The sequence below is a fragment of the Thunnus thynnus genome, chromosome 3, assembly GCF_963924715.1.
Source record: "Thunnus thynnus chromosome 3, fThuThy2.1, whole genome shotgun sequence".
Taxonomy (NCBI): domain Eukaryota; kingdom Metazoa; phylum Chordata; class Actinopteri; order Scombriformes; family Scombridae; genus Thunnus; species Thunnus thynnus.
The window spans coordinates 23,383,462-23,455,550 of record NC_089519.1 but is presented as its reverse complement, the minus strand read 5'-3'; the positions used below and the strand labels follow the sequence as shown (position 1 = coordinate 23,455,550).

The 72,089-nt window shown below is 40.4% G+C and overlaps 1 long non-coding RNA gene across 1 annotated transcript; it reads left to right on the top strand.

Annotated features, from left to right (window-relative positions):
* Positions 1 to 31,814: 31,814 nt before the first annotated feature.
* LOC137179856 (uncharacterized) lies at positions 31,815 to 58,694 on the top strand. Its single transcript, XR_010927878.1, has 3 exons — positions 31,815 to 31,919; positions 36,405 to 36,483; positions 56,781 to 58,694. It is a non-coding gene; the product is annotated as an uncharacterized lncRNA (long non-coding RNA).
* The last annotated feature ends 13,395 nt before the right edge of the window (positions 58,695 to 72,089 follow it).

Below are 72,089 nucleotides of genomic sequence, written 5' to 3'. Positions count from 1 at the left end.
AGGAGTTACTCCTGGATAAAAATGCGGTTGCCACTTAGGACGCTGTGTATACTTCGTCAGTTTCCAAGATATTTTATCTAACTCCTGTGGCTCCCAAGCATATTACTCTCCATGGACTTTTTCAGCTCTTCAATTACTTCAGGAAGTTCACTGAGCGATAAAAGTAAGTACCAAAGCAGTCAGAGATTACGAGTAGTACTTGTAGGGTTGTACACACTACATCCTGGGAGTACCTTTCTAAACAGGCTGCTCTGGGGGGGGTGAGGGTGTGACAGAGATGGTAGAAAGGAACCTCCCTTTGTGTCATTGTGCCCCGGCCTGCAGGTGTCTCCGAGTGATGGAGAGGGCTCTGGGAAACATTTATATCTCAAATCCACTTTATCGACCGCGCCACTGTCAGAGCGGAGCTGGCAGGGGTAGGGAGGTTGGAGGGAGAGCAAGTGGCTCTTAGCACACACGCTGACACTGAAGGAGCCTCCAGCACTCCCTCTTTAGCTCTGAGTCTGGAACCTCTTTATGGTGATTGTTTTATCAGCGTTACTGTCCATCCCCAGGGAGGCTGGGGCCCAAGGAGGATGACCCTCATTTTCTGAAAGCAAAGTGTTCAGTATTGATCAGTAGGAATGAGCAGCCCGTGACATGGGTTAATTTACTGGACCCGGGAAGGTTCATTGTTTCCTGTCATTCCTGAACTCATCGCACTGACCTTTACCGCCCTGTCCTGCCACGTGCTGTATGTGTGTACACATGGACTAGCACACACACCCACATACACACACACAGACACAGCTCCAAGTACATACTGCTCAAATGACTCCACTGCTCACTGCCAGACCACTGATAGAGGAAAAGTGAGACGGACACATTGACAAACAGACAGACAGATAAAGACAAAGACAAAGAGCAACAGGAATGTCTCACAATGTTCTCTATAAAACAGCTTACTGCAATGGTAAAAGAAAACCAGTATTATTAGGTATGCCTCTCTACCTGTTGGTAAAAAAGTCAAGTCACGCATTTTAAATTGTCATAAAACTAATGCACCTATATTATGACAAAACAACACTAGGCTAGAAATGTGTATTTCACAGATACTTCACTGAATATGTAATCTACCATTGAATCTACCATGACTGAACTGAAAAGGGCTCAATATCTGAACATCTTTAAGACAAGATATAATCAATACTAAATTCATAACCTGTGCTTAGAGTATTGAGAGTGACAGAGGTCAAAGGTGAATGTCTGTGGGTGAAAAGGCCAGTTTAGTTACATCGAAAGGTCAAAGCCTTAATGTGAGGCTCGATTGCAAAACTTATTAGGGGCATGGCCTAACAACCAAACTGCATAGTGTGGGGTTTATCATTTTAGATAACGCAAATTACATAAACAATAGAACAAAAAATATCATTTCTGATGAATAACTTCATGACTGAAACTTGGTCACAAATCCAAATCTTGTTTTACACTAATTTTCATTCTTGCCATATCTAGTAACTTTTAAAAAAGTATGTATATATATATATATATATATATATATTCAGTATATAATAACAATATTTAGGGTACCTTCTGTATTTGGTATATATGTCAAAATCACAAGATGGCAAATATATCTACTTACAGCCGAAACAATTTGTGCATTAATCGATTAGTTGATTGATTTAGAATTAATCTGTAGCTATTTTGACAAATTATTATTTGTTTAACTATTTTTTCAAGCAAAATTACCAAACATTCCCTTTAGCTTCAGGTTCTCAATTGTTAAGATTTGGTGCTTTTCTTGTTTTACATTATTGTAAACTGAAAATCTTTTGGTTTCTGACCTTTGATTGGACAAAACAAGTAATATGAAAAGATCATCTTGGGCTTTAGAAAATGTTAATGGTTATTTTCACAATTTTCTGACTTTTTTTAGACAATATGATAATTAAATAACCCTGAAAATAATCCTCAATTGCATATTGAATATACATTATTTAAGTTGATTGAGTTTTATCGGGTATCTATCATGAGCAGAGGAAAAAAATAACCACATCCTTCTCCAGGATGCATGGTACAGAAAATCAAAATGACTAAGAAATAGTAACAATAAACTGAGAATAATAATTCATATAAGCAGAGCAGAAAAATACAAACTGCTTCAGCACAAAGGTAAAATATTACTGAAGAGGTGCCTCTTGATTTAGAATTAACCAGCCTTCCATTTGCCATGTTTGGCTAACATGGCAGTAATTTTTATTTATTTTGCCCATTTTATGCAGGATTCACCCAGCTCGGGATGTAGATTGGGAGGTAATAAATCCGTGAGGTGTCATCTCACTCCCCTCCCCTTTGCCTGGCATCTGCGAGTGCTACGCCACTTCTGATTAGTGCCGCCTTTCCCTCCCAGAAAGCCAGTAGACAGGAACAAACTGATTACTGCCCATCTTCAGGGGATTGGAGACACCTAACAGGAGGATTACATTAACATATTAACGGACGCCCCTCACCTGCAGCCCTCTCAATATCAGCTCCAAGCTCCTTTATTTTTTGGGGAGGGGTTGTGGTGTATGTGTGGTGTATTTCATCTTCAGATGGAGAGCAAATAAATAAAGAAAGATAGTGATTCCCTCTCTCTCCCAGGGTGTACTATCTGTCATTGATGATAGGTGAAGAGGAGAGGGGCGCCTTTGAAGTTTTTCGACATAAAAGGCGCAAATAAACGCAAACACATCCTTTCAGCTACTCACATGAAATTAGGACCTGCTGAAGACAGGGGTAGGAAGCTGGCCTCCGCAGCCACACCTAATCACTCTGACGGCAGCAAAGACTTCAGTCTCTGCTCTACTGGGAACATCGGAATTAAGAATGAGAAAAAAAAAGTCAAAAGAGTGCTTTAATCTGCCTCAGCTACTTTTCCACCGTTTTAAACAATGTTCTGTTGCAACAAAACAACAAACAGCGAACAGAGAAAGAAAAAAGTTTTGCCGCCCTCTGAAATCAATGAGGAAACTTCGAGTTGGTTGACAGAAGTGTGGATGAAGTTGACTATGGCTCTGATATCTTCAGTCTTTGATATTTTCACTGTAGAAAAATCATAGCATGATCCTATGAATCAATTACAAGGGTGGACGGAATAGTCCCTCCTATGAACTACCTCAGAGTACAGAGTAACAGCACAGACAGTGATAGTTATCAGAACTGTAAGTGTGAGGGGCCTCTTTTCACATTATTATTTGAAGCACTGCTCCAGACAAAATGAGCTAACTGCCAAAGGAGATAAAGGGATTTAGAGATTCAAAAGAATAGAGATTTAAAAATTAATGGTGGAAAGGATTTGCCTTCATGTTTCTACAACTTGTAAGCAGAACATGGCTTATATAGAGTCAAGGAGACAAATTGCTTTTTAGAATAAAGTGATGGTGAAAGGGAAAAAAAACAAGCTGTGAATATTTAATGGGCACCACAGCCTCTTCACAAACAAATCAATATGGTGATAGTAAACATAAGGAGACTCATACTGTGGCATGCAGGCCGGGAAAGGAGGGAGGACAGGTGTCAGCGGGCCTAGCCACTGAGTTTAGGTTTATCTTGACATTTCTGAAGGTTAAAAGATTGTAACTGTCTATCTGTGTCAATCACTTTGCTCAAAGGTCACAGCTAGTCTATTTTTCATTAATTATACCCTCAGATGTCTTCAGAATGCACAGACACCTAACAATCCCAACTCCCTAAACAACGCAGCTGAAAGGTTGTACCAGAGGTATACATACACATTTATAATTCAACATTTATACTGAAGGCTTGGTCACATCTGACTTAAAGCCACAATTTATTTTTGCCCTCTGTAATCATTCCTCTATCTTTCTATATTGTAAACGTGATGTAATAAGAGACAAAACTGTGCCATTCTGTCACTTTCAGTAATTTCATAGGTATAAATGCTATTTTACTCCTGAGATCCAGAGATTTTCTTTTCTTTTAGTGGTCAACATGCCTAAAATAACATTTTATTCAGTCAATTGTGCAAATTTCTAAGACAAGGTGCATAATGCCTGGAATGCTGAATAATAGAAAATCTGTTCTGATGAGTTATCTCTCACATTATCTATACATGTGGAAGAATATATATTTGAAGAAAGCCAAAGATGTCTTCAAATTTAAACATGATAGTGGATCTATAATGATATCGATGGCCATCTACTTGGAGTCATTAGCCCTGATGATTTCTTTGCAATATTTTATGACATCAAAAGAACTCTGAAAACATTTTACACCACCGGTTACACCTCACAATGCCCTTTTCCTTCATAGTGTCCACATATTCCAGGAATTCAATTACAAGGGTGGTGTTCTAATGAACAGAATGCCTTCCATAGCCTCCCAAGTAATCAGATGTAAACATCATTAAACTTTTATCAGATGTTCTGGCGCTTGGGCATTGTATAAAAGAAATCCAGGGAGGACTTGAGGACACGGGCTGAAGGCAAATAGCAGTCCTCCACTTTTAGTATTTGATATTCACACAGTTTTAAGTGTTAACAATATTTGTTCTAATGTATGCCACCTGAAATTGAACCATCAGTATTGACTTTGTGACCCAGTTTCCAAAGATTTATTTGTCATCGGGCAAAGCCCTGAGAAGAGCAAAATCACAACGACAGATTACAAACTTTTACTCACAGAGTGGTTGCATGTAAGACTTGAAGCACAATGAAACAGTAAACATTTCATTCCCAAAGGGACGGTAGAGATACGGTACATAACATCTGAGTGCAAAATGGAAACAGGACCAATCTGGTTTCTGATTTCTGCTCATTGGGTTCAACCACTGGTTTGACAGACTAAGTGGTGGATTTATCTAGTCTGGGGAGACTTCTGGAAGCAAAGGTCCCTCTAAAAGGCAGGACTTCATGGGAACTTAAGCAAGCCATATTTAGGTTGACTTGCTCAACTTACTTATCAACAGCTGCTGTTGTTTCCCTCTTTGGGTAAAGACGGCATGAAAGTCATTCGAATCAGCCATTCTCCAATGGGTTTGAGCAATTCCATCAGTCTTTGGCATCTAGCAGAAGCAACTGTCGTTCATCTTAAAAATACCACACTTGAGCAAGATTGAGCCTGTAGAATTTCACGACAGGAGAAACTAAAGAGCTGGTCGCCACTGGTGGTGGTCTCATGTGGTTAAAGTGACCAAATAAATGAATAAGTTGGAACTTTTCGATTTGTATAGTAGTCCCTCATCCTGGCTTTCATTGCATTTTATTTCCCCAAACTCAGTCTTTTAGAATATGATTTATTTACCAGTTGGATGTGACGCTCACAGGCATAAGTGGATTAGTCAGATTTTCAGTACAGTCCTTTTGAGTCTTGTTTTGGAGTTCATTTTGTTAGAGGCTGTGTGAAACTCAAACGATCAATTTACCAACCTGAAACTAGTGATCTATGTGTAGGTGTGCACTGGGGACAAGGAATCCAAAGGAACATTGCATCACCTGTTTCTGTGCAGTCCCTCGCACCCTCTTGCACACAGGCTTCGGCCTTTGTAATATTTTAAGGTTTGTGAACACAATTTTTTCATACTTGAAATTTAATTACTTGTTGTTTGGACTTTATTTTGTGGAGTAGACCTTGTGAACAAGATTTTACAGTTTGCCTGTCCATTATACTCTGCCAGTCACCTTTGACCTCCTCTGGAGCACTAAATGCTTTTCTTGTCTTACCATGCGAAACAAGGCTGAAATAACAACGCTTCTCTTCCACTCAGGGGGCATGTAAGAAAATGGCACACAACCTGAAGTGAACAATAGTATGTGCACTCAGAGCACCTCTCAGAGCATTCCCAGAGCAGGATGCTCCACTGCTGTGACCAAGCCCTAAAGTGAGCACTGGACTCTTCTGAGGCATGAAATAATAATAACATCCCACTTCCGTCTCCCTGCTAGAGAGGTGGGGAGGAAAGTATATGAGGGCCTTCTATTGTCACCGTTCACTAGAGAGATACCAGTATCCCCAAGACTTTAATGGGAAAGACAATAGGGCTGGCCTAAAAAGGCTTCCCATTAAAATTTAATCAGAGACTTTTGTCTCTCACTTTATGTGACGATGTGTGTGTGAGAGTCTGTGTATGTGTGTGTGAGTGTAAACGACTACAGGGACAGGTAACAGCACTCACAGCCCATCTTCATCCCCTCTTGTGTTGTTTGTTTCAAGTTCATTCCCTTCCTGTACCTTGGGAGAGTTATTTCATTTTTTCCCAGGTGTGTCACTACCCTCCTTAAACCACCCAACCACATGGCAACTGCTCAAAAAAATGTTAAGGGCAAATTGGATTAACACCACGGTCTATGGTCTGGGCACTTAACAAACACAGATGCACTTAAGGGAGCCCACAGAATGATTTGTGACTGAACAAAGAACTGGAGAGATGGAGCCTGGCATGACCACAGGACTGGTGTAATATGTCATCTACCGGAAGAGCCATCAGCTCAGCCTACTGGAAAAGGAGTAAACTCCCAAGTGCTGAAGGTAAACTATAAAGTGTCAAGTGCTTTTGTCCTACTTTTGTGGCCAAGACAAACATAATTTTTTGGTTTTCAAATCACAAGGCTTTTGTTTAGTTACGACTTGTTTTGTTTGGGGTTTAGTATTCTCTTTAATATAGATACCAATCTTGTAAAGATAAAATGAGGTCAACTTTTTTATGTGAGCAAAAAAAGTTGCTTCATTCTTGACTCCATCCCTTATCTTTCAGTGTGTTTAAGATCTCTTGATAATTACTGACTGAAAATTCAGTTTGTCTTTTTAGGTTTTTGCCACTATCCATTTTCTTCTGAGGCAACTAGTGCAACAAATCGATAGTGGAGGTTAACGTATTAGTATGATGAACGTGTTGACTTACAGTAGGGAGGCCTGACCCCAATAAACCTTGAATAAATTCTAAAATTATGCAGCTGTGGCCTGTTGCATTGGAAGGATTCAGAAAAGAAAACAAGCTCATTACTCTCGCTCTCTCTCCCTCTCTCCCCGTCTATCTATCAAGTTGTAGGTAGGTGTGTTTAGGGAACGCATAATTGCATATGATTGTGTCAGCTGGTTCTATTATCAGATTCGCACTGTGTTAGAAATACCAGAGGGTTAAAGGGTAAAAAAGAAAATGCCATAAGATACCAGCTGCTAAAGTGATTTGATGATTCATCAACTGAGGCAGTGCTCACTAAATGAGGTTTCATTTATATTATGGATATATATGTTTTAGCTCGTATGAAATTGTGCCACTCTTAACTGCCCTTTGTGCTATTTCATTTGTACTTTTTAGCCATTAATAAATGCTAATACTACAGGGGCATATCAGTTTCATCTGGTGACATTTCATGGCTAGGCTTGGCCATTGATTACCTCTCTATGCTTTGTAATTGTTTCTTCAAGGTACTGTGATCCTGTGTGCAAGTGAAGTTCCATGTATGGATTTCTTTCCAATTAAGGTTGGAATTATTCACAGGGGGCTCACCCTTGACGGCTTGCAAACAATGACATAACATTGGAAAAACATTTTTGAACCAATCGATGAGAAACAACCAAATGATGTTGGCTGAATGATAAACAGCTCTTCTCCCTAGACCAACACCATCAGGTTCTTAAGAGGTCTGATGTCAAGTAGAATGACACACACAAACATAAACACACTTCAAACAGGCCTGATCTTGTAGTCTCAGAAGCAGCTCATTCTGCAAGGATTCTGCACCACCTGGAGATGGAGAATAAGCAGGTAGGGAGTCGAGACCTGTGGGGAACATTGTTCCAAAGGAATGGCTTTATGGAAATGAGGGTTAAAGGGAGCATCGTCCGTCCTCTGATAGGGAGCCTATGAAGCGCTGACACATGCCCCCCCGCCACTCTCAAACATGAAACCATGTTATATGAGAGGGGGTCACCGTTCACCCTAATCACGGCCGTGACATGACATGCTGTAGGTTGCCCCTCAGTGTTAAATATTTATGTCAGCACCGCTGTATTGCCTTGATGGCTGTCAAGACTTTGACACATGCTCTCTCTCTTTCTCTATCGCTCTCTCTCTTTGTTTCCATTAAAATTCAACAAAACAGAAAAACAGCATAAAAAAACACAAAAACACAAAGGCATAAGCTAAAGGTAGAAGGCCTTTATGAATTTATAACAGCAAATGGCCGTTAGAATTGACACCTTACTGTATATGCGAAGGCATGCACTATTTTCAGGAATTGTTTTATTCAAATCTGTATGCATCAGTGTGCATTGGTACCAAAAGTCCAATTGGTGACTGTTATATAATGACTGTAATATACTATTAATATTACCCTTCAAGCCATATCTATGTACAACTCACCAGACACCTTGTACGTTTTTGTTCCAATCAATATAGTCCCAGTTAAATAAACCAGGATAAAATAAGTGTGAGTGTGTATGCAAAGCCAACACACTCTCTTGATTAACTTCCACTGTTTAGCTAGGAGTGATTTCACTCACATGACCCAAGGTTTTGGAGGTGGCTGAGATCACTGGAGACAGTGCTTTCTTCCTCTAGTCTTGCTGGCTCCCCCATGATAGGTGTCAAAGATATTCTAATGAATGTCAGAGTACATTTCAGGGGGCCATGCTCCGTACAAACCACTGGAGTGGCCCATCTTATGGGGCTGCCAAACCCCCCCACACTCTAAGCTCCCCACCACTCTCTTCATTTTCAAGAGGGTTAAGAAGATTAATCAATGTCAATGTCTTTTCCCTTTTGAAGCCAATAAGGTGCACACTGTCTGGCCATGCCCAACAGAACATCACTTTGTTCCGTCGCACAGCCGCCCCTTCGCTGCCCTCACTGACCCCCCAGCAGTCCCACTTGTCAAAGTCAAGGGGGCGTTTGGCGTTTGGTAGAGACTGGCCTTCCGGATAGCACTCAGCTCCGCCCTGCTTGACCTATTCTCTGATATTTGACCACTCGGTTGCAAGACACTTGCTCTTTCGAGCTGAAATGTCACTGGGGCATCTTGTCAGCTCACAGACACCTCGGCCTGACAAGCGATTTTACTTTGGTGTGCTACAAGGCAGAAAATACAGGGCCGTGGCCTTGACGCACACAAACTGTCAGCTAGCCAGCAGGGCTACTTGATACTGACTTACTGGCCCAGTGTTAAGACACAGGGACTGGTAAAAGGGTTTGGCTGGGACATTACATCAATATCTGGAAAATGATGCTGGACATGCATTAGAAATGAAAGCTGTAGTCCTGTGTTCTCTGGATAAAACAGTGTAAAGGGAGTCAACAAACCTAAATGGGGTGTTTGGTTTAATTAATAGAATGACTACAAACTAAAAAGCAGGTATCCTGTGAGCTACACATATGGCACAAAAGGTCAAATGATAACCTTTGACTTCCCCTATTCTAAGCTCCAACCTCTTTTTACCTCTTGTACTTTCACCTTCTCCAACCCATCCTCTCTTTTCTTGTCATTCTGACCCCCCTCTTGTCTATTCACCTTTAAAGGTGTTTACTAAACCAGCATGTTCCTCAGTTAAATGAGGGAAAGCACACTCCTCTCCCCTTTCTTTGACCGCCAGTGGCATTGCAGCATGAAAGAGAAGGATGGGGATTGGAAGTAGCAGTCACATCATTTCTGGTTTGCGCAACCTGCTCAAAGTTTGCAACTAAATGCTTGTCTTCAGTCGAGCTGACAGGGGAGAAGTGGGCGCTCAGTGAACCATGGCCGGGCTGCCATGAAATGACAGGAATCATTGGCATACATTTCAAACAGCCTCGCGCTATCCTATTAAAGTGCCACATCCCCACTTTAAAACAGACAAGAAGGAATCCGCTTTGATAGATAGAGACTAAAATGGCTTATTGATTTTCTCACCCCTTTTTTCTTTGTTAGGAACTTTTGAAAATTAGACCCCAAACTTATCTTTTTTTTTTTTTTTTTTTTTTAATTACAATAGATGGGTAAAATAGGAAAAGTGGTCTCTTGTGACATCACAGCTTTTGTATAATTACCTTAATTGATATGTCTAAATTGTTATGTAATTAAGGAGATACCACATTTCATTATTCCAACTAAAGATTGTCCTGTAAATACAACATATATATATATATATTTCATTAAGATTGTGCAGTAGGATGAAATAACATAGTATAACTTCATTATTAATAATGATAAGTTAAAATGATGGTTACGTAATTATTATACCTTATTAATTGTCATTTACACTATCACCAGTTTATTTAATTTCACGTGTTCTGTGTTTCAAGTGACACGTTGTTTATTGTTTTAGTAACTTTGGCATTAGTTCCAGTAAATTTAGAGTGTAAAATTATGATTATTTTATTATTGCACAATTTGTTAACTCACCTAAAGACAAGGACTGATTCAGTGAGTCATCAGTAGTAACAAATCAAAAGCAACAGACGAAGGTCAATTGCTAAGGATAGAATAACCATACAAAATATTTTGTTTTATGTGATAATTATAACTAATAATGAGTTTTACAGTATCCTGCAATATCATCGACTCATCTGGCTTTAATTATATCTCCATGGTCTACTGTGAATACTGTAGTTTGGTATTGAATATTAAAGGGTGACCAAAATATTTCATGCACAGTATAAATAGGTATTCTTCAAAATGAGGTGAATTTACTTTTTCATAACATTGATTTATAGTTGCTAGTATTGACAGCTGGTATATAAAAAAGACAACTGGCACATACTGATCGCAATGAAAAAATATTTTATCACAGAGGTATTGTTCAAGACTTGACTGCTTATAGCCTTTTAACTTAACTGCTTGAATTGACTGCTTATAGTACATTTAACCCATTATGACAGAGGAAGTAAGGAGAAGTAATGGTCTTTTAAGCAGTTTACAAAGCTGTTAGTAGAGAAGAAGGGAGTCATGAAGTAGAATCAGAGTGTGAGCGAACAGTTGTACAATGGTAGAAATGTTTGAGGAATTAGATTTTAAAAGTGTATCTGATTAAATTAAGCTGATGCTCAGGTTTTAGGTGATACTTGTGAGGTTAAAACTGTAAGAGTAACTGCATGGTTTATATGAAACGCTTAGTAAGTGCTAAAGACCAATTAGAAGACTTCTCAAATGAAGTTCATCCAACTATTTTGTTTCAAGGAATATTTTTAGGATCACTCTGACCTTTAAAATTGAGTAATGTGGTTTAGTCAGATGGGTTACTTCATAAATATTGTACTGTTATCAGGATAATCAAATTAACATAATTATTTCAGCGCTGCCTGAGGCAAGTGTTTCATTCAGTGTCAAAGGGCTTGTGTCTAGCTGCAGGGTTAGATTTGATCAGTTATATCCTGAACATCCTTATACTAAAGACAACTACCTAAATTTAAATAAAAAATACATTTAATTCATTCAGTCATTACTTTTTGACTAAATTAAAAATTGAGGAGCACCTTGATACATAACATTTAGATTTAAACTTGGGGGCAGAGCTCTGAATGTCTATTCTATGCTTCTGCACTGCCTGATACAAACACAAATCCACAAAATTAGCCTAATCGGTGACTGTGGCCGGAGAAAGTCTTAACAACCTTGTCAAATGCTTTGTGCCTTTCAGAATAGAGACTGTGTTCTGGCCCATCAGTTTCATAAGGCCTACATTATGGATCGTTGAGTATGTTGAGACACCCATAGCAGGGGATCTGCTGCCTTGCTTGATTCCCACACCGCTCAGCACAAATATTAAAGCCATAGACATAACATGGTGTAAAACACAATGATCCTGGGGCCATGGCCATCTTCCTCTCATCTATCATTCAATCCCCTCTAATTAGGGTCTTTTTGTCATACTGAGAGAGGGGCACTGAGTAGCACTTCTGGGGGAGTGAATGGTACAAAAGAGAGGGTCTCATTTCCATCTGACAGTGTGATGGAGATTGAATGTGAGCTTTAGGAAGATAAATGGGCATCCTGCAACCCTCCGACACTATCTGCAAAGCTGCTCTACAACCTGCCCCTGGGAATCGCTTAACAGTGAATATTTGGGGCCTCTTTCGTTAAGTTCTGTTTAGGTTTGTCAATAACTTGTCAGGTCCCCCACTCATTGACATTAAATTAGTGAATACATGCAGGGGAAAAGAGGCCATCAAACCAGTGAAAATGGAGATAATGTTCAATACTGTCAAGGAAATTGGTTTTCTAATGAGATTTTTGAAATTAAGGCTCAGCAATAAAACCACCATCACAATAATATAAATTTATCTGCTTGACACATAAAATAGCAATTTGAGTTATTGTCGTATGGTTTAATTGTCAGTGATCATCCAATAATACTGAGAAGAAAGTATTACAGACCATCAAATGGTATCTTATACATTATTTTTTTTTAAATCATCCAAAAGATGTTTTGAATGGAGTTATGTAGAAATATTTGTTTTTGATATAATTATCATTATAATCAGTATAATAAAAGAAAAGGTCTAATAAAAGGTATTCAAAACAACAAAAAACATGCAGTAAACGCTGATGCGAGGCAAGTTGATTGGCCAGTCACTGGCCAAGACCAATCAGAGTCATGAGTACACACAGTTTAGGATGAGGGGAGGACATTGCTCTTCATTTGATAACGTTAAAAGTATAATTAGGTTTTGCTGTCGGCTTCTCAACTCATTTTAAAAAAGACAAGAGAAAAAGAGAGAGAGAGCACGAGCGAGCTGAGAGCACAAGCAAGCAAGCGAGAGAGAGAAAGAGAGTGCAGCTGTGGTCGAGCAAGGAGAGCGAGCAGCGGTAGAGAGAACAAAGCAGTCAATGAGAGAAGTAAAAAGTTATTTTCTGATTGATTCATGGCGGTTACGTTCTAAAGCACAAATAAATAACCATCAAACACTCAACAGATGATTTACTGTGGAGACAAACGCTATTAGTTTCTGTTTCATTTTCCTCCTCTACATTCAGTGGCGTATCCAGGACATTTTGACTAGGGTGGCCAAGATGGGACACAGCTAGTGTGGGGTGGCCATGGCATAACGAACCTTAATGAATGGTGATCAAAATGTGTAAATACAGGTGTTCAATGCATCACATTGCTTCAACCTATGCACAAATAAATCATAGTTGAACTCTAGCATCCATTGTAATGTTTGTACTTAAGGCCAGGTTGTTGTTTTTACACTTTATAATACAGCATTAAACTAAAGGTGCCATGCTGACCACCCACAACAATTGAAGTTGATATTACAACCTACAACAGCAGTAACATGCAGTTATCATTCTTCTATTCCATGTACATTACGTTCTCCATTTCCACCTATCAAAGTCTCTGGGAAGCAGTGGTTATTGAAACATGTCTATTTTCAATCAGTAATACTGTTCAGGAAAAGCTACACATTTTCTAAGAGTCGTTTCCCTGTGGTGGAGTAAATATGTTATATGTTACAGGTTCAGAATGAAGCTCCGGGTCCAAACTGCTGCAACACATTTATTCACATGGGTTATCTGTCAAAACATATTTAAAGCAGTTGTCAGCAATGTTATTCATATCATCGTGGCATTAACTCAGCTTGCATCCGCTCTATCTCTGAACTGTGAACTTCATTGTAATAACTTTAGCAGAAACAATATAATAAACACAATATATACACAATTATAAACATATTTTCTCATATGCATGAGTAAAACTCTTTTATGTTCCATAGACTGCTCTTACTCAGTTTAACTAATTGAAAACATCACATTACACTTTGAACTGTGTACTACTGAATGACCCACTGTAGACTGTCTAACAATGGATGGGAAATACAATGAAACAAGCTTTCCAGCCTACATCTCTACAGGCCCACAGGTTTAACTTGGCTGGCTAACTAACTGTATTCTAGCAATAAGCTCAGCCTTACACACTCTGAACATATAGAATATTATCTACATGACACAGTAAAATGTTATTAAACAAAACAGAACAAACTACTATGGTGGGTGTACATAGACTAAACATTTCACAGGCTTTGTCGTATCAAAATGGCTGCTAATGCTATCTATTTGCACACATTAGACTGTGAATTACATAAGCTAATCGCTAATGATAATCGCTAGCACGATTCGCTAATGCTTCCAGCACATACACATGTACACTGTATGCAACCCCAAACCAATGTCCACAACACTTACAGCAGTTTACTCTATTTTGTCATCATACAGTGGTATGAAAAAGTTTAGGCAGCCCTCTGAGGCTGCATAATAATTTACTCTGTCTTCACAGAAAATGATCACATTAGCATGCCATTCATTTTCTAATAAAAGCTGAGTACTGGGGTATTTTCCAGACAAAGATTTTTAGTGTAGCAATATTAAGTTGTATGAAATTAAATCAGACGTGAAAAATAGGCTGTGCAAAAATTTGGGCACCCTTGTCACTGTGTTGATTTGAACACCTGTAACTACTTAGAACTGATTAATTGGAACACAAAATTGGTTTGGTGAGATCATTAAGCCTTGAACTACATAGCCAGGTCCATCAAATCATGAGAAAAGGTATTTAAGGTGACCAATTGCAAGTTGTTCTTCTCTTTGACTCTCCTCTGAAGAGTGGCAACATGGGGGCCTCAAAACAACTCTCAAATGACCTGAAAACAAAGATTGTTCAACATTATGGATTAGGGGAAGGCTACAAAAAGCTATCTCAGAGATTTCAGCTGTCAGTTTCCACTGTGAGGAACATAGTGAGGAAATGGAAGACCACAGGCATGGTTCTTGTTAAGGCCAGAAGTGGCAGGCCAAGAAAAATATCGGAGAGGCAAAGGCGAAGGATGGTGAGAATGGTCAAAGACAACCCACAGACCACCTCCAAAGACCTACAACATCATCTTGCTGCAGATGGTGTCACTGTGCATCGTTCAACAATTCAGCGCACTTTGCACAGGGAAAAGCTGTATGGGAGGGTGATGCGGAAGAAGCCTTTTCTGCACACACGCCACAAACAGTCGCTTGAGGTATGCAAAAGCACATTTGGACAAGCCAGCTTCATTTTGGAATAAGGTCCTGTGGACTGATGAAACAAAGATTGAGTTATTTGTTCATAACAAGGGGCATTATGCATGGCGGCGAAAGAACACAGCATTCCAAGAAAAACACTTGCTACCCACAGTAAAATTTGGTGGAGGTTCCATCATGCCGTGGGGCTGTGTGGCCAGTGCCGGTACTGGGAATCTTGTTAAAGTTGAGGGTTGCATGGATTCCACTCAATATCAGCAGATTCTTGAGAATAATGTTCAAGAGTCAGTCACAAAGTTGAAGTAACGCCGGGGCTGGATATTTGAACAAGACAATGACCCAAAACACTGCTCAAAATCTACTCAGGTATTCATGCAGAGGAACAAGTACAATGTTCTGGAATGGCCATCCCAGTCCCCAGACCTGAATATCATTGAAAATCTGTTGGATGATTTGAAGCGCGCTGTCCATGCTCGGAAACCATCAAACCTAAGTGAACTGGAGATGTTTTGCAAGGAGGAATGGTCCAAAATACCTTCATCCAGAATCCAGACACTCATTAGAGGCTAAAGGAAGCGTCTAGAGGCTGTTATTTTTGCAAAAGGAGGCTCGACTAAATATTGATGTGATTTTTCTGTTGGAGTGCCCAAATTTATGCACCTGTCTAATTTTGTTTTGATGCATATTGCACATTTTCTGTTAATCCAATAAACCGCATTTCACTTCTTAAATAATACTGTGTCCATCAGTTATTTGATTGATCAAAATGAAATTGCTGATCCAAACACCCAATGATTAATAAATGAAAATAATGGAAATTGTCAGGGGTGCCTAAACTTTTTCATACCACTGTAACAGTCCGATTATAGTACTTTTGCAAAACAAATTTTTGTGAGGAATGTTATATTATATCATTGTGGCGTTAGCTCAGCTTGCTGTGACCAGAGTCCTGAGTCCTAACGGGCAGCATATACTTTCGATTTCGAGACCTGCTTTTTTCTGACTTGTGGTCTAAAGTACACTGACTACAGATCAGCTCTCACAGCCTCAGTCCAACCACTACAATAGTAGTTGGAAATGGCAAACTGGCCCTATATCAGCTGATCAGCTGTCATCATTGACTGACTAGGATTTGTCCCACCTTATTGTGTTGATGAACTTGACCAATGACCTATCAGATCTGGGGTGCCCACAGGGGTGACCCCAGGCCACCCCCTAAAATCGCCATTGTCTGCATTTCTCCTTTTCATTCAGTCATTCATTCATTACAGTTCAACTCCATGTCTGTAGTGGACAGGTGGAAGCAGACAGAAGGAGCTTGGAGTGAACACTCGCACACAAACAAATGCTGCTATGTTCTTTCTCTCACTGCTCTATCCTAACAAGTACATTTCTATAGATCTCTCAGCATTGACTCAGTTCTTGACACAAGAGTTTATTATCAAGGTCATCCATACTCACTGAAATATTATTATCATAAATTCTGTCTCTGTTCTCTTCTCCCTATGTATTCCACACTCTCTGACTTTACACAAAATATGGAAAAACCTACTTTTATACACCATTCATTTACTGATCCAATATGTGCCTAATTTTATACTATGCATATTCCATAACTGAAGGAAAACAACCAAATATAAAGGGAACTTCACTGTTGTACGTATTATGTATACAATGAATAAATCACCAAAATTATGGGAAAAAAGTTATTGACATTTTTTGGCTGCTGAGCCAGTGAAAATGTACAAGTGGCCAGTAAAATTCTGATCTACTGGCCAAGTGGGCCAGTGGGGAAAAAATGTTATGTTGGACACTGAAAATGTTTTTAAAAATCCAAACTTAACAAGGAAAATAACATCAAATTTATGTCACAAGTCAACAATTAACTATTACTGCATCGTTTTATCGCTACTACAATTTGTGGTGGCTTTACAAAATCAGGTTAATCTATCTTTAGAAAAGGTACTTGTTTCACTTACTTCTCTAAAATAATCTTCATTTGTGACAGAGTGTGGGCGTGCACCAGAGGGAATGAGTGAATGTAATTGGGTGTCCGTGTCAATGTGTGTAATGTGTGTGTGTGTGTGCAGGGAGGGGTCGGTCTCTCTCCCTAACAGCCCCAGCGGCCCTGCTTTAGGCCCGGTGACAGGGCTCTGTCTCTCAGCCACACTTGACTGAGTCCCGCTGACACTCAACTGTCAAGCCGGCAAGCCCTCAACCACCGCCCTAACATGCTCTACAGCTTCACCCAATTAACTTGCTTTCACTTGACATCGCGGCAAAGAGCTTCATAATAGGTGGTCAAGGTGCAGTGTGTCTGCTTTCGCCCCTCTCTGACGACTAGCAGTGCGCATACACACACACACATTCAAGCGTTGCCCCCACCACTCCCTCTACTACCTCTCAATGCTTTTGTGCCTCTGTAGGTCTAGCAGGCATCTCTTGGCTGCCTCTGCCTGTTCACTGCACTGTGACAGCGGGAGAGCATTGATCCAGGAGAGGGGGATGCAGTGGGGTACAAACGGTCTTGCATGGAAACCTACGAACACTAATCCTACTGGACACCACTCAGTCTTCTCACTATAGAATACAAAACTACATATGCAGATATGCACATTTGTGTGCATCTATGCTTGGATGAATGCTTACTAGCACGTGTTAACATGCGTCCATGCATGTTTTGTACTTTGGTGTGTGTGTGTGTGTGTGTGTGTGTGTGTGTGTGTGTGTGTGTGTGTGTGTGTGTGTGTGTGTGTGTGTGTGTATTTGTGTGTGTGCACATGCATGATATCGGTGTGTATTTCCAAATGTGACTGTGCAAGTGTGTGTGTTTGCAGAGCATTGTGTGGCTATCTCCAGCTCTCTCTCTATTCAGTAAGTTGGACACCGAGCCAGACTGGGTGAAGGAAGGAAAGCGATTTGACCCCCGACTGCGCGGTTGGGGAAGAGGGTCTTCAAGCATGTCAGCTCTGCTCAGGCTCCACTTCCCCTCTGTGTCCTTCCTATTTTTTCCCTTGTGCCAGGCCCAAACTTTGAAAACATCCACCTTAATAGGACCTAGTCAGCGAGAGATACTCTTCCATCTATCAAACTGTGATCCGAGGTGTCAGCCTGGGCCGGCTTTGACAGAATGTCTCCAAACGAACAGTACAATGGTGTTTCCCTCCCCAGCACTCGGCTACTCTACTGTAGCCCCCAGGCTGCCTGGTCTCTCCATCTCACTACACCACCTCTCCCCTAGTTCGCCTGCTTGATTTCACCTCATAGAACACCTTGCAACAGTGGGTTGACTGACAGCCACAAGCCAGCCTAATTGTCTTCTTTCCCAATTTAGAGCACATTGGGATGCTTCAGTCTTATTTCCCTTCTTAAGGAGATGAACTTCTTCATGAAGAGGGAGGAAAAATTAAGTAGCTCATCATAATTTAATCACATTGCCTTATTAAAACATGTACTGTAATTTTGACAGAAACTGCAGCGATAAAAGCAAAAACTGTAGCCGGCCTTCTATGTTTCTAAATTATATGTGGAGTTGTTATGGAATTAAGGAGCTAAAGTTTTTTCGCCTGGAGTGATTTGACCCAAAACAAATGCCTCATAACCCAAACTCCATATTGTGTATGTACAAAAAATAAATACTGGGCTTAAATTCCCTCAACATAACAATCCCAATTCATCCATTCTTCACTCTGCCCAAAATAATACAATTCATAGCTGTCAGGCCCTATGGCATCCCAAATTTGAACAGCATCGATCGAGGATATTGACCATTCACTAGATGCAACTCCAACTCCTGTGTTTTAACACAGTGTGCTGAAATTATATCTGCCCTCCCTATTAAACAATAGGTTCCCCAGTGGTCCCCATTATGGCACGATAAGATATGAGAGGTGAAAATTAACATTAGCAAACATTAGACATTCATACGTTTGTACTGGTTGCAATACCCAAATGGAAATTATTAAAATGTTAATGAAGCTTATTATTCCATGCAATAAAACCTCTTCCTTTTTTTGTATTTTGTAATACCTAATACTCCTAAACCTTTACAACTTCAACACTGTACCTCTAGGCATCCTGTTCACTGTAGACATCCACTAAAAACCGAAAGAGAAAACTAAGAGACTCAGAAAGCTGACTGTTACACAGGCCTAAGTGTTGTTTGGTTTGGTGATCTGATTGTGCTGTTGAGTTTTAACTATTAATACACAGTCCAGGTTGCATTAGAGTACGCTTGAACCGCCAGAATCTCTCTGATGACTTCCACAGCTGAGGCTTTGTCCAATAAATTAAAAATAACACAGCCAGCTATGTGTGAATCAGAGCTTCTTTTGCACCCCAGACCATTTTAGGTAAGGGAAAATAAAGTCCTTTCTCAAGGCCCAGAGTCCAGGACAGCAATTGGAGAAGAGGCATGTGGTTTCATCTAGAGTTTCACAGCACACCTGAGCTGCAGAGTAGTGCTGGTCCTAGTCTCTCTCCTCTCCTCAACCAGATGCAACCCTTTGGCCCTTTGGCTACCAGTGTTTGTCATTCAAATTGTATGAAACAACTGTAGATTAACATGAGGAAGAGGCAAACTGCACTCCAGCTATATATTGTAGCCTCTTAAAGCACTACTTTATGTTGTTTTTTTCAGTGTGTGTGTGTGGTCTGACTTGGCCTACTTTCAGGGACACATTTCAGACTCAAGACCATTTAATTGGAGACAGCTTGTCCAGTTGGGGACAAAAGCTGCGTCCCCAATTGGGAAAAAGCTGATTTTTGGGTTAGTGGTTAAGTTTAGGGTTAGGTTAAGGTTAGAGTAAGGGTTGGGTTAGGCAAGTAGTGGTTATAGTTAAGGTAAGTCTCCAGGAAATGAATGTACGTCTATGTAATGTCCCTAAAAGTGACCTAAGTAAACGTGTGTGTGTGTATGTGTCTTTCTCCCACTCGGCTGTGCTGGTGTTAAGATGGCAACACTTGCCCCTCTAACCATCACTGAGTCAACAAATGAGTCCACACTAGGTACTATTGGAGGAGCTCCCAGTGGTTTCCCAAGTTCCTGCCAGAGCTGGTGGAGACACACATACACATACTTACACACGCACTTGCCCAGACACACACACAAACACACAAGAACCAGCTAGTCCCAAGGACACTCATGCGGTTTCACATCTAGTCAACCACCCAAACAGACCATTTTGGTCTTCCAGTTCACTTTAACATCCATATCCACAAAGAGAGCACTGGCACAATATTAATAACACTTAATCATTTCCTCTGACCTAAATGATTTCTTTATGGGACTGTGGAAACAGCAACCAGAGTCATGAATTGGGTTTTAATCTGGCTGAATGTCAGAACTGTCTTTAGCAAGCACACACACACACACACACAAACACACATAGTGGCACACACAGCACTAGTCACATAATGAAATATGCTTCTGGTAGCCTATGCATTTCAGTTTTGACTGCATTTCTCTTCAAGCCTTTCTCAGACTCTCAAACATGTAATATGTGAACCTTGCTCATACTGTATGTATATTAATAATAAAACTGTAACTTAGCGTAAATATTTCTGCATTAGCCCCTCAAGTATTTTATGTTTTATGTTTCAAATTCCATGCCATGGCTGCTTCCTTCAGTGAATTTTCAATTCATATCAGGATAAGCGGTCTGTTCTCAGGAGTACCATTAGAATAAGATAAGTATTTAGCTTCAAGGAAAAAGCCTTTGAAATGAAGCCCTCGCTGTAATAGTAGAAGTAGCAACATATCTAAGAGGGAGAGACTCATTATTCATTGGAGCGGGTTGTGGCTAAGAACCATATCAGGAGAGTAAGGTGTTTTCCTGTGTGATCTCAGGGTTTCCCATCAATCATGTTGCTCAATTCATCCATTGCATGAAATGTCATTTTAGTCCAGTTGGGTTAATTACTTTATTTTACATATGAGAAAAAAAATGACATTTATATAGCTTGACTGCAACTTGGCAGCAACCCTGCTTTTAAGGAAGAAATAGCAGTCTGGAAAAGAATTAAGCAAGAGACTGAGTAAGGAAGAGAGACAGACGGGTGTGAATGGGAAAAGAGGAAGGGGGGCAGTATTTTAATGCCTGTTGTCACCACGTAATGTCCTCACTACGACAAAATGCTGAACCAGAGAAACCGGAGAAGACTTTTATGAAATCCCCCTGCTGCCTCTAACATATCTCTGGGATATTCCAAGAGCAAAACGTATAAATCTGGGTCTTTTCACATCCAAGTCCCTCTCCTGCACACTGAACTCACACGCACATACACACATACTGAGAAGCCCTAAGTCCCTTGGGACCTATGACTGCAGTTTGAATACATACTGCACACTACCGGGTCCTTGTTGGAGCCAACCTCGACTGGGTTATATTAAAACTATAATAACATGCTTTCAGCAAAACAAGGTGTTGGTCCTCTCTAAACTGTCCTCCATGTTGCTAAGTTAAATAAAGAATCTCATGTCATCATTACTACAGTGAGACACATGAGTCACTCAGAGTGATTTGCAGGAGGGTTTAATCTAGACTATTCCTGATTATTGTTTAACATAGATGAGGGAGCCAGAGAATCCCGTGTTCGTTTAGCTATTTGTCTCCGCTATCCGCCAGTTGTATTCCATAGTCATGCCATGATTTGTTTTTAATTTACTTTCTCTTCCCACAGCTTACATTTTCTCTCCATCTCTCATCTTGTTATGTGCTTGTGGGGTGAGCACAGACTGTTTGTGAATGGATGTGTGTCCTCCTGGATTTATTTATTTGTTTCAGTGAACCACAAGCCGGCGAGCTGAGGAGGAACCGTCATTTTGCGTAAACAGTCATGAAACACGAGGGGGGGGAGAAAAGAGAAGACAGAGGGAGGGGAGGGAGAAAAAAACTGGAGGAACAAAAGGAAGACAGAGGTGTAGCATGTTTGAGAAAGACAGCGACTCTCCTGCAGGGTCTGGGGGCACAGCGATGGCAAACGTGGCCCATTTCCCTCCCAGAGCTTGTCGACAGGAATTTAATGCCGGCTCTAACGTCTGAACCGCACAGCAGGAAAAGGAGGAGGAGGGAATGGTGGGATAGGAAATACTCTCCCCACCTTCTTCATGTCAAACACAAGTCTGTGTGCGACTGTGCTGTTGCTGCCACCTGAGGGACACATTAACATCCTCCCTGCTCCCCGCCAGCCTCATTCCCCTCCTTGAGTCACACTCATACTGTACACATACAGACACACGATTACACAAATATAAACAGACTCTTTCACAAACTCACTGACTGTCTTTGTTGCCTGCCCCCGGGGTTGATTAGGTCGCAGGACCAGGCCTGTCCCCATATGGAGGCTTTTGGTCCCACGCCCAGTTTGATTTCCCCTCTGCCTCCCTGATTAAATCAAGCTGGACATTTCTGTGGAGGTGGGAGAGAAGGAGGGAGAGTAACAAGAGAGGGAGACTGTAACTACTGCCAAACTTCAGGCAAGCAGCGACGCACTGTTCCAGACAAGTCACACAAACTTGTCTTCTTCCCCGTGTCTTTCCCTCCCTTGCCTCTATCCGTTCTTTCATTTTCTCAAAGCATTCCATTCCATTTGAAAAATAATGTATATACTATATGACTCTGAGAAGCAAAAATGTCATCTGTAGGAGAAGGGAATGGCAAAGTCTTTAAAAAGGACATAAATCTAAATTAGGCAGAAGGACGTGGTGAGAGGACTCAGTAGTTGCTAACACATTCATGGTCACCGAGCTGGGCGACGCAGCAGGGGTGCAGGAATGTGGGACTAAATCTGCCGGCTGGCTACAGACTGCAAGAAGTTCAGCAAACTCTACTCAGGTGTCCAGTCACATATACTGCCTTTAATGGCTTGTCATTATAGGTTGATGTCAAAATATTTTTTCATATCAAAGAAGAACCACAGATACCTACAATGCCAGCATATAAGCACTCATGTTGGTAATCAATATCAGAAACATCAAAAGGGATCCATCCATCAAGGTTTGTTTTTCTGTACAGTCCATCAGAAAGAGATTGTGTCTCAGACAAGCCCTGTGTAATGTCGGTAAGTGATGGGTCAAAAAGTTTTTAGTAGGGATGGAGGAAACAACAACAAGCTGGGCTGGCCCAGGATTATGTGTCTCAGGATGATGACATCATGACACAGTGAGTAGGAGGTAAAGAGCAGAACAATAATCATCCATCCCCATCAACCTCTGGCTCTGTTACACACACCCTCATTGATCTTACTTCCCACTTTCTGACAGCCACACTGGAATAAACAACTAGATAATGCTGTTAATGCACACATACCTTAAAGGTGCAGTGTGCAGGATTTAATGGCATCTAGTGGTGGGAGTGCAGATAGCAACCATCTAAATACCCCTAACAACAAAAAACAAATAACCCCTTCCAAGTTTGTAGGAGTACCTACGGTGGCCGTGAAACTCGCGAAGAACGCGAAAGTCCCTCTCTAGAGCCAGTGTTTGCTCTGTTCTGAGCTACTGTAGAAACATGGCGGTGCAACATGGCGGCCTCCCTCCATGAAAGAGGACCTGCTCCCTATGATATAAAGGGCTCATTATAATGTAATGAAAAGACAATGATTTTCATTTTCAGATTATACACTTAAGAAAACATACTTATGAAAATTATATTCCATTTCTGCCAACTCCGTTTCACTAGACGCCACAAAATTCTGCACATTGCACCTTTAACAAAATAAAATAACACGGTAATGTCTTGTTCTCAAAGATACACTGATCAGGAAAAGTGCATGCAGCTGTCCACACAAATAAATTGTGACATTTTAGGGATATTTGCAAGTGCATGCATAGGTATGTATGCATATAGACAACTATGGGCCTGTGTGCGCACTTGCATAGATGCGATGAAACTCTAAACAGCCTTCATTGTCTGGCCTTTTTTACTCTGGATGCCTTAAACCAATTTACACACCAACTCCTTCCACCTCCTCACATACAGCCCCATGATGTTTAAATTAAAGAGGGAGGGAGGGAGGGCAGGTTGGAGTGGGGAGCAGTGTAAAGGAGAGAAAGAAAAAAAAGTTTCCTGAACATAGTAGAAAATTATTTTCTCTGGACAGTTTTAAGAGTCGACATCCTGTGCTGGAGTTCTCTAATCATCACCAGCGCAATTTACAATCAGAACACACAGCGAGCCAGTTCAGACCAGCTCATCTGTTGATTTTGGCCCCAGCTGAGCTCCGCGTCCTGCTCTGTATGTGTGTGTCTGTGTGTGCCTGTCTGTGTGCTGTTGCCATTTGAGACTTGGGTGACTCGGCACTGGGCCCTGACAAGGGTGGGGTGAACCTCTGTGGGGCTGAAGCGACCGCACACATGCACATGTTCCCTCTCTCTTTCATATACACATTTGCACGCTGTTCTTTTTGCACACAGACGCACACCATAAAATGTCCACTGAACAAACATGGAAATGCACTTGAGCACACATGCGTGCATAAGTAAGATTTGGGCATAATTGAGCACTTGATAAACACAGATATGCACGCCACCAGGAGACTATTGCAACACACACAGCCACAGAATTTGGACAGATGTTTTACCACAAGAATTCGCATTCACACACACACACACACACACACACACACACATACATACATATATATATATATAGTTCTATACATACATGCATACATACACACTGCTCCCTCCCCATATCTGCACTCATTCAGTGTGGCCCTGGTTCATAATGCATAGCCCTTGTGTACATCTGTGTGTATATGTGTGCATGTGTGTGTCACACTCAGGATGCTCTCCCACCCACAGTTCCATTGGCTGGCCTCCACCTAGCCCAAGCCCAGTGCGGTGCTGCTGCCTTGCCGCAGGGCTGAACACAGCTCACTGTGTGTCTGCCCCCTCACAGCCCCAGACTGTCCCGACCAATGTGCTTCTGATTAGGTGGCTTAATTACAGCTGTAAAAACAATGTTGATATAAGCCTCAAAATTGCAGTGTGTCAGATACTATTAGCCAACCTTGGACTCCAGCCATTGTTATCCAACTCCTTCAGCGACCCTCCCAACCTCTCCCTCTCCCTCCCTCCTTTTCGCTCCTCCCAAACTTTTCCTCACCCTTATGATTTTTCCTCTCCCCTCCACATTTTCTTTCACTCTTTCATGTCACAAGCTGCAACACAGGCATACTTTAAGAGGCCAAATGGCCCACAAATAAGCATGTACTGGCATGCAGATTGACCTTGACACAACCAGGAAGGTCAGAGAAAGCTCTCTTGAATACCAACATGTTAGAAATACATGACAATAAAAGCAACAAAGAAAGAATGACATCCACTTTAACTGTTTAGGTGTGAATTACACTTCATTTGTTTAATTGGCTCTTTGGCCTGCGGTGCTTGACCTTTTTTAGCGGTCTGTGGTCGTTCAAAATAAGTTCTCTGGCTCCGAGGCAGAGTAAGAGGATATTCTATTAGCAAACATTGCAAGGCGGTGAAGGCTTCCAGAGAGGGGAGGTCAGACAGTCTGGGACAGGACACAGGGCTGTGTGTTGCGGTCTTTGTGTTTCAGTGACAGTGACTAAGGAGCGGGAGTGCGAGGTGTGCCAGAAGTCTGGTCCAGGGAAAACTCGGCAACACCGTAGAGTGGAGGCAAGGAAGAAAAGCAAAGTAAAAACCTCAAGTATGCAAATCCTGGGTGGTCCCATCTTTGGACTGGTCTAAGAGAAAGTCCCCTTTTTTTGTCTGTCTCCATCCTTGAGGCAACTTCAACCTCCACTCTCTGGAGAACCAGGTGTTGTGGATGAACTGCGGACATTCATCAGGCTCACTTACAGCTAATCAGCTGAGTTAAGACAACAGGCACTGCAGAGACCAATGCGAATGGGCAGAATTTGACAAAAGGGCAGCACTGTAGACTGAGGGACATGCCAAGGGCATGTTTCCAAACCCTGCAGGCCTCCATGGTGGCCTGCCTTAGCCCTGTGGCCTCCTCAGCAGCTGGCACTTCAAGGTCTCCAAAATGCCTTACTGTCTAAAGCCAGGATCCCAAACTCACATTGGTATGAAGAAAAGACAGACCAAAACGAAAGCGAGCAAGCAAACTACCCTGGCCTGTATTGATTCTTGCGGACCGGGCAGGGTGTGTCTCTGCACTTCCCAGCCTTGAAAGGCCGTCTTGTCGCTAAAGGTGGAGGCAATACAGTATGCCATCGTTTGAATAATTGATGACTGATTCCTGAGTAATCAGTGTCCTCACAAGACAATGCATTCTCTCTCTCCCTGGTGGAGAGAAAGAGGTCGGCCTGTTTTTGTCCCGATGCCTTTAGAAGCAAAAGGTAAAAGCTTTAATGCGCTGAAGCCACTGGAAGTGCTGCCTCTGAAGGACTCCCCCTGGAATCAGCTGGGATGGTGTGTCTCGCCTTATGAGGGGGCCTATCAGAGTGGCCTTCCCGTAAAGAGCGTGAGAGAGAAAGAGAGAGAGAGACAAAGTACGAAAGGAAGACAGAGTCATTGAGTGAGTGAGTGTGTCGGAGTAGGAAGGCGTGTGCATGCATTTAGATGTTTGAGTACACGCTCGTGTGTATGAAGTAAAATGTATACTAAGTGTAAAGTTTGTTTAGGTGGTATGCATAAAGTATTTGTGCTCATGTACAAGAATGTTTTCATAAGTGCCCATGTGTGAGTGTGTGTGTCCTGGAATGTACAGCCCCTTCCTCTAAACAGGAAAGGAGCACAGTTAATAGCATCACCACCCTTTCCCCTTCTACAGAACGGTGGCCAGACCAGCAGAACTTTAACTGTGGGCCAATCTGATCCTGTCCGCAACACTTTTCACAGTAATATCCAACACAATGTCTGATTTCCTGAGATTTCCCCTAAAGTTGTGCTCTGCAAAGCACCTGCCAGGATATATGAAAATATCAGCCTGTTTGCAAATTACTTGCCTGCTATCTGCAGGATATATGAACAAGGCAAAATAAAACATAAGAAGCAGACAGTTGTGGGAAGGACGAGCCAATATTCAGACAAAAGCAGGTAAATAGTGAGTTGGTGGGTTGATTTTTTCAGTCGTGAGGTTGGAGGTGCTGTGTCTGTTGCAATGAGACTCTCACTGGGCCTGTGTGGATTTTTTCATGTGGGGTCCTTGTATTACAAAGACACTTCTATCCACTCACACACACAAAGACACACCATCCTGTTATCACCTCAGACCAAAACCCCAAGGGCCACACAACATGATGTCCTGAAAAGACACTAAGCGTGAAAAAACACACAAGGCTATGACTCCTGGGAACCACACATATTATTACATATATGATGCAATCACTGTATTTGTCTTGTTTACGTGCACATCCACTGGAAATATTACTCAATTCAAGCTTTTCCAAACCCCAGCATATGCATACTTTGGTAAATTCCCTGGACTGAGCATATGTCTTATAAGGAGTGATTCACTTGTAGGGAGGTTATCAAACGTCAACACTTTCAGTAAATGTGTGCACAACACCAAGTGTCAAAAACTGTCAAGTACTGAAAGCTGCAATCAAATGCTTGATCATATTCTTATTCTTCTTTATGTCTAATTTTCAGTTTCTGATTTAAAAATTATTTTTAAAAAAACACTACCGTATTTAGGCAAAAGTCTAATATGGCTGATTGTGTTCAGACATTTAATATTTAAGAATTTGTCTTCCTTTATTAAAGGAAAAAAGGGTTTTTCCTCTAGAAAAACATTTTTATTCCTCAAAGTAATTGATTGAAAAGTATTTAGTTTTATAGCTGAAACAATGAGTCACTGAAGTCTGAAAATTAATCGGCAAATATTTTGATAATCAGTTAATTTTTAACAATAATTTGATGGCTCTAGCTTCTCAAAGGTATACGTTAGCTGCTTTTCCTTGTCTCATAATAGTTAATATAGTTATTATAGTTAACTAAATATTTTGGAGTTTTAGACTGTTGGTCGGACAAAACAAGACATTTCAAGGTGTCACCTTTGACTTTGGGAAATTGCATTGTGGTATTTTTCACAATTTTTTGATATTATAAAACCAACCGATTCATCAAGAAAATAATTGAAAGATAGATTAATAATAAAGTACCAACACTCAGATATCATATCAGCAAGAGTATCTAAAAATTTCAAACACTACCCCAGTCTACTCACTTATCGTGTTTATTCCAACAGCAAATTTTCAATGTATTTGTGAGTGTAGTTGTTATATTATTCTGTTTTTAATTTGTAGCTGTACTATCAGTTACTCTTTAACAAATAGTAAGTCTGGGTCCTAATGAAGCTCAGGGTCCTGATAAGGTAAATGTAACTTACAGTAAGAAAGTGCACACACAGTTCCACTTCATCTGCTGAAATAGTTGTAGGAATGCAGTAAGATCATTTCAATATCAAAGGCACATGTTCGCTTAATTTGCATTAAACAGGGGAGGTTGGAAGCACATTTGGAGCTAAGAGGAGGTCCTTATCCCAATCAATCAAGACATGTTACTTGTGCAAAATCACATAATTAAAAAATGCACAAATATCATAAGATCTCAAAAATATCCAATTATGATTTCTTTTTATCCCATCGCACATGCCTCTCCTGTTTTCATTATGTTGTGACAGTAAAGTGAAACATTATTTAATATTTAGTGATGAAACAGGCAAGAAACTCTAACTCTTGCTGCGGAAATAAAACTGAAGAGACAGTGAGACTCTCAGAGAAATGTGCTGAAAGTGTCAATGCTGCTGCTTGAATATGGCAAAATTGCTTATTTTCAGATTCAGCCACATCAAGCGGGGTTTTTTTTTCCTGGATGTTTATGGAAGAGCTTGCATATTCATGGCCCGCCTGTTTTGAGAACCTGTCACTGAGCCTGTTATATAGCTCTCCCTGCCTTTCTGTTCAGGATGGCTTCAGAGGCAAAAACACTCCATCAGACTTAACACTGTCCAGCTGACACAGTCAGGCAGTAAAACTGACAGCCAATGGAATCTGGCCTAGCAAATGAACCGGACATAATAAAGCACTGACACAGGGGTCACCTTCTGTCACTGCTTATGTATCCACATATTCTTACAGACACATAGAGAAGCACATATAACACATCAAAAGGACAATGCATCGCCATCCTATTGCTATTAAATACCTATACATTCACACACAGCACAGACCATCACGTGCATGCTCCCTCTCCGCTCCTTTGGCTGGGTTAAATCCAGCAAAACCCCAGCCTTGTATTTGACCTGCCTCCCACCTCAGCTGTAAAAGAGTGAGAGCGAGAAGGAGGAGCTGGTGAGCACCCGTCTGCCCACTTCTCAGACAAGAGCAACTATGGATTTATGACTTAAACTTGGCTAGTTATAAGGTCAATATAATATTGAAATGCATGGGAATAATTCCCCTTCTGTGTGGACAGCTACCTTTATAAGTCTGAAGGATTAATAAAACAACTGGGTGAGTGTTTCTGCTGCTATGAAAGTTCTCATTGACAGTGTATTCCCCCGTGGCTCTGTGAAACAGAATAGGTGTTCGATGGGAGATTCATGCGCATGGCTAGCACTCAGGTCGGGAGCCCTTGGTATTGAAACCAGCCACTGGCAACATTGCCTGTACATATGTGTTTGCATTTCTGTGCATGTAGGTATATATTTGCTTTCCACTTGAAGATAGTATTGTGTAAGTAGTGTGTGTTATCAATCCAGCTTCCTCCTCCCACGCTATATGACTGCTGTGTTCCCCCCTCCTCCCAACCCTTCCTTGTGCTGCACAGCTTCTGTACATGGAGCTCTCGGTACAGTCCCCGTGGAGTCTCCCGTGTCAGTACATTACCTTATAAGTGGAGGCATTGACTGTGGGGACTCTTTGATACACATTCACATACAGTACAAACACAATTGATCTTCAGCAGAGCATTGAGAAAAGGGGGGGGGGGATGCTGAAGAAAGATCTACACACATATACCAGATCACAGGCCTTCTTGTGGAATAAGAACTGTGTGTGCAAGAAGGAACAAAACGCTCTTTTGATAAGGATGTGACATAGAGCAATCTTTCCCTGGAGCCAGCTGCTGAGCACTGAACACTATCAGCAATCTGGGAAAGGCTCAGAGCGCCACTGTAAAAATGTAATATTATCCTATCTGTACAGCTTCACATTGGGCATAATGTGACTGGCTGTATTAATTATACATTTCTTTTTCTTTTTGCACGAGCAGATTTCCCCCTTAGGGATGATAAAATAATGACTCCATCTTATGACAACATTTGCAGCTCAATTAAAGAGTGTTTATGTCAATCTCCCCCTGTGTGGGCGATGCCGGTTCAACATGTACACGGTAGTAGGAGGATGTTGTCATCTACTAGCCATGAAGTGTCAGAGACCTTAGGTTGTCATGACAATACGCAGGGGTCAAACTTAAGCGCTGACTTTTTCTCAAGGCAAAATAAATATTCAATCCAATCTCCGCACTTATTGGTAAAAGGAATTATTTACTCATATTATGTTTTTTTGGAGATAGGGGAAAAACATACAAAAATCAGTGAGCGACTAATCGATTCCTCCTCCATTTATATTTAAAATTGCTGAAGAAAGGGGTGTTAGTTAGGTTCAAATAAATACTTTCTCTTAGATGTGGATGCAAGCTCAGACAGCAGTCAATTATATGTTTGAAATAAAAATAAATGAATTGGAGTGTTTTTGCTTTCAGTGAGAGGAGAGCCCTAATGAGAGTGATCACAGATGCCAAGACCAAACACTTCAAACAAAGGCAGCTTGTTCTTTCATACATGAACAGAAAAAAAACTTTAAAGATATTCTCTTTAAAGAAAAACAAAAAGAAGAGAGTGGCAGAATGAAAGATAGTGAAATTATATTGTCTGTTAAAGAAAGTCTGAACTGAACAATCACAACCTATTTGCTATCTTTTTGGGAAATGGCCATAATTACATAATTTGTAAGCGTAAAAGCTGAGGAATTTAGAAAATTACTAACAATAATTTGCTGTAATTATGGGTCTCCCCTCACACTACTTTCTCTGCAGCAGCCTCTCACTGCTGCATGTAATGCACACTATATTTTAAATGCTTTAGTTGTCCATATTTAGATGAGTTGTGAATATAAACAAGTGAGTGAGTGAAAAGTCCTTCTTGGTCTATTTAAACCCTCCCCCGCAGGCAACAGTATTTACAAGGAAACGGTTATCATTTAGTCTCTGTTGCGGATCAAAATGTCAAGCTCCACAGAGAATCTGAGCAGTGCTGTTAGGGCCAAAAGTGCAGTTTTAGAGCCCCAGGATCTGAGAGAAAAAAATGATTTGCAAATGCCCAAATATGTCTAATTGACCTGAAATATAGCCTGTGTGCAGGAACTGTTTGAAATCAATACGAAGAGCGAAAAGAATATCCTTGAAGGAACATTTCTGAGGATCACACCGCATGTCTTTCGGAGCAGCATTGTGAAGTATGCAAGAATTATGAAAACAATCAAGAAGTCATGAAAGGTCATGTGAATTAAAATTACAGTGGTTGCAGCCAATTAAGAGAGAGTGAGGTACAGCTGTTTTTTAACCTAGCAGACCAGTATAATAGGAGTGCACTGAGCGCTACTGTAGATTATATGAAAATTCTGTGGACGTGAAAGCCATTTGTGAGTTAATTCACACATAATGTATTCCCTCTGTATTTGTTTATTGTGTGTGTTTAGTGGGGTAAATCAATAGGCAGTATTCCCAGCCTTGATTGGATTCACAATTAGCTCTAGTAAGAGACTCCCTGACAGTGGGTATGTTAGATTCAGTACAGCCAACCAACCTGATTGTCTTTCCCTCACATCAACCGCCGCTCCCTCCTGTCCAGGTGCCTTGTGGGTAACAGTGAGGACTGGAGGTTCCTCCCGTGTGGCAGGCAGGCCGTGACAGCTCCGAGATGCTCTTTGACCTGAGAGGAAGAGAAAACAACATCAATGGTAATTCCCCTTCAAACACATTAACTGGGATGAACTGGGTCCCACCGAGCCCCTCTGAGTGGACTCGCATTGATCGCAGAAATCCATGAATAAATTTAGCACTAATTGATTTTTTTTCCTCCTTAGAAAATAAATCTCTAATTCTGAGTAGAGGCAGTGAATGTAGCAGATTGTGCAACCACTTTCCTTTAAAAAAAAAAAAAAAAAAAACTGTAGGAAATACATTTTGAGAACTAACTTAATAAGCTACAAAATATTCAGTGTCCTCTCATATCACCTGATCCAGCAGGCCTGTTGTTTTAAGTGCAGCCACAAAGTTTCATCATTTTGCGACTCGACAAGAGTCAATATAAAGTCCACCTTGAGCTCAGTTGCTAAACAAACAAAGAGAATTTATTGTGTTAGGACTGCTGAAGCAACAAGCTCAGAAATTAGGTCCTCTGAATTTCAGCTACCTTTTAATTGCTTTCAGTGGGGATTGAAGTTATAGTTAGAGGGGAAATGGTGTCACATTTGCGTTACACAAACTCCCTATCCCTTCACCTTGCCAGTTGGGAGAGTGATACTGTCAATATCGTTAAAAAAAAAAAAAAAAAAGCATTTACAAAAGATTTCAAGCATTAAGTATAAATACTGCACTGGGGTTGCAAAGTGGAAAAGAGTGTTGGAAATATTTTATTATGAAGATGAACTGCCGAAGTAATTTCATTTGATAGAAGGCAAAAGGTTTGAGATCAGTGAATATTTTTCTGATATTAGTAAGGTGTATTTAAGATTTTTTGTATTTTTTTTCTTACTGTTTTTCCTTAAAAAGAGAACAAAGATTTTTTTTCTTAATCTCTTAAAAATCTAAAAAAACAAAAAAACAATAGAGGTCTAAATCAAAAAACATACTTAATATCTTCAGTATCTCATGATGCTATATTTTAGTTATTAAGCCAAAAGACGGATGTGGTTTTTAGCTGAGCACTAACCTTCGTTATATTATATAAAGCTGACTGGAAAACACTCTGGAGCATGTTGTTCACAATTTAATCAATGGATCCAAAAATTCAGCCTGATCTTTTAGTCAGGTGCTACAGTATTTTATTTTATATTTATGTTTTTCCCTTTGCTTTTTAGATTTATTGCTACACCTGAAGTTACTGCTCAGTAAAATATCATAACTGCAATGTGAATGCTTTAATTCTATATTGTAATAAAAATGCAAAATCACACTTTGCATATAAATATAGATGTTTGATCTGTAACAGCAGAAAATAATAATAATGGTTAAATATATCACCTTGTATATAATAACTGCAGCAAATTTTATTGTATATTTCAAGTTGTCAAATAGTCAGGCTGCTTATTCTTAGTGATGATTGATGAGTCTTGATTTAGGAAGTTGCAGATTCAGGTATCATACTGCCACCTACTGGTTGAGACTTTTCACAAAGATGTTCAATCAGTAAGAGTGCACTCAAATGAGTTCCTTATGATTAAAATTATTATGTGATTTCAGGAAGGACAGCATCTACTTCAATGATATGTATGGAGATGAAATATTACATTTAGTTTTACTTCAAATGATATATAATATCCTCAGACATCTGCATTAACGAGGAGAGGAAATGTCCCATGTGTGCCCCGACTAAACATCGTGTCCTGGGCCCTTTAAAGCACATGTAGCTGAAGATGTGGTTACGGTCTATCAAGACTGCCTTCACTGACAAACCTCAATTGCTCAGTCGTGCAAAGAAAAAAGCGTTCCTGAAATGTTCCTTTTTATTTGATGGATGAGTTGTACATATAATGGCTGGGCATTACCTCTGCAAATAAACCAGACTTGACATTGCCCTGCGCTGGAACATCTGGGACGCCCCAGAGACAGGATCAAAGGCCTTGCGCGTCCTTGGACTCTATCTGTGCCAAACATGCACAGCAAGCTCAAGAACGACTATCCAACGCATTTCAGTCATCATCCTCTGCGCTGGCTGTGTTTGTTAGTCATCAGCTATTTCTGTTTGATTTCTTACAGTCATATTCCTCAGTGTTTTTGTCATGGTAACAGCAGGGCTGAGAGCGGTGCAGCTAGACAGTACAGTAAATCAATTTATGAGCTTATTATCCCACAACAAAATTATATCTTTAGCTAAGTGGAAACATGGATGTGATGTTGAAAATCAAGTGCTAGACTGATTGATCTTTCCAGCACTGACACATCAGACTGAACAACATATCAACTCCACTCTCATCTGTACTATACTATGGGGGCTGCACTACAACACAATCCACATTACTTGGGCTTTGTTTGGAGAAAGCCAGCCAACTGCATAACCTTAATTAGTCAAGCTGTATTCATTCAAGTGATTACAATGCCCCGCACAGTAGTGAAGAGAAGCATCTGTCACTTAAATGATTTCTCAATCTTTCCATTCAGTGGAATAAATTTATCATGGGCCCGGACTCTAACATGGCTTTTCTTAAAGCACACTGAAGAAAACGCTCATTGAATACTGAATACAGGTCTAAAGTAAAAACAGTATATGGTGTATTTTGATGATTAATTTGAGCCGAAATAAAAAATAATCTTGTCCACTGTATTCTGATGTGTTAAGTCCATTCAAAATGCAAAAAAAACATAACATTATGTTAACGCTGCCGTGGAAGAAAAGGACAAAGTGAAGTTTCCCTGGGATGGTTTTTTTTCCCAGGTTCTTGAGTTTCATTATGTTTGCCATTTCTAAATCTCCCCAAGGCTATGCATCTGCTGCTCTCCAGCGTGCACAACTGTGGAAAGAAGCAGGATGTCACTTTTGTGAACTAGCCACGGTGGAGAGAAGGGAAAATGACGCAATCATCAGAAAAGTGGTTTGGGTGGTGAAGCAGGGGCCTTGCGAGGGGCAGGTTGCAGGGATCGCCTGCACCTCGGCAGATGTGCCTTGGTGTCACTCCACATCCGCAGCCGAATGAATCACCCAACAGATGTTTAACGTCAAGGCCAGGCTGTCACGCCAGCCAAACACACACATTATACATACACACATCCTAGCTATGCAAAGACATGCTTACACACAGTACAATTTATTAGGAAGAGTGGCTCCACAAGGGGTCAGATCAAGGCACTGATGTTCACCTTGATGTAACTTTGACCAAAAAAAAAAAAAAAAAGATTTCACTCACCCTGAAGTTTTCATAGGAAGGGAAAATGCACTAAATACACATAAACACTCTGAAGTGTAGTCTGGTCAAACTCGCTGAGTCCCACTGAAATGTTTCTACAGCATAATGTATTTTAAGACACTCTTTTTGATCTCAGGCTTGTACTATCTCTTCAACATTGAAAGAAAGAAGGTACTTTAAATAACTCCACTCCAGCACTCCCCCCTGAACGCCTTTTTGTGGGACCTTTCATGGCAGAATAAAGATATTTTGTCAAAACTTGTTTCCAGCAATAAAGTTATATGCCTCCATACCACAGACGTATTTTTATAAAGCTGCAACAATTAGTCGATTAATTGACTATTGACAGAAAATTCATCTGCAACTATTTAGACAATCAAAATATCGTTTTAGTCATTTTTTAAGTAAATATGCCAAGAATGTGCTGGTTTCAGCTTCTAAAATGTGATGATTTAATGCTTTTCTTTGTCATTTATTATAATAAACTGATTAGCTTTAGGTTTTGGACTGGACGGTCAAAATAAGACGTTTAAAGACGTCACCTTTGACTCTAAATAATCTAATAATCTAAATCATAAAAAATAGTTGCAGCCCTTTATTTTTATTACCTCTTTGTTTCAGTTTGTTTTAAGAGTTTTTTTGGGTGGGGATGATGAAATGCTATGCTACTACAATAAACTGCCAATTCTTAATAGTAGATGTTCTCAACAATGCCATGCTGTACCCAGCATGGCATTGTTTTTTATTGACAAGAGGGCAATTATCTACAGAATTTACTTAACTTACTTATTTACTTTACAATTATATTTTTTTCCTGTACCCAATGTCATTTAAGGTGAGCGATCACTCAAAGATTTGACTCATCCTCTTCACAGAATCAATCACTTTATGTGCCGTGCATATTTTTTCAAGTGTGCCTTGGTACCAAGAACACTGAGACTCACTGAGTTAGAAAAGAGCAATTGAAGGTAAGGAGCTTTTAAGAAAGAGTTGCTGGATCTTTGAGAACATTCTTGAGGCCCTTTTCCCCTCTTTTGGAGAAACCCAAGCAGATAAAAGGAAACACTCGGGTGGATTAAAGTGTTCAGAATGTATCAGCATCAAACCACTAGAGTTTTTGCCCTCTACATTTTTCAAACACAGTCAATAGATCTAAATATTTTACTGTGCCCTGGCCGATTTATTGTTTGATGTTTAAAAACTTGTGTGGAATGAAAGAAAATTCATTAAAGAAGAAGGCCCCAGAACGAGGCCCCACGATCAGCTTTGAAAGTCTAGTTTAACTGGGATATTGATCATTCTCTTTCTTCTGTGACAAAGGCCACCAGGGACGCTGGAGGTGTCGGTGGATGAAGGCGCGCTGCCAATAACACCAGACGTGTGTGTGTATACACTGTAGGTGAGGCTGAGAATTACACTACTGACACAGAAAAATCCAATAACTCAAAAATGACCAAACAAATACCACATTCTTGACTTCTTGCTGGTCAAAAGAAGATTCAGTGCGCACCCTGGTTTGAATGCAGCAAATTGCACATGAGGGGTTTTGATTTTTGAAATTCATGACATTCATTCAAGACTAAAAACATTTGTGAACTTAATTATACAGCTCTATGTGGCCACTGGAAATAGAAATTTAAGGTCTCTAAAGTTGCATCCCTAAATTTCTATAGGACTTTAATCTGATCTCAAGACTTCCAGCTCTTAATCAGAAACTGTCTCTCATCCTGTCGTAGTGCAAAAGGAGCTGTTCTATTATTGACAATGGAACATCTCCCAGATTTGTCTTTAGATGACAATCTCACTGCAGTCTATCTCTCGGCTGTTGTGCTTAAGGAGAAACAGATTCTAATTCACAAATCAGAACAAGTATCAAAGTAACATACTGCATGTGAGGTCTATTTTAAACTATAAACTAATCAAAAATTAAAAAAAAAAAATGTGATGGAAGTTATGTCTCATCTCTGGGCACTAACAAAAGGCTTTTGCACAAGCTGTAGACACAAGAGATTTTTTTTTTTTGACAGAGAAGGTAGCTGCAGACACGAGAGAAATCTTATTCTAGCGATATTCAGCACGAAAAAGCAAAACTTAATCCGCATGAGTTATTCAAGCTTAGATTGCCATCAAAGATAACTCCTGAAGTTCTGGCAACTTTCTTGACATCAGGAGACAGACTAACCACAGTATAATTAATTAAATCTTTGGAATATGCAGGGCAAAGAGTTCTTTTCCCTGAGCTGCAAAATATTAGACAAGCAGGACTTGAAAACTGTCAGCAGTACTTTGGAGATGGCCAGACTATTCAGATTGATTACTTTAAAAGACAAATATAACTGAACATCACCAACGCATCAGTGTCCATTGGAATGAAAAACTGCAAGTCATGGCACTGGCAGAATCTCTTAGAATCTCATTTTTTACCATTAAGCTAGCACACTAAAATGTTTTGCGTAAAAATGGAGATAATCTAAATAAAGTAAATAACAAATTCAGTTGTTGCATTCAGCATATATCCTACAGACCTGCACGATTAAACTGGCTTCCCCTTTGACGCTAGGCCACAATGTGAAACAAATAACATTCAAGAGTGACCTTTAATAATGATCACTTATTTCACCCCACTCACTTTAGATAACTGTAGCTGCCTTTGAAAATATTTGCTTAATTTGATAAGACCACTGTCAAGAACCCCCGTATGTGTCCCTCTACTGTCTCCAACAGTCTAGAGGACTTCACAGAAATATCAGAATATCAAATAATCTGGGCCATAACTTTCTCTAATTATTTAAATTTCATGTATATTTCAAGGAGCAGGGAAATGGCAGTATGATGTAGATCACAAGCTACGGTATAGAAAGAAGGGGACTGTTTTTCACACTCATTCATGCAAAATAATTATAATTTTTCCTTTAAAAAAATGTCCTCAAGGAGACATGTGCAGAATGGTGTAAAATTGTCATGAACTCATCTTATCACGGTTTACATTACATTTATATTTTATTGACATACTGCTACCATAGAAATTAATTTTTTTTTCTCTGACAAAATGCTTTGTAATTTGCTTCTATACAGTATAATGCAACACAAAACATGTTTGCTTTTGTGATTAGGCATATGAGAAGCAGGTTTGTTTGCCCCTCCTTCTGCAAAACATTACTGCCTTTAAAAATTTGAGAGCTCTGAATCAGCTTTTGGCACAGCTGTGACTATGCAACATGGCCAGTCTAAATACAAATTCACCTCTTCTCTTTCCAAGTATCAGTTAAAAACATCTGATCTCCTTTCCTGCTCAAACCACAGCTCTGATCACAATGTCTTTGTGTTTCAGTGTGGCACTAAAACTCCATATCCCAAACTCTGATGGACTTATGGACAGATTTCTTGTCTTGTTTGCTGACCACTAGGGTCAGCAGTGTATATCTGAATCTCTCTCTCTCTCTCTTGTCCACCATCTCTAACTTTTCTCTTCCCATCTCCCCTGAATATCTGTCCCTTCCTCTGCCAAAGAAATCAAATGGAATTACCAGTCTGCTGCTGAATGAGCAAGTCAGTACATAAGGAGTCAATAAATACATTGACCAGAGGTGAATTAGGTCCTTACATTTAAATGCAGGAAAGCAGGCTGGGCAGGCAGATCTGCTGGGCCATCAGCTCACAGGACCAAACGGCTCACTAACTGGGGATGCTGGTTTTCTTCTATGATACGTGTAGAAGCTGAATCAAGAGACACGTTTGAAGCATGTCAGTATGTCTGTGATTGATAACATGTTCGTCCCAGGAAAACTAGGTAAACAAAATATGACACAGACTACAGGTAAACAAATTCCAACTAAATTAAATTGAATTATCCGACCACACTGCGGCTACTGAGCACGCAACATTTGACATGTTTTACCTTAAAGAAAAAACATTTGCAACAGCTCACCAATGACTCCAAACTGTGGATTTCTAGGTATCATCATCTGTTTCATACTATATCATTTTTTTTTCTACATTCTTTCTGTGACTAATCTGTGATAGGTCGCAACCTGCACCAGACATACTGTAGCATTTGATTGAAACTTGACTGACATCAATCAAGAAAGCTTGGGTTGCAAAACTAGGGGCTCGTTTCCAAGGCAGCACTTACACTAAGTGGTATTAGTTTATCATCAGTAGATTTCAGCGCTGCTTGTGTGTTTAATTGTCATCTTCTCAAGTTTCTTTTATCAGTTGCCAACACTGGTATACACCTATACGCTCAACTGTTCAACTCATATATCACATATCACGTCACTATCTTTTTCTTTTTTTTAAAAAAAGGGAAAAAATGCTTTGCGTAATGTTTTTGAGGATGTGACAATGAATATAGTGTTTTCTACATAAATTTAGAGGAACAAACCAAACAAACCCAATTTTAATAATCTACAGTGATGCAATTTTTTTTATGTATTGTTGTCATCTGATTTATTAACAATTCAAATCATATAAAGTGGTTTGAAAAATGTGTAGTAAAGTAAAGAGCCTATTTTCATAAAAAGTAGTAAATTTGGTTGTTATTGAATTTTTTATTTCTTCATTGCATCAGTGAAAATGTCTACCACCACACTGTCCTCCTTTCAAAGTGTGCAACTCTCCTTTGAAAAGACACACAGGACACAGCAGGAGGGGAGGTGTGATGTTCTCTCTTTTTATTGACTGACACGGCTGATGAGGGCCCATCCTGCACTTTGGCAGGAGGGTAGGCAAGCATGCGGAGGTGGCGCCCACCAGGGTGCGAGGAGGGGACGACATGGTCGTCCTTCATAGATATTCCATGCATGGCTTTACCCTTAGCTGCCCTGTCAAGGTCTGTGTATGCCCCTCTGAGGGGGCTGAGACAGGGTCATGGATGACACCCGCCTCTATGCCAGACGTGACAGCACAGCTGGCTGCTTAATGACAGAGGGGCCTGGCCCAGCTCACACCTGCCCATCCTGGGCAGGGCAGGCGACCTCACAGGGAGAAAGAAAAGCCGCTGCCACGTTCGATGGGCAGATGTTCTGGAGAGGAGACAGCAGAGACAGCTGCACTACAGGGACCCCTCCGTTTCTCTCCTCTCTCCAGTAATTGAAAATCATGTAAAAGGTCAATTGTGTGATACTGGCTGTCCCTCTCTGCAAGTTGTTCCTTTCAGCCAGAACATGACAAAAACAACACTGACTGGATGACAGCTTTTGCCTCAATTACTGCCTATTTAGCTATGGATGTCCATGTAATGACGATATCTGTAAACATTCCCAGTGAATAAATCTGCATATACAAAGAGGTGCAGGCCATCTGTTGGAGGCCATGGTTAGGGGTCCCTGAGAGAAACCTAATCATTGGGTACATTACACAGACACTGTTATGACATTTGGAATCCAAACGAAGGAAGACTGTAAGGGGGGATGAAAATAACACTAATTCCAAGCTCTATCAACATTTGCTGAATAGCAGCCCCACAGCCTCTGTGTGAAGAATCCACAATGGTACAGAGGGTCAGTGCCTGTCCTGAATACCTACACAGAGTGACCCTCTCTCTGGATTTCACTCTGATGAGAAGTGGCAAGGTTTTAACCTCCACAGAATTGCTCTCTGTTTGTGGTTGTCTTAAATAGTACCAGCTACAGAACTGTCACACAACATCAGCTTCTCTGGAATTCAGCAGAGATTTCTAGACCTTCATAGGCAGGGTAACGATCAAAATAGACAATGAGGACTCATCAAGTAACACCAAACAGGGAAATGAGATAAACTTTGGCCACTTTTGCGTGAAATTTGGTTGTTGACTTTCAAGTACTAGAACCTTGGCAATGTGTTTCAGAAGTTTTTTTACTTGACCTAGATTAAGGAGAGTTTTATGGGAACTGGAAAAAATACAGAAGGTTTAGATGCTCAGACTGTGACATACAGTGTTTAAAGAGTATGTCAGTGTTGGACAAGGAATTGCGTATATAAATGTGACATCTCATCACAAATTTATTTCAATAATTTTAAAGTTTGAAAAAGTTGTTACTTTTAATGAGTAACATCCAACGGCTCACCCACAAACATGTGGTTTTGAGGGAACTCTTTAAAATTTAACAAAAACAAGTGCTGTGACTTGAGTACCAGCACAAACAGGAAGGAAACAATATATTCCATAAACTCCCACAAATGAGAATGTTATCAATAACACTTGTGTCTGCAGGAAAACAAAATGAAGCTCTTCAAGATGCATGTTTCTGATTTGACTGACCGTAGCCCTCTGCCAATAACAATGTTACCCGCAATCACGATCCAAACCACACATCCTTGGCACAGCACACTGTCATAAATTATGTTTTGATTCTGAACAAATGCAACAGCTTCCTGTCTAGTGCTGTTTTCTCTTATCTTGAACCAAACGCAAACTAAAAGGATGCTGTTTTTGCTGTGGGAAGGGCATTTAGAAACATATCAAAAGTGTTGGACATTGCAGATGACAAACTTGGAGAACACGTACTCTCATCATCAAGGAAACAATGACTGTAACTCCAGAATTTCAAAGAAACCGACTATCTGTGCTCATTAAATCCAATGAAAATCTGTTTTAGACATTGCTGTTGTATCCTGGACTTTACTCCTAATTGTCTCCCATGTCTACAAAACAAATATATAACAGTTATTTATAATTACGCTTAAAACCACTGGGCCTCTCAATTTAAACGTGTGAGTGTTTGTGTGTGTATGCTACTTATATGAAAGTGTAACTGTGCAACTGCATGTGTGTAGCACACCAGAATGCACATTTCAAAGGCAAGACAGCTCCTGGGCTTGCTGAACTTTTGCTTGTTATCAGGAGCTGAGAGTGAAATGGAGAGAATTGATCTTTTGTCTACTGGAGGTGCACTCCCTTGGGCTGGGCCGCTCGCTTGCTCACTCGCTTGGCTGCCATGCAGAGGGCTCTCTTTCTCATCCCCACCTCACCCCCTCCACCCCCCCCCCACACACACACACCACCATGCCCCCGCCCTCCCCCCCTCGTTCACTCACTCTCTCTCTCTCTCTCTCTCTCTGCATGGCGGCTGCCTCTCCTCCAGCTGACACTTGTCCTGCCGTTACTGGGAGAGATGTGCGCTGAGCTGCTGACACCAGGATTGATCTTCCTCCTTTTCCCCATAAGCTCCATATCAAGCTCCTGGAGACTCTGGGGGAGACAAAGAATGGGCGGAGGGGTGGGGATAAGGGGTTGGGGAGGCGGCCGGAGTGGAAGAGAGAGGAGGGAGAATATTGTCAACTCACATCACCTCTTCAAACTAACAATGTTTGCTGCAGCGGAGGAATAAAGAACACAAAGTTGACAGTTATATTGGTGGTGGTGGACTGAAGTTCATCCTTTTTGCTAAATTGTTGCTCACAGCGACACCACCAACAACTAGATTTCCTAATGCTACCAACACCATTTTCTTTTTTTTGTGAACAAGTCTCAAACGGTGCACTATTTGCTAAAGATATGGTATTTTAAAGAATGTACTCTGTAAATATTATACCTCAAGCCTTGCCTAAATGACTTGTCAGGACTACCATACCATATTTTTGTGAGAGAAACCCTCAGCAGTGTGTTCCATGGGGTGGAACTGATTACTGTGCCCACAAGACTTTTTTTGAGGTTACACTTAACACAAACAAAATCAGTGCAGGTTATGATTTATGCCAAAAGTAGCACAACCTTCAGTGCTGTTCATTTTATTTTATTTCTTTTCAAGGCAAATGTTAATTGCACTGATGGAGCAGATTTATTAGAAATAGAGATTAAAATTATTCACTGTATACTGTGGTTAGAGCAATGCATGGAAGTCTGATTCATCAGTGGTAAGAAAAATAATCCTCTAATGTTTTACTAAACTGTAAATTGTTTACTCTTCAGTGCAACAGACTTAATAACCACATTTCTGGCAATATCCCTTTACACCACAATTAAGTCACAGCTTACACACAGTCACCAGGCTTCACTGGAGCAAAGCATGGGGAAATCTAATGCAGAACACATTTTTTCAACTCTTTCCTCTCGTTTACATGATGTGTTGGAAAGTCTCCACTTACAGACATTGCAATACTTATGCATATAATTCAAAATATGCCTGGTGCTTATGTGGCAGATTAGGTTTTTTCCTTTCTTCTGGCCCACTAAATTGTCACCAGGCTAGATTCAATGATTCATCTGTGCCCTAAATACTGCCTACTACCTAATTACAGTGCTATATCTATATTCCTGCCTCTTCCTGGAGCCTGGTTTCCATGCTGGCTGGTGTGTGCACAGTTTGGCGTACTGGTGTGTCTGCCGTTTTTCCTCGAAAGCTGGTCTTCCAGCAATTGTAAGGTGTGCATTTTTACAGTTTTCTTGTACTGCACGTTCATAGCGTGTGCCATTGGCATCATATCTGCTTCTGCTCCTTTATTTCACAGCGTGGTCTGCTCATCTCACGGCTGCAGACCCATAGTAATATTGCCTTGCTTCATGCCCTTGTTTAACGCAGTGTCGTTTGTGTGTCAAGGTAGGCTGGCTTAATTTTGTTTTGCTAACTTTAGGCCGCTTTTATCTGGCTTCCAGCTATACGAAACTTTTTCTTTTTGGTCTCTGATCTGCTGTGATAGTGACTGAGCTGTGGCTTTGCAGCTCTCCCCCTCCCACTGCTGGGAAGCTGCACCTTCACTCTCTTTGGTGTGTATGCATGAGTTTCTACATTTCCATGCTTCCACTCTGTGAATATTGTCGGTATGTGGACTGGTTTTTACTAGTATTGGGTTTTTTGTGTGTGTGGGTGTGTGTGTTTTGTTTTGCACCACAACTGGTTCGGCTCTGCGGCTCTGTCCACACTCGCATCAGTGGGAGTGAACTGAAGCTGTCCGTTTGCACACTAGGACCAGGGCAGGAATTACACCACAGCCAGTGCCGTGGCCGTAATGCCCCTTCTAAAATTAACTACCCACACAACCAGTTTGGCATGCCCTGTTTTGAACTGGCTGTTGTGACCTTAAAAGAAAGTTGCAGATTTCCTCATTTAAAACTAAATGCAACACAGTAAAAAAACAGACTCAACGTTTCCCAGTGTCTCTGTCATCATGCTGGACAACAACAGTAGCGCAAGATTTCTCCCTCCTGCAAATATGTGTAATATTAACATAAACATTAATAGCTAACCAGCTAGCTACCATTAGCTAACAATTAACATTACATGATAAGCACAAGCAGCTAAACACCGTACAGTGTAAGTACTAATCCACATTGTGTTTTAAAGTTTACCAGCCACACACACTCCTACCCGGGTCTGGGAAGTGGTCAAAATTATTTTCTCCAGCTGTTAGCATTTATAAGACTGCTTGTTTGTCTTTTTGAGCTCTGTATCATCTGTGACAGTGGTATTTGGCAACTTGACATATTCAGTTTCTGCTTATGCTTTGGACTCGTTTTCACTCGTCATGAATTTATTTCCTCTGTGGCAGGAAAAACACATTACACAAGTCTTTATAAACTCCTGCAGGTTAAACTGGACTAATGATACACTTTTAGTGCTGACTGACTCGAACACACTCGCTATGAACAAACTTAAAAACACTCACTAGCCTAGCAACATTAATGCTACAAACAACCCGTAATGCAACACTCCGTATAGGAGTCGGTTTTACACCAGTACTTTATCCATTCAAAAAGAATATCTGATATTGTAAACACATAATTGTCCAGCTATTAGCGGAGTGTGTATGCAAATTAACCTCTAGACCAACATGCGTAACCAGTCAAAAATATTGTCGGTGGTCGGTACCATTGACATCTCTTACCAGGATATTGCTGCATAGTGTTAGCTAATTACAAACTTAACTGGTCCTAAGTCTGAAATTTTTCCCCAAAAGCAGCCTATGACAGACCACACAAACACACACACACACACACATTTCTCTGTAAGTAGATGGCCACTTCTCAGTTAAAACATATCAGGAGAGTCTGTCGGCTATTACATGACTGGCAGCTCTCATCCTAGTCTCATCAGAAGAAAAGGTCTCATCAGTGTGTTTAATGTTTTAACGTGTAAAAAAGTGTTTTAAGTCATTTTTGTGACTGCTCCTACGATCTCAGTGCTAAGTGCTAACAGTTGCATGGGTGTTGAAACTTGTTCAGATTAATTTTGATCACCCCTATCCCATTTATAGACTTTATTTTATCATGACAATATAACAATAACAATTAACATAATGAATTGTTACCTTTTTTTAAAAAAAAAATCAATCAGACAGCATTTTGTGGAAAAATCAAATATTCAGTACAGTTTTAATAAAACTACTGTTTTTCAATACACTGACTCCTAATTGTTGTTTTGTATACTGTTTTGTCTTCCTACAAATAAATCATCACTAATTATTACACAGTTGGTTTTGGCCTTGGTGCCCTACATTTTGGCTGCGATGCCCCAATAAATTTGTATTTATCAAGTAGTTTATTTGGACTGCAGATCCACTTATATTATCCGATTTATTGTTTAGCCGGATTAGTTTTTTGGGGAGGTTTTTTGTCATTACAAGATTATTTATTTTTTCCTATGTTTCACTGTTTTGTTTATTATTACTTTTTTTCTATTTCTTCTGCTTGTATTTGTAGATTTCCCCTGTGTTGTGCTCTCCCTTTGGCCAAACAGGTGCGCATGTGGTGTGTGTTTGTGTTTTAATGTGCATTCTTTTTAATTATAGTTGACCACTATGGTAGAATTCATGCGGCCCAGTATATAGTGTTGTTAACTGTTTGCTTTCTCCTTTCTTTTTTTTGATGGTGTCCCTTCACTGATCCCTTACTGTAGAGCACTTGGGTGTGGAAGGTGTGGTGTGCAGTGTCAGCCCCCACCATCCCCCCCAGCTACTCTTCTTCTCTAATCTTTTAACAGCAAATGAATGGGCCAATAGGAACTGTGCAATATTTGTTGAGGTCATACTTTGTATTTTAAGATTTGGATTGACCTGACTGTCATTTTTAAAAAGGCAATAGTGTTAATGAAGTTATTATTCATATTTTTCTGGCATCACGTCTCAGTCTGGTGTTGTCAAGCCTGTGTAACTTTTCTTTTTTTGGATGTCCCAAAGTGGTTACACTCAAGAATTTCGTTGGGATGAAATTCCCCAGGGTGGCGTAGTTGACACTATGAAGAAAAAAAAAAAAAGACAACTCCCCTGCTCTCGCCACACTTACACAGGTCATGTACAGAGCAGAGAAAAATAAACAGAAAAAGAGCTTTTTATTGGCAACAGGACCAAGCTAAAATACCACTGTAAATTGGATGTTGCTAAGTAACCTCAGACTGAGATATTGGCTTATCAAAGGATTTGACTACAAGTTGTAGCACTCTTCTACTTTTGAAGAACTGTACTTCAGTTGAAATATAATTATATTCTTATATATAATCATCAGCATCATAAATAAATCCCCCTAGTCAGGCACTTCATACTGCATAGTTACAATAAAATTAATTCTAATTATATTTACTAATTCAGGTGTAACTTAAGCGTCACATATGTGCACTAAAAGCTATACAGATGTGTGTATCAGTAGAATACTTTCTTTTTCACAAAAACTCACTTAATTGATGAACTAATTAATTTTAGGACTGTATAGAGCCTCGTTAGTACTGCTGCTGTGATCCTTGGCTCACAGTAAATTACAGTAATGTAATATAACATTGTCCTTTTCATCATATCAATAATTGTGTTTTTGTTCTTTTGCATTAAATGTCAATGTAATGAAGTGAAATATAATATTTCCTAATGAGACACTACTCACAACTGCCTGTACTGAAATGATACAACAGCTGACTTAGTTTTGATACCCTTTAAAGCACAGCAGTTTAGGGCTGCAACTAATGATCATTTTCATTATCAATTAATCGATTACTTATTTGGTCTATAAAATATCAGAAAATGATGAAACATGTCAATCACTGTTTCCCAAAGCCCAAGATGACATCCTCAAATGTCTTGTTTTGTCCCAACCAACAGTCCACATCCCAAAGATATTCAGTTTATTGTCATAGAAAACTAAAGATACAAGAAAATATTCACATTTGAAGCTGGAATCAGAGAATTTGGACATTTTTTCTTAAAAAGTGACTCCAAACGATTAATTGGTTATCAAAATAGTTGTTGATTAGTTGACACCTAATTGATTAACCGACTAATTGTTGCGGCTCTACAACAGATGCTGATAGAAATGGAGTCAGATCTGACCTTTGACTACATTAAAACTAAACGTCTGTCTTATTATGTAGAGAAACTACAAAGCATTCAAAAAGCAGACATCTCTGCCAGGGCTGCAAATAACTAAAAAATGTTATTTTAATTTAAAAAAATGTTTTTCTCTCTCTCTCTGTATCATACATCAGAATACATATAAGGACAGGAAACCATCAGATGTAGCAGAATATTTTCTATAAAATCCAGTTGAGAAAATAACAGAAATAATACAATGTGCCCATCTTACAATGTTAATAAATCTGGATCTACACCTGGATCCAGATCTTCACTAAAATTGAATCACTTGTTCCTTGGCTCACGGCCTAACCTTCCACCACATCTCAATGAAATCTGTCGACAAGTTTTTCCAATACCCCGCTAACTTAAAACACAACCCCGTTGGCAGATGTAAAAATGACTGTAGCTATGACTGAAAGGTTTAAAATTAATTAGGACTTATAATTAGACTGAATATAAAACCTGTACAGTCATAAATAATACGATCAAACATAAAACACTTTCATCAAAAGCTGTGTGCAGTCGTACAGTAAAGGAATGTCAGTGGCTCTCGAGGACTTCTGTTGTGATTGTAAGTCCAGGTATCTGAGTGGATTTGACTGGGGATCTTTACAGTTATTACTGTGTATTATTGGTATCGCGAGGAGAGCAGACCTGTAAGGTCTAGCACCAAACATTATAATTTGCAGGTTAGCCAATTTCAAGAGGCTGGATGGCCCAATACCTTTGGTAAGCATCCCAGAGCAGCATAGAGCAGGGCAGAGCCATGCAGGAAGAAGATGAATCAAGTTTAATAACAAAGGGTTCTAATTGCCCCCCACAACCTCATACCCCCACCTCAGCGGTGAACTCTAATTACGGTGAGAACACACTGCACTGTCACCCAATATTAAGTTGTTGAGGAGCGGGCCAAGATAATCGATAAACACTTTAGTTGTGCAGGGGGGAGAGGCAGGGAACAGAGAGAAAAGAGAGAATGAAAAAAGTAAGATGCCCCTTCCATTCAGTGGGAACCATCAGCACCCAAAGCCCTCCAGGCTCATGAGAACGCCGTTGGGACGGTCAAAGAATGATTGCAGAGCAATAATCCTGAGCACCCTCCCCCGCCCCCCCAACACCCCCACACAAACACACACACACATATACCCCAAACACTCACTCACACGTACAAACACACACACACACACACACACACACACATACGTTCATGTGAGCTCACAACACAATGTAGAGCCCCACCTTCCCTATGGGCTGCCTGAGCACCCGTGTGTCTGAGAGGAAAGGTGAACACGGTCACCCTAATTACAGGGGCCCCAGCTCTCTCACACACTAACACACACTCACCAGGCATAACTAAAGACAGGCCAATTAGGGCGAGAGGGAGATAAGGGAAGTTTTATTTGTATACTAATTAATCCCCTGATGAAATTCAAAAGGGAGGTGGTGGAGGGGATTGGGGGAGGGAGCGGACGGGTAATTGTGTGTTTGAGAAAAGGTTGCTTTAGGTGCGGTTATCTGAGAAGCACAGCCTTGAGATAGTTGCCCCCTAATCCCGTGCTGAGCCCCGGCACAGCACTGCAAGGTCTCTCATAATTTGATCTGTTACATACTGTATGAAATGGCAGGCTCTGACAGTGAGATCATCAGCAGCATTTATTGTCTATTTGGTCCTCCCTCTGCTAACCATAAACGAAGTTGTCATGTCAAAGAGACTGTTTTTCTTTTTTTAGTCTAGTTTGAGCAAAAAAAATAAATAGATAAATCTCAGAACAGTAAGGGTGAACTGCCAGATTATTTGTTGAACAAATTCAGTCTTAAAAATATTGTTGCAAGCACATACAGTAAGCAATGTTAGCGGCTAAAACTTCTGACCACTGAAGTATGAATTAAAGTAGCTAAAAAGTTAATAATAAACCCTTTTCAGAGCAGATCATTTCACTTGTCACAGCAGGAAAAACACAAGTGTAACTAATAATTATTATAATTTAATTTAATTAATGATTGTTGTTCTATTAAGTGTCTGCGTAAGATATTGTAGTGAGCCAGCATGAACAGTACCAGGACCCTGGAACTGTGTCACCTGAATGGAATGCAGCCATAATTAAGGGTAATTAATAACACCTGTGCTTTTTCCTGCTAAGGCATGAACAAAAAAAGTCTACTGACAAAAACTATATTTTTCTCAGCATGTATTCTCATCATTAGTTTCAATATCAGCAGCCTACTAACTGTTGATTCTGTACATCATCGTTTCCCAACACTTTTTGCTTGCGAGCTTCTAAAGCAATGAGCAGTTTTTAGAGGAGAGTGTTTTCTTGTTATCATTTCACAAACCTTTATCTTCATCTTTTACCTTTATCGTGAAACCTGTCAGGAGTGGGTCCCACCTCCAATTAGGGTAGCCACTGTAGATGAGAGAATTGTAGAAGTTAGCATTTTCATGTTTTTAACATGTAGACAAGAGTTCAGTTGCAGAAAAATTAATAGTTAATTAAGTCATTTTTTTCTTGTTCCATCTCCTTAAATAGGATGATCTGTGGCTTTTCTTTGTCTTATGAGACAGTGAAAATAACATTTTTGAGTTTTGGACTGTTAGTTGGACAAAGCAAGACATGTTTCGATGTCGCCTTCGGCTTTAGGAAATTCCAATGGTCATTTCTCAAAAATATTTGACATTATAATAATAAACAATTGCTTAATGGATTGATAAATGAAGAAAATAATCATAACATTAGCCCTAAGGTACAGTACCAGTCAAAGGTTTAGACATACTTTCCCCTTCGTATGTTTATCAACTTTCTGACTATGTTTATCAAACATAGTGGGAGCCACAAGAAACTACAACAACATCAGCAACAACACATGTCAAGGCAACAACACTGAGTAGTTCAGATGAAGGCTAATGGGCATATGCGTAAGTTATTTTTGTATCTAGCCGACATCAGTAAATGGCTTTCCACACTAGCTGTGGGCTAAGAGTTGACCCAGCACTTTTCACACACACATTGCTAACCCAGGGTTAACCTAAGCTCAGGAGTATAATACAGACTGTACTGCTACTAGTTGGAACAAGCGACGAATGTTTACATTCCTCAATGAAGTGTGACTGCTACATTGTTTACTTTAGCCAGGTGTCACACTGGCACCATTTGGCCCATGTTTAGTCCATTTTCAGGGGGATAACCCCGAAAACTCGGGTCTTACCCTGCTCAGGAGCAGGACCAGCAAGCCCTAGGCTAAAGTCAGGGTTAGCCCACTTTGGAATGTACCTGCATGAAAGCTTTCTTAGCCCCGGGGCTAACAGCTCCCTTCGCACAGGGCTAGGAAGGATCTAACAACGCTTTAAGCCCTGGGCTAAATGCGTGTAAAAAGCTCTTAAGTTTAACACTAGCATGGTGCTAAAGTTAGCTTCATATGTGCAAACTGACACGCTTTGCTAAACAATACACAATGAAAGTACATATGTGATAAATACTGTTATAGCATTTTATGAACAACAAACATAAGCTTATTTTGCTAGCTGTAAGCTAGTTACATCGTAGGCTACTCACCTGTCTAGCAAACATGAGGCTAACTGACTCACTACTGAAGTTTTTCCAAAGCCCTAAGCTGCCCCCCGCTTTTTAAATGCTACAGCAATGTTTAATCAGTGTTTGGAATAATTAAACCGATTTTATGAGTGCATACGAGGTGAAACGTTTGTTGTTCCTGGATTTTACCTTCCCGCAACTCGAGCGCGCGGCGGTGAACGTCACGTACTATGACGTAAGAGCATGCTATATCCATGGTGCATTTTTTCTCCCTTTCAGCAAAGGTGTAAAATGCTGTTTAAGTTTATTTTTTTAGACATTTTCACCTATATCGGATTGTAGAAAATCAGACAGGAAACGAGGGAGGAGAGAGAGGGAAGCATGACATGCATCAAGGTTTTAAAGGGTTTGTAGCTTGACAATCATAGACTGAATATAAATAAATATTGGGTGCACATGTAAGTTTGATTTTTACATATAAACATTTATGAATCTTCTGCTTTCGTTGTTAATTTACAAGTCTGCACTGTGGTTGTGCAGCATTTCCATTAGTCTATTATAATCAGGGAAAATTCGTCATGGCAACACCACCTCTTATTGCTTAGAAAGAAAGGGGACCTAGAGTGATTAATATTAAGTATATAGGCCTGAGTGTAAGATATTATGAAATGTAAGATGATAGTTGTAGGAGTAGTCCATTCATTCAGACCAAAGCTATGTGGCTCAGCCCTGATCGTCTTGATTGACAGACAAAGACTATGATGAAAAGTGGAATTGAAATAAAATTGTCACTTGGAAAAATTGGGTCTTGGTGGTGACATGCAAACGGACTTGGAAAAAGCACATTTTGAAATAAAAATAGCTGTCATGAACTAATAAAAAATCATCATATTTAATGTTGAGGTGAGTTTAGAGACCATGAGTATATTACCCCATTTCTTCCACTTGTAAAAAAGAATATAAATAATATCATAATTTTGACTCATAATTTTGTCACATCATTTCTCAGAAAGTATATAATAATTATGAGACACCAGCAGGTCATATTTAACTTGTCATGAATAAATGTGTGTTCGGTTTTTTTCATGAATAAATCAGTGTTCAGTTTAATTGGAATAACACAAACTAAATAAATTAATAAATAACTGCAGTATCTCATTGAACAGGAGCAGATCCCAGAGTGGAGGGTCCATCATTAATACTCCGACTTCAACCATCTTAAGACATCATCATTAACAGTCAGTCTTAAAGCAGTTCTGTAAAGATCAACCTGGCATTCAGCTGCTTCTTCAGAAGCACCGTTTCATCCCTTATTAGAGATTAGCTTCACAGGGACCCCCTGTGACGTGTTGTCACAGTGAGCCATGTTGGGTTGGGTATCAAAGTGGATGCCCCGCCGAGCTTTAGCAGAGCTCCCTCTTTATTGTGCTCATAAAGCAGACCGCATGTGGTAGGATCTTCAAAAAGTCAAACAATCTCTGTGATTTGATGGTTAAGACATAAGACATTATTGTCATTGTAGGCATACAACGAAATTATGTTTGGTAACTCTCAGTGACCAGCAGCAATAGAGAACAAGATAAAAACAAGATAACAAGATAAAAACAAGATAATAAATAATAAAAACGGTATTGCACAACAAGTTAGATGTATGTAATAAAGTGCTGGAGTGCATTAGCAGCAGTTGGGGAGTGGGGTGGGTGGGTGGTAATATTTACAGTCCACAGTCCTCAACAGCTACAGTATTGGAAGGTGGGGGGTTGATGGAGGCTACAGCTCTGGGGAAAGAGTTGTTCTTCAGTCTGTTTGTTCGGGCTTTGATGGCTCTGTATCTCAGGCGGGTGTATTCCTCATATCTGAGACCAATTCTTTGCTGATTCTTCATCATTTTGCAAAGCCCTCTGCTTCAAATTGAATTTGCCAACCAGCAGATGAAAATATTAATGATGTAATAATTCAAGCTGAAATTCTTAGTATGTGCTATATACCGTGTGATGTTGAGTGGTAAAGGGAATGAGATATGACCCTAATCAGTGAACAGGAGACACATGCGTTCATATAAATCCAGTGTATTTTTACACTTGTGGCTTATATTTTGGGTAAACCACAAGTATAAACTGGAAAGTTTTGAGATATTGTCCCAACACAGATTAAAATTCAATCAGTGATAAATCAGTTTTAAGAAAGACATTGATGACTGAAGTATTCCCACTGTCGCATCATACCATCAAGTGGAGTACACATTTAATTTGAAGACATACCTTAGATTTAATATCACAGCACAGTGAGAAAAATAGGGATGCAAAATCAGTTGACTCTCAACAGCCAAATAACTTATAGAAAATTTGGATCAACTTTCAGATTCTGCCGAAAAACTTATAAAGATTTAGAAGAGTGATAACATTTATCTATGACCATTTGTGTGGATTCACTTGCCAGAGAGAGGCATTGGGGGAAGATTTGAATAATTAATCCAAGTTAAACCCATTAAGAATATCCATGTGGACACTTTTTTGATGTGAAAGACAGTGTATGATCTCAGGGTGCTTTCAGATTATATCTGGCTTTACTTATGGTGTCTGTTTTCCCCTGAAGCGACAAAGATCAACTGGCTCTTGTGTTAATTCTGCAGAAGTGTACAGTACAGAGGTCTTTGCTATGGAGTTGGCAGGCTAGCTCCCCTATCAGCATTTTACAGCTCTGCACGAAGCCCGAATAAGGTCTCTCAACAAACTAGGGAATGACAAATTATTCAGTATAGCTTTCAAAAAGTGTATTTTATAAGAAAAAAAACGAGGCATGCAAGAGCTCCTACTGTCAAATGACTGAGTCATCAGTTCAAAACTTCGATTCTTATTAATATCAAAAGTTTATCAGCCTGATAAGAGTATCACTCAAAAAAAAAGCTCATGTGAGAATTGCCACTTCCTACTTTCTTATTAATTCATATGAAATTAATGTTGTTTACTGATTTTCTGCAAACACATCAGTCCAATCTTCATCCATCTGATAGGTTTCCCCTCTTGAATTTCACAAAAAAAAATATATTTGGAGGTGATGCAAACTCAAGCAACAACCACAGGGTCAAAAGAGGGTTGTGAGATCTCAGAGAAACATAAATCATCAAAAATCTCTCAGAGTACTCCACAGTGAGTACCAGACAAATAGCGTCCATGTGAGCATTTGAATGAAAGGTAATTCAACACAGAGCTTGTCATGGATCGCAAAGAAAAACAACATCTAGCCATTGCCTCCTACAGCATAAGAGCTGTCAAATCCTTTTTGTTTTTGCCCAGTGGTCACTTCACTTTTCAAGGCAGAGGGCTTGTCTAAGCCCCCCCACATTGTGAGTGAGAATCAGAGAGTAGGAGGTTTGGCGTGTGAATCAGGTGAAGCTGAGGCACACCTTTGGGGCCTGAGTGTTTCTCCCAACCCAGACATCATGCCTAGCCTAAACAAACACCCAAAAAGCATATAAGTTACAAATTAATGCTAGTCAGGCATGTTGCAGAGTAGTAGAACCAGTCCTTGTTCACATATTTGTGGCTGTGCAATAAAACCAACAGAGATTAAACACGACTGAGCCAAGCCTTGTGACCTCGCAGTGATTCCTTCAGCGGTTATTAGCCAGGGGCCACAGAGGAGGGCTCTGGAGAGCATCCCACACAAGAGCCAGCGACAAGCCCTGCACAGAAAAACTGCCAGGGAAGCACAATAAAGATAATTAGCCGCACCCGTAGCCCCACCACCATCACCACCAGCAGCCCCCAGTATCCCCCAGTTATCTCACCCCCTTCCTCCAAGACTGTGTTTAACTCATCCTCTCCATCTCCTCTCCTCCGTTCAAACACACAGGATCTGTCAGACCAAGCATCTCATACAGGGTATGGTAACATCAACTATAACTATTGCTTTAAGCTTAAAATAAAACAGCGTGCAGTATTACACATTGAACATTAGCACTTAAGTTCCAGGCCTCACTGCTGAACCCTCAGTGTAGGTTTTATAAGAAGCACAGGATAAAATCAGTAAAAAAAAAAAAAAAAAAAAGCAAGGTAGTCTGGTGTTTACCCATTACTGGACCCACGACACTCCACCATTATCCCAGCCCTTCAGCCATGTTAGTTCTGTCTGAAAACAAGGTGGTGTAATTTAGAATGCATTTCAGTGCAATTAAAATTTCTCAGGCACAATTACTTATTCCCCCAGTGGGGCTGCCTCAATCAGTCTATGTGTGTAATGGGTTTACGGCCTTGACGCGGCAAGCATGTCCTGCCTATCTGCCTTGTGCTCTTCTCAAGGCTGTGGTTATTAATTGTGGCTAAAGTTGATAAATAAAATCACCAGTGCTCTTAATGCTAATTAGTGTTTGAGATAATATTTATGATTTCATAAGCACATATTTCTCCAAAGGCTCAGGCATTGTGCCCCCTATCCATCGGTCATAGGCTGTCTTGGATGTAATCTATCTTTGGGGAGAGGAGAGGCCGAAAGAGGGGCCAGAGGAAACGCAGGCAGTAAATACTAATAGTACTTAGTGGGTACTTTGGGAGCAGGAGTATTTCAGGCTATTTATTGAGCTGGGCTACTAAAGCAAAGATACACTTTTGTAGAGAGAAGTATATGATAAATAAGATAAGAAATTTGGAAACGCTGTAACACTGTACTTTAAAATAAATACTGATTAAAAATATATCTTACAAGTATTACTTTTAAGAAGTAATGGGGTAACAGTAGATTTGTTTTAACAATTTACAAATGAGACAACAAATGTGGCAAAGGAAACAAGCTGTAAACTCACCTTGTAAAGTTGATATGGTGAACATCTTAGAAAACAGTTTCTCATTTACACATCCAGCAGATACAACATAAGCATTGATTTGGAGTCGTGTTTCAGGCAACCTGATGAATGTAAATACAATATTTTACCTTCTTTTTTGCTCTTGTTATCTGGCTTTTTAGCTGCTAAATGATCCGCTATATGTACCAGCCATTTGATAATTTTATCTGCTGTTTGGTGCTGGGCATGTAGCATACAGTAGGATAAGCAGATACTTTTTTCAGAAAAACGCTTTCACTGACAAGAGCGGTGAAAGTGAACCAAAACTGTAAATTTTGGAGCTGTAAAATGAAAACAATGAGCTGAAAGAGGATAAAATGCTAGCAGCTGAGGGAAACTGAGGAGTTGGGTGATATTTCTCTGTGGGTCCGCCACTATAAGCGACGCCTTACACATAATAATGTGATCCATCGTTAATTTAAAAATATTGATAAAGCAGCTTTACATACATTCTCATCTGTTTAGTTTCAATTTCACCATCATTTTTAGACTTTTCCAGAGCAGTTTTGTATAGTTTGATCCATTGTGGCTCTCCAGTACTTTGTAGCCTGCAGTGTGCTGCTGAGATGATCTTGACAGGAACCGCTTCCTCTCACTTGCCCGGCGCACAGGCATTGAGAAGCACTTCAGCTACTTTTTAACATCACAACATGCTGGTGCCAGTGGCTCACTGGTCTGACTATTGATCCAAGTCACCACATCAAGGTGAGCATCAGTGCTGCAGAGTCCATTGTGGGACCTCATCCTGAAAGAGCGGAGCTGTCCACAGCTCTAGGCGATGCCCGAAAGAGTGACAAGTGCTGAAACCACTTCAAGGGGGCTAACAGTGCCCTCAGCCCTTTCTAGTCCCCGCTTCAAAGCTGAGAGCAGCCTCTGGCAGTTCACCCCCTCCTCTGTCTCCCTCCCCTCTCTCCCTCTCTATGGTCCTCTGGGGTAGCTGGTCCTATTCTCCTCTCCCAGGGCCATCAATGTCAAAGCATGAGTGAGTCCAGTCAAAGCTCGTCCCCCCCTTCAACACACACACTTTTTTTTTTTCTCCCTTTAAGTTTTCTCTCTCCCTCTGATGCACAGGTCCCATCCCTCTGCATGACTGGCCCTCTCTGACAAGTGGAAATCACACAGATCCTACTGGCAAAAGATGGAAAGTGAAGAAGACTTCAGAAACGTGTACCCTACAGCTATCAGTGTCCTGAACTCAAGAATGAAGACACCAAGCATATCTTCTTCGCTATATACTATAAAAACTAGTGAGAACATGTTCACAAAAAATTTAAAGGGGGGTTAGAAAAAAGGTTTTGCTGCATAGTGATTTTTTTTTACTTTCTAAGATAAATAAGTGATAAAAAAAGAGGGAAAAGAGGGAGCTTTACTTTGCCAAAAGGGACCTTGGGTTTTGCCCTGTGGGCATGGCAGCTTTCATTTTCCTCTTTCCTCCGTTCATATTCCCAACCGGTTTCCTGAGTTATGATTGAGTTTCACATATTGGAGTTATATCTGGCAGCCAGACTTGTTTATCTGCTGGGGCTGATAACTGCACTGGCCTGAGTGTGAAGCAGAAAGCGAGGGGAGGGAGATACAGAGAGACAGACCACTCATATATTCTCATCTCCTCCAGTCTTTTCTCATTGATTTAGCATGTCTTCATCAACAGTCTGACCCAGGTACAGCTTTTTTTCTTTATCTCAAACTCCAGCTTAGACCTCTGGTATGGACTCAACGGGAGCACCTGCCTTGCGTGTGTCAGTCAAAGCAGCCCAATAAAGACTAAATGAGGACAAGGACATAATTTATGTGGACATATGGACACTTTATAAAAAATGTTTTGATATATTTTAATCAAAAAGCTGTATTTCAGATGCGAGATTAAAAAGTTAGAGTTTACTGTCTATCTCTAATATCCATGTATTCTTAATAAGAGTTGCAGATTCAGTACAAACAGACATGACTTGAGTTGAGGAGCTCACCCAGGTCAGTGGGATGAAATCAGAAGAGAGTCCAGGTTTTTAGCGCGAGGGCATAACTGGAAAATCGAGATAACAGGTGACGGGGTTGCCAGGGGAGGGGCAGCACACAGTTTGACTCACTAATTATTTCACTAAAACTACGGTGCCACAACATCTTCAAGACAGATTCTGTCAAGGACTGGCTGTCTGTTGAGTCCAGTTGAAAGGAAAGTGAGACAAAGAGACTTGGGGAAGATTGAGAGAGGGGGAGAAAGGAAAAGGAGGACTGAGGGAAAGTGAAAGAGAGAGAGCAAGCAGTGCTTGCTGGACCCTGACTGCGTGCAAGGCCTCAATTATTCATGCGGCAGTGCACATGTCAAGAGCTCACAGACAAGCACAACAACAAGGCCGAGCGCAAATCAAACAGCGCATCCGTGGGCAATGCCTACAATGCACCTGGAGGAACACACCTCGGCCCATTTCTCTGTTGTTCTCAGATAAACAGAGAACAAGGCTACCTGAGCACTGCCTGATTCTCCTCAAGAGCCAAACAGCTGCTGGAATAGTTTGTGTTTGTTTGTTTTTTCCAGCACTTTATTTACCTGCTTTTTTTTTGGCAGAGATGTCAGCGTTTGCGCAGTGGGTTCCATCTTTTCATGGCTCATTAGCCCACTGTTTCATTCACTTTATTTCTCTCAAGTGGCTATCATGCCCTTAGTGTTGTGTAAATCCACTGTCTTTCTTCGCTGGTCCCCAACATGTCTACATTAACTACGGCTGAGGTTTGTCTCCTCGAGTGGTGGAGGTTTAACAGATGGCTCCAGCCTTCCATTCTCATCTTGTCTAAGTTTATCGACCACTGCTGCCCTGTCTAATCTATTTCTTCTCTCCATATTCTCCCAAGCCTTTTCTCAGCAGTCATGCAGACTTTTTTTAAATATGATTATTGTGTTGTTCAAGTCACCGAAAAATAATATGGCAACAGAAACTGCAGTTAATCATCCAGGAAATACTTCACTGTGATATAGTAGCATGTCATAGCAATTGTCATACTATTTTTTTTTAAAAGCCTGATAAACATATTGAATTAATATTTTGTTTTCTCATAGTTAGTTTGACACTATATTCACGTTAGTGGTTTTCTGTTTAGGAATTGGTGTTATTTTGCCTTAACTAGTCAGTACATTTCAACAAGTCCTCCAAATTAAACAACAAAATATGCAATTAGAATACCTTCCAAAACTGTCACAAATCACTGTTGAAAAATAAATATGTTTTATGATGTGACAATTCTATGTTTAAAGCTTGTTTCAGTTTACAAACAAGGATCTTCTGTGCTAAAGTCTTATGTATTGTTGACCCGCCCGTCCACCCTGACCTAATCCATTCGTGGACATTGTCGTTCTATAGTAACATCACCTGATTTTGGAATGAACCAAATCCTCTCTTCATATTGCCTGTGAGGGGTCTCAGCAACCTCAAAGCCCTGATCCACTGGCACTTTCACCCAAGGGTCAGCCTTTTAGGGCCCTCTTTGACTGGCTCCCTGCTGTCTCTGACAGGGAGCGCTGACCTCAGGTCTGCCCCAGGCACACTGGATTCTGGGATAGCTGCCCCCAATCTATGGGAGGACTATGAAGCTACACTGCCAGCAGTTTTTAACTGCCATGTGTGCCTGTGTGTAAGAGCTACTTTGGGCAAAATAATAATTTCTCATGCAAACTTGTTTCCATAAATGTATATTATAATAAAGCATAAACACTCAAATTTCAGGAAAAACAGACTACTGATAATCTACTTCTCAAATTAATATCTGTGATATAAATTACTTCCTAAAAAAATCCCTGGACTTTCTCAATTGTATTTGCAAGGCCCTGGGAACAGCTTTTCACAGCTGAAGTCAACTTGTTCTGAAGACATTACTCACTACACTTTCCTACAATACTTAAAATACATTATTGACCCAATCCCTCAGTGTTCACATCCTGGTCTGAATTTTCACTGGCCTGACAGACATTAAATGTATATGGCACAGGTTTAACCGTCGTTCTGATGTGTTCAGCTGAGCTGTGAAGTGGCTCCGGGAGACAAAAAAAAAAAAACACTTTCTTGAGGCATCTTTTTACCAGTCATTGATTCCCATTTCTTCCTTAGTAGGGAATTCTAACCTGCAGTAATGCAATAATCTAACATATTTCCTATATAGAGGTGAACCGCTCAACATTAATTTAGAAGTATTTTCAAAGTAGGTTTATTTTACTGTGAATTTCACTCCAGTTTCACTCCTTGTTTGCATGGTCATTCAACATTAATATATGTTTTTGTGTGATACATGAATGGATTTTGTTTTGGTTTGAGCTGCACCAAAAGGACACTTGGAAAGTAGACTGTGACAAGTGACTTTTTTCTTTCATATTTCATGTTCAACAGTAAGAAAATCTTTACGGGAAATATACCAACAATAGCATGGGTTCAGTGTGTGTACAATGAACCCACAAAGGAACACTGCCACTATTTCTGATTCCAGTGTGGATTGATGTGTTTGTTTATTGATACAACAAACATCTGGGACTGACAGAGGAGTTTGTATTAGCTAAGGGCCTTCCTCAAGTAACAATGATGTGTTTGAGAGTCATCTTTACCCACTGTCTGTGCAGGTGAGTGTTTCTCTTTCCATCTACCTGCAGTATGGATGAGTCATCTCCATCAGAGTAAGGAAAGGAGAAGACAGGGGCAAAATAAATACAAGCACTGGTATTGTTTTGGATTGGATGCCATACTGCATGTTTTCCCTACACAGAGATTTATCAGCAGGTTGATTTTCTTCCCTTAAACCCCAAACAGCCAACCATAGTATTCTCCACAGAGGCAAATAAGAAAAGTAAATTGTGTGTAGTGTGAGTTGAAAATTACATTGTGTTTATGTTTTGACATTTATTGTGAGCTCTGCACACAGGTTTGACATCTGCTCAGATAGTTGATGGGTTAATAAAACAAGACAGGCAAATTGACAAATGTGTATGTGTATAGAAATCAGGACTTTTTTGTTAATTTATGAAAAACATAAGGGAGAAATGTTCCAGCAGGTTATAAGAGGAGGAGAAGAAGATTTACATCGGATTAGTATCTGCCCAAATACTGACCTTATGATATTTTTTGACAATGTTGTAAATGTTAGTGTTTCTGTCGGTTTTTGGTGGGCTGCTGATTCAGTTTTTATTGCCACAGTGTCCCTGGTCATACTGTACCTTACATAAAATTAATCCAATGAGATCCAGGTAGTAAGGTATACAAATTTTAAATTTGTGGAAAACAGAGCAATGGTATCAGTTCAGTAATCAGTACTATGGTAGAATAGTTAGGCCCTATCTGGAAATAAGAAATTGGACCAATGACCCCTTACTTCTAATATTAGACAGCTAATGAAGTGCTTTCTAAAGTTCCTCGTAACTACTGGCTGGTTTCAAATTGATTTACTAAACCAGGTTGCACCATTATAACAGCAGAAATGTCTTAGCTAGTAAAGACGTTAGTGATGTGTAAATCTGTAGAGGTCTCTGCAGCATCGCAAGTTGTAGCAAAACGTCCAAATTTCATGGGGGCAAATGAACATAACTGCTAATCCTTTGTAAATATAGGTATTACTTAGTTTTATTTATATACATATTTATGCATTTTATATATTTATATACGCTCACATGGAGAAATGTGTGTTTATCACATATTTTAGAATGAGTGGAAAAGATCTGATTATGCTAGCTTACCTGGCGTTACGTCTCTACGTTATTTAGTCAAATGTAATAGGCAAAATGTTTTTATAATTTGAGGTGTTACTTTTGTGAAATGTAATTTAAAATCTTCGCAGTTTACATCATTACTTAACAGCATTTTATTATGTGTCAGGTCAGATGTTTCTTTTACTCCTCACACTTAACGGGCTATATATTAGCAAGCTAATGTTACCTTTGTGATTCAGTTCAATAAGCTAACCAACAGTTAGGCTACACCTCACAGTTACTGGGTGTAAATATTCAACAACTAATCTCTACATAGGGAGCTAGTTTATGTGGTGCAATACGTTTTAAGCAAGTGATGTGTAAATCTCCACTGACATCAGGCTATAGCTAACAAGCTTAAAATTCACTGTTTTCAAATTCACTGAATTTGCTGAAGGTGGAAAGTTTCGCTGAGTTAAAGGAAAGTACCTGTGAGCAGGATTTGTGACATCACAACTAGTTTGGAGCCAAACAAGGGCCAGTATACAACGTATACAAGTGTGACATGGAAACTTGAAGCCTCCAGTGCACAAACACTGAGAACTGACTTTTCATTGAAATAGAAGACATCTTGTGTCCAACAGTTAAACTTTTTAAATGAAAAATATTTGCATATTCATAGATTCTGGATTTTTCAATGAGAAAGAAGGAGTAGATATTTATTTATTCCAAGCAGATGATCTTTATATATCCTAAAACATATCTGGAGGGGATCTTTAAGTTTGAACTTACAAACAGGTAAGTTCAAACTGGCTCCTTTGTAAGATATGTAATTACACACAAGGCCAGAGAACCGATATGTGTATTTTTGCAATCTTAGCATAGATTTTGTTTCCTCATGATCATTATTTTGTGATCACGATGGTTCGTTGAGAAAGAACAGTGGTCTTTGTGATCACAAAATATGTTATTGTGATCTGAGGAGGACAACTTTCAGATCACAAAGACAGTTTTTATGGTACAATAAACAAGTTATTGGTATAAATCAGAAGAAAACAATCTTCATCTGCCTTCAGTACAATTCATAGTAAAAATAACCTTTTAATCTCTATTGTATTTCTCATTGTTTAGTAAGTATAAACACCTCCTAAAACACACGATGAAACCTAAAAGCTATGATTAAAAATTGAAGATAGAAGGATGAGCAGCTTACACTGAAATTATGAAAATGTGTGGAGCAGTAATTAGCAGTCTCTGTGCACTGCCAGGCTAGAGTTAATCACACCCTCACTGAGGTGGCATTGGCCGGATAAAGATGAACACACACACATACACACACAAACACACACACACTCGCAGCTCTTTCCCTCATCTCTGCAAGCAAGCAAAACAGACTCACTCTTCCAAGTAAACACTGTCGGCCAGGTCGGTCTGCTGTGTGGACAGTGAAAACCGGCGCAGCGGCATGCTGCCCTGCAATGGCACCAGTGACTGCTTTATCAGCATCCCATAATTTATGTTGTGTTAATTAGGTCCCTGTGGCTGTGGCTGGCTGGTAGCAGTGGCTGGTCCCACGAAGGGGGGAAAGGATGGAGCGAGAAAGAAAAGGAAGGGGTGGTCCTCACAGACATAGTCGCATTAACATGCCCTCAGCAATGGCACCAAACTGAGATACAGGCATGTCATAATTAATGTTAGTGAATTATTAATGCGGCTGTCCTCGACATGTTTGTGTGCTGCGTGTGTGCATGTGCAAGCCCTTGTGATTTTGTATGTTTACCTGCAGCCTCTCTCGACTTTCCGAATAAAACATTCACTCTCATGCTGCCTTTTCACATTCTTCCAGTGATGAGGACAAATGTCATCATCTGGAACCCGGAGTACAGCTCAGCTGCTGTAAGGCCCCAGCTCACCCGCGCTATCCCGCTCATTAGCTCAGGCCGAGGTCAGGGGGTCAGGCAGGGTAGAGCTGAGGCACCGCGGTGCACAGGGGCCGACACACAGGCAGTCCAGCAGGCCCCGCTACTGTGTTATTAGCTCGCAGTCTGCTGCCGAGGGCCTGTGCAGGTCGCACACTATGGTCCACTGCAGCTCCTGTGAGGATACGAGTACACAAATATACACACACACTAAGCTGTGAACAGTAGAATACAAAAAAGAATACAGTCATGGAGAATACTTCCCAGAAAGGGGAGAGGAAAAACTTGCATGCACTCGCACTCACACGCACACAGAGCCCACATAAAATGGAAAGGCTGAGTGGTATTAAGATCCATATTGACAGAGTGGAATCCCATAAGCACTCCGGTTCTCTTCGTATGTCAAATATTCCTCTAGGTGCAGATCATTCAGTTTTATTACCTTGCTTTAAAATTCAATTGCACTCGAGATTTAGGTCTTTTGGTGGAATAAAACACACACACACACACACACACACACACACACACACGCACACACGCACACACATACATACATACATATCCACATTTTTTGTAGGTATTATTACTGACAAAGTGGAATACATATTAAATGACCAATCCTTTTCCTTTGTGACCACATAAATTTGAGTGAAGTCCATCGATATATTTGAGGAGTTAAATATATCCTTTTGTGAGTTTTTTAACTGATCATAAGCCTGTGTTATTGCTATTTACTGATTCTTTAACAAACATTATTGATAAAAATAAGCCTTTAATGGCATCAGAAAATGATTTAGTTCTTGTTGACTGTTAGTTCATATAATAAAATACCTGCCAATCAATTTGGGAGTGTTATAAGGGGGAGTTCCCTCCCGTGGAGCTGCTTAAAATGAAGAACCTGGGCGATTTCTGTTATACATTTTCATTATGTGTGTAGATAATCTGATCTATATTGCTTGTCATTGGAGAGAAACCCAGTCTATTTTCATATATTTCACATTCAAACCTTTAGAACAGTCTGCGCAACCTGACCAGAAGAGCCATGGTCACTGCTGCCGGGATCTCATGTTCCTTTAACTTATGTAATTTCATTTGATCTTGCATCGAGTGTTGCAGCACTTGTGATGCATTTCAGAAAATAAAACAGTTTCACACCCAGTCGAATACATAATTTATGCATCTGAAGCAACAAGGGAATAAATACGCCTTTTGAACACACATTACAGAGGCACGGCCTGACAAGTAGCAGTTTTATTTTTCCTTCTTACGTACTGTATATAGAATGTAAAACTCCCCCTCAAGACATTTAAATTGCTAATCACCACATAGCTTTAATATCATACAGACAATAAATAATTTAGACAAATGTCCAGTCGGCATAATTCATTAACTTTTGCTCAAATCCCTCTTTATTTCCAATCTGTCCAACCTTGAAACACTTTAATCCAGCAATGTTAAATGAGATAAAATCATAATTATGGCAGCAGTGCCTGTTATTTAAACCAGATCAAGGACAAGAAGGACTTTAGGGATGGAGGGATGTAGCATGGATAGTCATGTAGTAGTAGGAGGAGTAGGGGAGGGCTGTAAATGGGCCAAATCCACCTAGACCCTTGACACTTTGTGGAGGGTGTACTTTAAATGCGTAGACCATGAATGTCTTTATAGACTAAAAACTAACCTTTAAATTAGCAGACAAGAAAAGTACAAACACAAATTAAACAAAATTACCATTTCAAGACAGTTGCAAATCGTTGTAAGAATCTGATCTATTGATATACACTATGAATTTGTAACAAAATCACAAGATGCATTGATGCTGTGAGCCCGAGAGGCCTTTTGTATTTACTGTAAAACAAACATCCGTACAATTTGTCTGATGGCGCTGCTGGAGCCGAATGCAACCCAATGCAACACTATTTACCAGTTGTGCATTACCATTTGGCACTGTCCAAGCATTGGAGCATTTTACGTCACCCTTGCATCAGTGAGCTTTGAATAAAAAAATAATGTTTGTCTTTTCTCTCCTGTATGTGTCTTGAGCTTCAAGTGTAAGGAAGAAGTAGGTAATGTGTAGTGTTTTGACCAAACACAATGTGCCATAGAGTATCTACAGTATGGCTCTATGGTCAGGAGTGAAGTAGTCACTGGTGGAAGGAAAACTGTTATTTGATAGCAGTCTAGTGTGCGTCCAGACGACTTTGGCTGGGTGTGGGTGGCGTGAAGAGGTGTGTTTGTGTGTGTGTGTGTGTGGGGTGGTGGATGGTGGCCAGAATAGCTGCCGTCTGTGTTTGTGCAGCAGCAGGCCAAGAGGAGCATACCTGCGTCATAGCCACAACCTTCAGTGCCCTGCCCATGCCCAGCCACCTTAGCCCGGCAGCAGAAGTACAGGAAAACCACTGCAGGAATAACAAGTCCAAGATGTTGGATAAAATCAAGTCTCTATCCACAAAAGTCAAGAATCAACATGAAGAATGTCAATGTTTGTGCAGAGAGAGAGAAAAAAGACATCTTAAAATATACATTTATTCAGAGCCTGTGCGAGATCAAACAGCAAAATTGATCTGCTCTTCCTTCAACCCTTGCACTGCTCCCTCCCCTCAATTCCCCTCCTCACCAAGTATCGACTTTTCCGCAAGGGCCATCGCCATGACGACTCCTGCATGGCCTGCTGTCGCCTCTCTTCAGGGCAGAAGCCTGACTATTATGGGATAGGGTTCATTTGATTGCCTTGGGCAAAGACGAGTTGGACCAGTGCACAGAGACTTGTTCACACTCACACAGACACAGACACACACTCACATTCACACAATCATAAACTTCTCAACTGGACCCTTTTGTCTTACAGTAGTGAGCCACAGTTTCCCAGGGGCCCCTTCAGACCACAAACTATGGTCTAATCAAGACTGTGAATGTGAGCCAAACTAATGCTACAATTCTCCAGGATCCTCTTGCATTGATCCAACAGGAAATCAGATTACTCACTGTAACCCATCAAATCTAATTAATCGAGTATTGGTAAATGGACTGGTAAAACAACTGTCTGCATGTATATCCTTAGAAAAAATTACCTTTTCTATTAAGAAACAAGAGCTATTTAAAAAAGTGTTGGTTCCTTTTATTAATCACCTTGAACAAACAGGACTTTGAAACTTGGAAAGTATACTGGGTCAGTCAAGTGAATTTGGAGATGATTTCCTCACTTTATTTTGACTGTATGGTAGGATGAAGTTGGATATTGGTGAATATTAGCTGCATGAAAAACATTTTTTTATCTGTTTTTATTTAATTTTTAATATATCTTTATTTTACTTTATATTTTATTCGTCTTGTGTTTGTTTATTGATATAGTTCTGTATTGTTTATGTTTCTTGAAAAACTAATAAAGAAACTGAAAAAAAAAGAATTAATCAGTTTGTTCCTTTAAATTGCTTCTTTGCAGACACTTTTTTTTACAGTAAAGAAATGTCAGGTCTCTTCCAAAGGCATTTTATCTTACAGTAATAATTTAGTTCAAGTTTTCAAACATCAATAATTTCCTAAAACAGCTGGGAGCTGTTTCTAGCAAACATTGCATTTGTTTAGAGCTATTCTCAGTTATGGATTCATACACATTTTGTGCTTTTGTGAATCGGTACAGCAGCAAGATGATATAAAATATGTGGGATCGACTGAAAATAAACTATTACCCATATTCATCATAATGAAGGACCATGTTGCCCAGCGCAATAGTGTGGCTTCTCGGCTTTTAATAGTTTTGAATGGAGGTCTATGACAGACAAATAATCTCTATCAGGCTTTGACCACTCAGGAAATTTAGGATGATGTAGATAATTTCATTGTTGGTTTTGGTATTTTCTTGGGATTTATTGACAATAAGAAAAATATAACATATCGTCAGCCTCATCCTTGAAAAGGTTAATTGAAAGTGACGTCTTACCTCACAGTAAAAATTCGAATCAATGGTATTTATAGGTGTGAATAGTTTTGACATTATTGCCAAAGTCAAATGAAGTATGCAACATGGACAAATAGAAGAATTTCAATATATACACTTATACCTGAGTAGTTTATTCACACATAAAAGAAAGACTGTGTGTCAAGAAGCTAAATGTTAATACAACATATGCCAAATAAAGTCTATATGAGACATGCTTTCATGTAAATGTAAAAGAGAGTTTTTTACAGTGAGTCAGAGAGTTATTGGCACATGTGACACTCAAAACATCTCGATTTGAGACAAGCTGTGACACATCGTATAAGAGTAACCAGTGACTGATTCTGTTGTGAAATGCAGAAAAATTAGTGTAAAAAGAAAAATTATATAAAAAAACAAAAGATTCTTAACAAATTTATCAATCTTACAGGGAGTGGTCTTTACGGGAAGTTAATTTTATTCTGCTGTTGAGGCTAGTTTCGAGAACTGGATATCCAAAGTACAATTCATGTGGCACCATAAGTGAAGAAGTGCTGTTTTGGCTGGACGGAAGCTGGGTTTGGTCCAGTGGTGCAGATATGGATGCAACAGCTCCTGTGGAGGCAGAGCTCAAATTGGTCAGAGAGGAGGATCGATACCACCAGGAACAGATAGAGAGAATGATGGGCATCCCAGGCATCTCACTGAAGTAAATTACATTAGAAACTCAGACACTGATTCATGATGAAAAAAGTAGAGGGGAAAAAACCAACCAGAGGGAGTTTTTTCAGGATAAGTCAGCCTTTAAATTTATGGACAGAAACATCAGACTATCATTTGTATTAATCCAGTTTTGGTGGATCTTTTGGGGGTAAAGAATATTTAAAAAAAAAAAATGTTACTGTAATTTCTTTGTTTGAAATAGACAGTGATGTAACAACTACATTGAAAAAAGCTGAATTTGTAATCCTAAAACCCCTTTACCCTTAAAAATCGGCTATGATTGGCTATACAACTAAATATAATGTTCCCTTCTACATGATAATAAATATATCTCTGCAGTGTCAACAACATCAAAGGACCTCTCATGTCTGCCAAAGTGGTTCGTGGAATATGGGCCAATTTTATTTTATATTTTAAATATAAAGAGTAAAGAGCGTCTGTGCTCCAATTCCTTGACCTAAAGCTCCTCCTCTGGCCAGAGCTCATCAAAATTTCTTTTTAAAGGCTGTCTGCTGGTGATCATGATCCCTGGTTCTCTGTAGTCCGTCATCTTGGGTATCCACCTCTAGCCTCTCGTGTGATGTGACAGTGTAGATATAGGTGACCAGTGGGTGGCCCCGGCAAGAGCCAGCCCAGAGGTCAGTCGGTGACTGTCCCTACGAGGCAGCCCTGCTGCGGGTCACCTGCTGCCCGCTTTCCCTCGTTATTTATCTCTCCCTGACAGTTCATTCCTCTTCCTGTCAAAGCCCCTCCTCTTCCATCTCCCCATTTTCTCCTCTCCTCTGCTGAGTTTGGCACTGGTCCTCTGATCCTTTCGCCAATACCAGCTACCCGGGCCAAGGCGTGCTGAGTCGACCCCTTCGCATCACCCCCGTCCAGGTCGTATGACATCCAGCTTCAGGGGCCTCCCTAACGATGGGGGCCGGGCCATGGGCCTATAAGTGAAAGTCCACAGTGTGTGAGTTGCTCTGGCCGGCTGGCGGGGCTGCTCTCAGCGGTCCACCAGAGGGGTAATTACTTCCCCAAGTTGGGCTTAGAACTGGACTTCTTGCCCCCTCAAGTCTCTGTGGACTGGCCGGGACGCAGCACCCCCTTTCATTAGGAGAGCAGCTTATGGAGGGGAGAGCCTCGAAAACAGACAAAGTGAAGGCCTTCTTTGGCCGGTGATAAATTGGTTCGCCTCGCAGACAAGGGGGGTGGAGAATGACACTCAGAGGACATGAAGGGGATGAGGAAGTCACAAATACAGTGCAGGAGAGGAGGGATTTTGCAGATAAAAATATCTTAAGCTGAGGGTACAGAGGAGATGAGACACAGCTCCATTTGCAACCATACAGATTTGGCCTCTATTCTGGGCTTATCAGCCAGGGAGCACACATCAAGGACAGAGCCCAAAGTGTGAAAAAGTGGTGGGCATTAACATCAATGTAGCACATGGTAATCACAGGAAAATAATTGCTATCATCTTCACTCTGTCATTTAGACACGAATATCCCTAAGCTAGTTACAGGTTTCTGTACCTTCCACTACCTCCCAGTGATCATAGCCAGTATAAAGTGACATGGTAAGGAGAAAAAGGAGTGAAGTGAACATGTAATTAGCAAGTGGTTTCATGTAAGTGCTCTTTGATTTATAATTCAGCATAGTGAGAACCCCTGCTACCCAAGGCTAGTGCTCCTCTGAATTAACACTGCGACTGGGAGAGTCTGCAGCAAGAGGGGGGAAGAACCTGACTAATTTGTGCTCTGTTTGAGGTGGGTTTAAAAAGGGAAGGAGACGTGAGGTCCATACCTGTACCTAGTAGGCATTAGATCATAGAGTATGGCATGGAGAGGTGAGATGAACTGTTATATAGGCGTCTCTTTTTCTCTCCCTTTCATATAAACTGATTAAATGAAATTATTGTCAGAGTTGTAACTGACTTTGCAACTGAACTTTAAACAGAAAAGTTTGATATGATGAGAGTTGCTTCTTTGTAATGTGACTAATCTTTAAGATCAGCAGTAGGTGACATATACTGTTTTCATATACAGTTTTCAAGCGTAACTTGTGCGTGAGGTTATTTTCTATGGGAATTGAGCAACACGATTCCCACTTTAACAGCATCTTTGATAAGGGAGGCTTTTCTGTCAGCAGTGGCCTCGTTTTTCTTCCGCTCAGCTTGGTACATACTGGATTCCCTTTGGTTCCCCATGGGTCCAATGATCCCCTGATCATCCTATATTCTGACGCCCTTATAAAGCTAATGTGCTGATTTTACGTTTTCAACCTGCCATGATCCCCCACAATCCCCTCTGTTCCCTCCGGTTCTGCTTTCACACTCAAGTGAGGATCGGCGGCCGCTTTGATCACAGTCCCCCGTTAAAGGTTTAAAACGTCTCAATTCCTGACGATTGTTGGGGCCTCTGTGGTTTACTTTAAGCATTTCCCCATGCCCCCTGTCCAAATTCACCGCTAGTAAATGAGGTACCCTCTCTCCCAGCTTCCCATCCCAGCGCTGCTTTCAAGTTCCCCCGTTTGGGTGCCGCAGCTGTAAGCCCTAGATTTTGTCTCCTCCATCTTTGTCAAGCCCATTTGCCAAATACAAAAAAGACCCAATAAGCTAGGTCTTCATTGCTGCTCTCCAAAGTAATCCCCAGATCTCCCACTCTCTCAAAAATCAATGCAAAGGTTGAGATGAGGTGAAACTCCCTTCTTAACTCATCGGGCTGGGAAGTGATAAAGTCTTAGGATCACTATTTTTGTAATCGTTGTGGCTCCATGATGAAACTAATTGTCCTATTTCATGCAGCCTTGCTGCTTTTCAAAATGTCCTTCATCAACACATAGAAGATTGTGGTACTGCGATGGTAGTCCTAAAACAAGTGTACTGTTTCTAAAGTAATTTTTGACCAAGAGGTTGTAGAAAGTCTCCAAAACAAAGTTACAGCAACAGAGCTGAGTGCTAATGGCTACCGTGTTAACAAATAACTGCCTACATACACATCAAGCAGCAACACCAGCATCCTATTGCAGTCCTCTTTCCCACCACCTGTCGAATATCAGCCCAACATTCACTCACTTTTTAGCTGATGAGAAAAATGTCTGGGTCACTTTGGCTTATAGTTGATCGACTTTCTTCACCAGCTACTCATTCACTCTGGCTCTCTGCCATTTCATGCAGAGCAGGTATCATACAGTTGGCTTGTGTGAGCTTGTTTCCTGGAAACAGGTTCCCACAATTCATAGTTCAATTACAATATACAGGTACAACATATGGACTGGAAAATATAGAAAATATTAAGGTGAAAGTGGCTAAAAACTACAAAGAGCTGAAGATTTGGTTGTTGATTTCTTTTTTTTTTTTTTTTGTGGGATTGGAAATAATGATGAACTTTTCATTTTACCTGAGTCACCTGGTTAATTAACACCACAAATCTTGCTTAGTTGGTGTTTTAAACACTAAGATTTTTAATATTTTGATATCACCTCAGACATACCAGTTAGTCAGTTGTGGTTAAGCCAAACCAAAGTGCTGCCTCTGCATCACTGAGGTCTGGTTGTAAAAGAGGGCTAGTGCTGGGACAGCAGTAAATCTGCCAGCCAGCCTTGGCTAATGTCAGCCTGATGGAGGCTCCAAACCAGTGGGGTGGGATGTTCCGCTACAACCCTCTGCCCTATGGTCTACCGTCATAATTAATATGTTGTTGTATCAAAGTTGAAGCATTTGCCTCCGAAATGTCCCGCGCTCAGCCCCCTTATTAAAGACCTGACCTCCAAGCAGCTGAAGGTTGCTCTGCAAACTTGGCACACCCCCGAGTGAAAACATCTGCTTTCCTCACAGGCAGGACCGCCACGGACCCCATGTCTCAGCTGGTTCCCACAGCCCAGCGAGAGAGCCCTTCCCTTGTCCTCGTACACTGACCCCCACATTTATAACCCCACCCCCACCGCCGCTGAGACCCCTTAAGCCTTGGGCCCAGAGCTGGACTTCTCCATCACTTTCACCCCTCCCCTGTCCACATGTAGTGCTGTGCCAGTGTGGTCACTTTACTGCTGAGAGGACTGCTCCTGTCTTGTTATCCCCACATCACAGCCTGTCGAGAGGATGGGAGGGATTGGGGGTGTGGGGGGAGGGGGGGAGGGAGGGAAGGCATGGAGGGAGAGGGGGAGGAGGCATCTGC